At 40.7% G+C, this 72089-nt stretch overlaps 1 protein-coding gene across 1 annotated transcript; it reads right to left on the bottom strand.

The window, feature by feature from the left end:
- Nucleotides 1–13535: 13535 nt before the first annotated feature.
- LOC148038501 (putative 12-oxophytodienoate reductase 11) lies at nt 13536–27635 on the bottom strand. The gene is made up of 5 exons (XM_087672825.1): nt 27442–27635; nt 27144–27284; nt 26710–26840; nt 14518–14697; nt 13536–14237 (listed from the first exon to the last, which is right to left on the bottom strand). Exons 1-5 carry the CDS (start codon nt 27501–27503, stop codon nt 13627–13629), a joined length of 1125 nt encoding a protein of 374 aa, XP_087528951.1. The 5' UTR covers nt 27504–27635; the 3' UTR covers nt 13536–13626.
- Nucleotides 27636–72089: the final 44454 nt, after the last annotated feature.

Raw genomic sequence — 72089 nt, 5'->3', positions numbered from 1 at the left:
AGGGGCCGCCTGGGCAGTTGGAGATGAGGCGACAGCAGCAGAAGAGGGGTGAGGTATCTCTCCACAAGGTTAGGTCCTCCGTGCTCTCAGTCAGGCGATGATACCATGTGAGAGTGCGCTGTGGAAGAGGGAATACGAACACGGAGGGAGAGAGAGAGAGAAAGCAGAAAATAAGGAAGAGAAATTTGCACTGACTGAAATGAATGTTGAATACACTGAAATGGACTGATCAGTCCCTGCACGCAGCCCGAAGCGTCACTGAGGGCACCAGATCAGGCTGATGATGATGGCAGCACCACCAGGGGGGAGAAGGAGTGTCGGAATTTGCAAGAAGACAAGTGATCAAGTGGGGAGGGGGGCTGTCTATAAATAGGCAAAAGGACAAACCCTAACCCTAACCCTAAAATGGGCGCAAACCCTAAAAATGCCCTAAAATGGGTGCCCCACATCAGTGACCAAAAAAGTGGCTAGGCAGCCAGTGCTGGCTACCCACTAAAAGAGGCCAAGAAGAAATACACATCCTAAGACAGCCAGTCGAGAGTGACTAGCCTCCCCCATCATAACACATGATAGACATGTCAGAGCTCCTAATGTCCTCGTCTGACTCAGACTGAGGCTCACAGGCAGGAGATGACAAGGCATGACAAACATGACTGCTAATAGATTCTCATATATGTGTTTTCATAGTATCCATCATAATGTTTACATATAAGAGGATATCATAGAATATGAATCAACAAATCCAAAATATCAATGTTTCGCATATCTTCATTACAACATGTATTATGTTTGCATCTATAAAATGAAATATCTTTGATATTCCATAGTAAGAGAATAGAAATGTTTGTAAAATATCTCACCCACAAACTCAAAATCAAATTGAGTTTTCCTTCCTCCCTCTCTATCTATCATCATAGTTACATGTATATTAGCTCATTGAATCCACACTCAATGACAACACATTATTTACCAATAAGACGACTCTAATTTTCACCATCTTTTAATAGAGATTTTATTTTATCTCATTATTACAGAATAAAGCTTATGAAGTAATCGATTTACTCAAATTATTTAATTGTAATATTTAGCATCTATAAATAATAACTCATTTCTAAGAACCACAAAATGACAACTCTATTGAATTTAACATACTTTAATATATATTTTTATTTTACTTTACTTATATTTTTTTAAATAATGAATGTAGAAAATATGTTAAAATTTATTAGTATAAGCAAAAAAAAGTGAGAACTTGTCTCCTGAGTATCATATAGCTTGAATATTCCTAAGAGAGTTATATCATATACTTCTTGGAGTAATCCAAATAGTATGTTCATATGCGATTCCCACTCTTCTTCAAATGAGTTTTGAGATTTGATACTTCATGAAATATAATATAAGAATAATCATATAATAAATAATCCTTATGAACTGAGTTATTATTCATTAGTTCTCTCATCTAAAGAAAAGCTACGAATTTAAAGGTTTTTCCATTCAAGATCCATATGAGATTTAAATATATTAATGCTATTATATCTACAATATTGAGAAGATAAATCTATGAGTAGCAACAAAAGAGATTAGATATCCCACTTTCTCCCTCATGCTACTTCCATAATTAATTTGATTAGAGTATACATTTTGTGTAAAAGCTAATCCTATGAAATAAGATAATTTCTTTAGTAGTAAAAGTCTATTCACTTAAAAAAAACTTATAGAATAATGATCACATCATTCTTAAATTAAGTCTTCACTAAATTTAGAAAAATAGTTTTCGTAAGCCTAAAACTCTTAAAATCTTTTTTAATATCTATCATAAATAACTTAGTATTCTTATCAAATTTTTCTCTCAAGTTTTCAATTAACACAAATTTAATTAATCAAGATTTTTTTAAATTTAGAATATCTAAATTTTGATATTAAAATTTTTCTACGTCTTGTTTTCTTTCAAAATCATTAATGAAATAATAATTATCATTCTTTTTAAAAGAATTTATTTTAAAAATATCTAAAAATAGATTTCTTACTCAAATAAAACTTCAACATTCTAAATAAAGCTAAAGAGATTAAGTAAAATAATATTCTAAAATAAAACTTCAAAATTCTAAACAAAGCATTTGCTATAATCATATAGAGAAAGAATAGAAAAATACAATCACATCTTGACTACTATATATTAAGTATAATAACTATATACCTAATTAAGATTGTATTATTATTTTTTGCTTGAGTAGAGTAATTTTCAACATACTGAAGTATAAGAGCTTTCTTTTTAAAAAATAAAAGAAACTCTTTTGTATGAGTCATAACAAAAGAAAAATTTAATAGAAATATATTTCCATCAAAATGATCTAAAAATCATAATATCTCACCAATGTAAAAATATGCATGATAATATTTAGAAAATAAAAAAATAAAGGAGAGAAAGATACTTATCTATTTTAATTGTCATAAATAATTGTAGGGAAAACATAAAATCCAAAGACCGCATAAACCCAAATAATCCTTGCATTATTGTTGCCTTTCATATAGATGCCATTTTTATGTTTATCTCGATCACTTCCTTATTAATTGTCTACATTTGCTCTCTCAAACATTAGGTTCATAGTAAAATCTTCTTTGATATTTCTTTCTAAGTCTTTTATCTTGAAGTTGATCATGTAATCATCCTGCTCTGATAATAGATTCTCTAGCATCATCTTCAAAATATATTTCTTTTCTCTTTGCTTGTTGTTGCGATCTAGGTTGTTGAGATTGCTTTCTAGTTGACTCGCCCATACACATCATATTTGCTTCACCTCCTAGATCCATGATGATCTTTGATATCTTTGTAGCTTTCTTGCTAGCTTGTTCTCTTCTCATATCACTAGAAGACATTCAATAAATTCTTCTTACTCGATTCTTTGCTCAAAGCTTTTCATCTTCACGAATCAGAACTGCTCTAATACCACTTGTAACATGACTCCATAATCATGAAAAATCACATCTCCAACCAAATTGAATAAAGATGCATATGAAGAAAATAGAGAAGAAGAGAAATCGATATAATATCTAGTGAAGTCTATAGAGTAGAAACAATGAAAGATCACAACATGCATTTCAATATGGAGCTTAAACCTCCCAACCACCCCAAGCTTATATCATGTACATGATAAGGAATTCCAATCTCACTCTCACTCTCAATCTCATTCATAATCACAATCTTGAATTTCTGGATGATGATGATGAATCTGGATTACCTCAATTAGGTATCTTCTATATGAATTCGTGAATTGCCTGAGAACCATAGTATTTACTGTACATGTCTTCTTGAATAATATATTCCTCAAGAAAAGCTTGTTTTAATATGTGACATATCGAATTATGTATATATACATGAATCTTAATTCTACTTTCAATCTCAATTGTTATAATCAACTTCAATAATCATAAGAGAAGTAATCGCACATAACTAAAAAAGAAACGAAGTAAGGACATGAACTCATTGTATCTATGTAGTTTGAAGCATCCTAATGCAATCTCCAACTTATTTCTATCATAACTTACCACTACGAACTCAGAATATGGACATATGGATACTCAAATCGACTATATTTAGTGGATAAGGCTTCATGAGTATAATTGCAAAAATAAGCTTTTTGTGAGAGAAAACCATGATTTTATGATAAGCATTATAAAAATTATATTTTTCATTTTCTACAACTCATACATATAATTTTAGAATATCTTATATATTTTATTATTAAAAATATAATATTATGTATTAAAATATTATTTATAATAAATATAACTATGTTTAATCTCTACAAACTATAGAGTTTGAACAATACTACATATTAACAAGTTCGTGCATATGTATTTTGATTATAGCACCATTTATTTATTATATTACAATTGATTAGGTAATATAATATACCTAATTTTTCACATGAAGGATCATAAAATTAATAGATTTGACAATTTTACCAAGAAGATATTTACATTCTATGACTAAATGGAGTATGAACAATAAAGATTTCAACTTACAACACTGTTAGATAGCTTTTGAGATGAAGAAAACTTATTTTGGGTAAGAGGACTCCAAATTGACTACCCTAGTAGCATGGCACTTTAAGGAAAGATAGTGGAGCATAAGGTTGTAGTATAATCTTTCGTGGTAGGGACCTCTAGATCCACATACAATAAGAGTGAAAAAACTTGTAAAAAAGTCATAATTGGGGTGAAAAGTTTATGAGCCGACTCCCTTTCTTGGTGTGGGCTCCCTATAAAAAGTAGCCAGGAGCCTAAGAATGTTTGGGAGGGACAAAGACATACAATGATGATAATAGGAAAGGGTATAGTTTAAGGTTTCCTAATCCATTGCATAGAGTTTTTTTCGAGTCCATGTTTACCCATTACATATTACAAGAGGTTAAGCTACATATGTGGAATCTCACTCGCACCCATCCAATAATATAGCTCACTTTTGAGATTCAAAATAATAAGTTTGTCATGAGGACATGTATTTTTAAAACCTCACTTAACATGTGGATTGATTTTTAATCACATGGTTAAGTATATGTTGCATATGTGAGGTGTAACTGGGGTTATGGTAAATTTACGAGCCCATTTAAGTTATGTCACACAACTACTTGGTGGTATCTAGTGCCAACAGTTGTTAACCTAGGTCATTCATTTGGCCATAAGTGTCAGTTTTTGTGACACTAGAGCAGTGGTGTTTAATGGTACCTAATGTCAGGCTGATTATCAAATATGATGTATAGACACTTGGGAATGGAAGTTGCCTAGACAATTTAATTATCGGTTGGTCAGATTATTTTTTAGGATACCAAAATAATTATTAGATTAATTTTTAGTATTTAAAGATTAAAAATAATATTTAATTATGGATAATACTAGAAAAACCTTTTGGGAAGGCTGTCACTTGTTTAAAATATCCATGCAAGTTTGAAAAATACATTTAGTGACTGGAGAGAGGCATTTTTAGTGTATTCAATCTACAAGAGAGACAGAGGACATACTATTGATCTGATTTGCAGCCATTGGAGGACCTTCTAAGGCAGTTAGGGGCAAGAAAAGACCAATCAGCAGGAAGTGACAACATCTACATGTTGTTGAGACAGGGTAGTAGTAGCAAATGAGTAATTTTCTTCTGTTCTTTGCATCTGCAATTGAGATAGGGCAGCAACAATAAATGACAGATTTTCTTCAAATCTTCACCAAGAAGGTTTGAATTTTCTCTCTCCTTAGCATTCTCTCTCATCTTCCAATCTTTCTATAGCATTGCTCCGAAGATTACAGCATTGAGATCACTAGAGACTGAGATATTTTGGATTTCTCTGTTGTAAACCCTAATCTGCAATATCAAACATTAGGGTTTAGCACTAGCCTCTGGAAGCATGTTGAAAATTGAAAGCTCCAAGACTTGAATTCAACAGGGCTAAAGCTACCTTCAATCAAATTCAAATGGAGTGACCAAAAAAACAATGAAGTTGGGGCATTTTCCATCTCCATCAAAGTGGATGAAGGCAATTGACTATCTAAATCAAGGGGCACATCAGATTGAAGACTTACTGGTCATTTTGGATAGCAAGGGGAGTTGAAATATCGAAAGGGATTGGGAGAATCCCATTATACATCAACTTCTTCTTCAATTAAGTTAATTAAATACCAAAAGGGGCACTAATTTTGGGACCAATAAGGTGTTCACTGTCCAAGATTCTAAGTTAATTTGCATTTCTCAATTTTGTAATAAATATTAATGTTATAACTAAGTTGTAATTAGGAAATTACCACCCATCCAAGCAAGGTTAGTTTCATGGTTCCATCATCGAGACCGCTCAATCCCTTGATTTGGTAGGCCCCAAGCACTTGATTACAAGCCAAAGCTTTGTGCTAGTGCTAATTTTTACTCTCTGCTGAGAAATTACAGTAATATGTATTCATACCGTGAGATGGACTCAAGTAGTGATGATGCCTCTCAGTATGAACATTCACATGGGAATGAAGAAAATGCAATGCTTGACCTTGGATAAGGCTCAAAACATGGACATCTTTTACACCTTTCAGGAGAGCATGATGCACTGAAGATAATGCCAAACTATTCATTTGAAGCTCCCAAAGATGGTAATGAAATAAAATAATTGGTACCTACAGGGCAAGGAATGCAAATGCAAGGCCATCACAGAAGTGCCAATCCAATGAACTTTGGATAGTCGAGTATGCATGCTATGATGGGGTAGCCATGATATTTTGGTGGAAGCACAATTTTTCATGCTATGGTTGGACAAGGACCGTATACTGAAATGTATGGCACAAATCCCTATGATATGTAACAACCAATGCATGGTGTACAAGGCCCAATGTATTCGGATATGGTTGGAAATATGCAAAACCTTATGTGTAATGGCAACATTGGCTCGATGCCTAGGGCACAAAGTAGCATGTTTAGTACTACATCTGCATCCCCCAATGCTTATGGGGCTCGAGGAATGAATGTTGGTCATGCAAATGCTTTGTTTGCCATTGGTTTTGATGTAAATTCGACAAATGCACTTTTTTTGCAACAACCAATGTATGACAACTTAACACCCAAAGGGGCATCAAAAGACTATGATGAGGGTGGGAAAGTAATGAAGTTTGAGTCCTTTAGTGGTGTACAAGATAGACTGAAAGCTTTGACTTTCATTTAACTGTTTAATATAGCCTATTTAGGGGGGAACTTCATGATTCCTCGAAGATTTGAAAGGCAGCTACTTTCTTGAAGGGGAATACATTACAATGGTGGTCTACTCTTTTAATGCAAGATAGAGCATCATCAACATGGGTACAATTCAAGCAAATGTTTGCATCGAATTGGTTTACAAGTACCTTTGAGGTGGACATTAGTTCTACGAGCAAAGCTCTATTTGAGGTGGTTGAGGGCGGCAAGAAGGTACCATGAATAAGATCTTTGAGATTGATTGTTATGTGGAAAACTTGGATGTAGCCTATGCAAAGATAAAATATGCACTTTAGAGATCGTAAGAAAAGCAAAAGAGGATAGCTAATCACCATAGATGTGATTTGCAATTTGCAGAAGAAAGTGACTATGTATTGCTACGTTTTGAAAAACCAACGCTGAAAAAGATGAAATGAAGAGAAAGATTGTATTCGAAGTTGAGTATGAGATACTATAGGCCCTTCCAGGTGTTGAAGAAGATCAGTGATGTGGCATATCGATTGAAATTATCTCCACATTAGGGGATACACAATGCCTTTTATGTCAGTTTGTTGAGGCCTTTTCATGGTGGTGTCAAAGGATACATTTGTTGAAATTCAACTTGAGGTTGAGGAGTTGGATGAGATTTTGGTACCCGACCAGATCTTGACACATAAGGAAAGAAATGTCAAAGCTAAAGTTTCCATGAGATACTTGGTGAAATTTCAGAATTATTCACCAATGGATGCCAAATGGATGGGAGAGAATGACTGACAAACCATCCTCAGTTGCAGCTTTACCTAGATGTCTTTTAGTTAGAGCCAACTTTAGTTCAGGCTTAGCCAGGTTGAGCAGAGCAAGGTTCTGGAGTATTGTCTGATGCTCAAGGGGGAGGTAGCACTTCCACTCCTCCAGTTATGGACAGCTCTCGTATGTAGTGGATCTTGGATGTATTGAGTATGCATCCAAGGTATTGTGCTTACAATATATTTGCCATGAGGTTACTACTTAGTATACTAGTCAATGTGAGATGTATGCAGATGAGTATGAGTTTCACCCGAGCATGGAACTATACTTTTGCATCAGCTTATGATTAATTTGGCATGAATTTTGCCTCAATTTTAAAATAAAATTTCTTATTAGTTTTAGCTTAGTTTTTTATTATCATGAGAACCATTTATGGTCACTTTTGCAATCAATTTTGCATTGATTACTAGTCAATTTTTGCAATGAGTTTGTGATCAATTTAGGGTCACATTTGCAGCAACTTGTGATCAGTTCTCAAATCAACAAGCGATCAATTTATGATCAAATTATGCTCGGTTTTCAATGGTTTACATTTGGTTCCATGAAAAGTAGCATATATTATGATGCCATTGATGTTTTACCCATGGTTTATGCTTGGTTATGCTATACTATGCTATGGTTTGGTTTTGCTAGATGAGTTGAGTTCATGAGAAATAGACATGTCACATGATAATTTGACAATGTTTTTAAGATTCTTTGTGAGTCTTATGTTATGTTATGATTGGCTAGTAATTTTCAGCATGTGTTGTTGGACGTATGGAATGGTTGAGCAACAATGCCCAATGTTGTGTTAACTACGATACCTTGTGAAAATTCCAATCCACTATTTTGCTTTTGATGCATCTAGCAGTTCAATTGAGGAAGATTTTAAGGGAGAGGGCTATCATGAGAACATTTATTTTTGAAACCTCACTTAACATGTGGATTAATTTTTAATCACATGGTTAAGTAAATGTTACACATGTGAGGTGTAAATGGGATTAGAGTAAATTTATGAGCTTGGGACCCGAGGAAATCATAGGATGTAAAAGAGAGGCAAAAGTTGTTATAAGTTATGCTGCATAAATACTTGGTGGTATCTAGTACCAATTGTTGGCCTAGGTCATTCATTTAGCCATAAGTGTCAACTCATGACACTAAAGAAGCGGTGTTTAATAGTACCTAACGCCAATCTGATGATCAAAGATGACACAGAGATACTCGAGAATGGAAGTTGCCTAGCCATTTTAATTATTGGCTAGTCAAATAAATTTTCAATGTATCAAAATAATTATTAGATTAATTTTCAATATTTAAGTACTAAAAATTAATATTTAATTATAGACAATGCTAGAAAAACCATTTGGAAAGGTTACCACTTGTAAAAAAATACATGGCATGCAAGACTGAAAAACGTCTTTAGAGACTAGAGAGATGCATTTTAGTGTATTCAGCCTACAAGAGGGAGGGAGAAGATGCTGCTAGTCTTATTTGCACAAATTGGAGGACCTTCTAAGGTAGCTAGGGGTAGGAGAAGACCAATCAACATCAGGTGACAGCATCTACAAGCTATTGAGATAGGGTAGTAGCATTAAATGATTGATTTTCTTCAATTATTTACATCTATTAGATGTTAAGATATGATAGCAACAGTTAATGACATATTTTCTTTAGTTCTTCATGAAAAAAGTCCGAATTTTCTCTCCTTAGCATTCTCTCTCATCTCCCAGCCTTGCTCTAAAGATTACAGCATTAAGATCACCAAAGGCCACAAAATTCAGATTTCTCTGTTATAAACCGTAATTTGCACAATAGAAATTAGGGTTTAGAAGCAACCTTGGAAAGCATGCCAAGAATTGGAAACTCCATGACTTGGATTCAACAGAGCTGAAGCTGTTTTCAATCAAATTCAGGTGGAGGGACCAACAACTCAATGAATTTGGGGCATTTTCTATCTCCATCAAAGTGGGTGAATACTAATTGACTGCTTAAATCAAGGGGCAAATCAAATTGAAGACTTGTTGGTCATTTTGGACAGCAAGGGAGTTGGAATATCGAAAGGGATTAGGAGAATCCCATTGTACATCAACTTCTTCTTCAATTAAGTTAAATAAATACCGAAAGGGGGTGCCGATTTTGGGGCCTTGGGACCAACAGGGTGTCCATTGTCCAAGATTGTAAGTTAATTTACATTTCTCATTTATGTAATAAATGTTACTAATGTAATTAGGTTGTAATTAGAGAATTACCACCTATCCACAGAAGAAAGGTTGGTTTCAAGTCTCCATAAAAAATAGTATGTTTATTATGCATAAGACCACACTAAGCACTCTACATCTAGATTCTCCCGGTGCTTTGTGCTGGTGTTCTTCTAGTGCTTTGCACTAGGTTATATACATGCTTCAAGAAAATAGTGTCACACGTATATAAAAATATTGTACAAATGCATCAAGAGAACTAAATGTTTTGTCCAATATGATTCTAGAATGAAATCAAGAATATTATTCACATTGCGCCTATACCAAGCACCACATTGGTACCTCATAGAAGGTGTGATAAACACGATAATATAAGTGAATAATAATTATATTAACATATTGCTCTTAATAATATTTTTGTAATGATGGGAATGTTAATTAATGTCCCAAGGAAAGCTCTCTTATCCCACAAAACCTAGTGATGATCAACTGCCCAATGATAGGTCGAGACCAATTTTTTGTAGATGGCCCTCTTCAAGAGAGATCCCCTACTTCCATTGTTGAGAGAAGTCCCCCGCTACCATCAACATGACACCAAAATTTTCACGTCAACCAAAAGCTATATGCCATTCACATTGATGCTAATCAATTGGCACCTAATGGAAAGCCATACCCATGTCATGTGCCCATGCCATTTACCAAGTTTGTGTGTGTGTGTGTGTGTGTGTGTGTGTGCATGTGTCCCTTCTCCTATCTCATTGTAAATTGTAAATTTTTAAATGTATAAGATATACATATATATAAATATATATACACTTACATATACACTTACATATACATATAAATACAAACAATACATATAAAGACAAATACAAATATCAATAATACATGTATATAATCATATTATAAATATGCATACACATAAATATGAATTGTATATAAACATTAATTAATGTGTAAGAATAATTACTTTAAATCATTATTAACGACAATAATAATAAGCATTAATATTATATTGTAAGAATATTTGTATATGAATGATTAATTAAATTCTCTCTCTCTCTCTCTCTCTCTCTCTCTCTCTCTCTCTCTCCGTGCAAGGATATCGATCTCTCTTGCTTTTTGTTTCAAGAGAAAAGAGATAAACACATTCACACACAACTACAAATATATGTGCTATATGTAACTTATACATTTTCGATTATAATTATAATTTTATTGTTATAAATGTATAATATAAAGACATGTTACTTTTGTTTAACATAAATATTTGGATGTAAATAGATGTGCCTCTAAGGATCCAAGATGGAGAGACTGAAGTTACACACCCCTAGAACTCGATCCACAAAGCCATGATCCTGTTGTGGCAACATAAATATTTAATATTTGATCATAACAATAATAACATAATTTACAATACTTATAAAATAACATAAATAAAGTATTAAACACATAATAATGTAACTACATATATAATAGTTATGCTATTATATATAATTATAAATACGAAATATAACACATTGTTTACCCAAAGATATATAATACACATATAATATGATTATAATGCGTGTGTCATAACTATTATAATAGAATGTTTTATATAAGGCAACTAGGCACCGAACCAAGAATGGACGAGCAATGTGCCTTTTGCAATTTATGGTGTCTCCTATCGTTCAAGCAAAGAGTCACGCCCGAGATGTAGCATCATGGTATTGGGGGTATCGGGCATGAAATCAGCCAGGCAGGGGAGAATTAAGCTCCCCCACAGAGAGAGTGAGTGTGTGTGTGTGGCCATCACTTGCAGCCCCAGATTGGAATAAGTTGCCCGATGGTAGAGATGCTTCTGAGTATTTCCCAAAAAACCATGGGGCCAGAGGCCAATATACTCCCAATACCTTACGGAGAGAGCGCACAAAGAACAGCTTTGGCACTCCTAATAATCACTCGGGCATTAGTTCTCCAAGCAATCCAAAGCCTGTGACGAGCATTCTCAACAGTTTAGGACTTGGTTAGCTCCCTAACGTCTCGTTTATTGAAGATTGCACAAATGTCAAAAGAACCAGGTTAGGAGACCCTTGCCAGAATCAAGCTGCAGTCTTAAGACAGCAAATGCATTTTGAGAGGAATCATAGTTTTCAGACCATTGACAGAAAAGGAGCCATTAACGTGCAAAACCAAAGCCTGAGTAGATGCGTCTAACCTAATTGAAGGGATGAGAGATGTTTGGCTTGCACTACTCAGCCTTGGAGAAGCCCTGCTAATAGTAAAGAGTGGTTTTGCATTTGATTGATAGAAGCAAATCATATGGCATACATTCGAAATGTATGCATAAACAGCATTGGGACCTCTGTCCACTTCGCAAAATTTTGGAGTTCTCAAGGAAGCAAAAGTAGCTTTATAGCACAACCATCAAGTCCAACCAGTGCCACTATTAAGATATTGACACATTTAAGAGGTATCACCAAGTTCAACCAAGAAGTACTATATCATGGAGCCTTACATGATGTATTTCTCTAATCAGTGACCATGTAATTGGATAAGCGTACATGTATGCCCACTTTTCCATGGGGACGTGCCAAATCAAAGAACTAAGGCTCCAATTGGATATATGTATGCTAAATTATCATCCAAGGGAGTACTTTATAACTTGACATAATATTGTACTAATGCATGTGATACCCCAAATGGTTGCTTTGTATATGAAACTCCTCCATGTGGCAAAGGAGAGTCATATCAAATGCACCAGTATATATTCACAATTGTGTGTGTGTGTGTGTGTGTTTTTGGGCACGCGTGTGTGCTCATGTTATGGATCTCTCTCTCTCTCTCTCTCTCTCTCTCTCTCAGATGAGGTTCTAGCTGACAACAAAAAATTGAGTGCTGCATTACTTAATAACTAGGCGACTAGTTTACATTCATAAGACAAATGAATAAACTAGGGAGAAAGATTAAGACATGACAAACCCTTGAGGTGAAAGATATGTAAATTGATTGACAAGGAAGTGAATAGGATCGACTGCAAATTCTGTGGGAATATGTAAAATCATCTACAGGTGAATAGGATCAACCATGAAGTTAGTGAGAATGCAGGGTAACATAGAGGTGGGCTGCTGCTCCATTCATCTGTTCATGTGTCGAGTGGTCTCATGCATTCCTGCATGTAAGGATGACACATGCAAGCCCTAATAAAGATTCAATATGACAAATAGATATAATCTCTCAAGTACCTCTGTAGTTCCAAAAGAGTGAGTGCCACTTGGTTCTATATAGGGCCAATGGTGTGCTAATTGTGCCTGTCCCTACATATATGATGAGATGACCTTATCGCACCTGACCATATTGATAAAATGGTGGCCTCTACACACACACACAAAAAAAAAAAAGTGCTGAATGTATCTATATACATAGAGCAAGATAGTCTTATAAAGGGCATGTAAAATGGAAGAAAAGCCATAGGGTATCAATTATTAAATTTTGCACACATTAGTTTTTCAGACCCAGTAGGCTCACCATTCTCATGCACTTGAGAGGAGATTTTAGAATTCAAATGAAGGCTAACCTACTTCCAAGCCTTTAAACAAAAAATCAAAATCGCTACTGTATGATGACATTGCAAAATTCTGGAAGTACCTTGATTGGCTCAAGCCCCGAAAGAAGCACATAACTGCTCAAACCCATTTACTCTTTACTTTGTAGTTATCATGAAATCTGATCTTTTTGTTAATTATGAATGTGATTTTTTGAAGCTGTAAATGAGCACCTATTGGCAATATTACTTGTTGAGTTTCTTCACACTCATCTCCATAGCCCAGCACAGAATCTTCAGCTTGGCCTTAGATTGAATATTAGCATGGAGTCCAGGAGCTTTCAAAGCTCCTTATTCAATTATTCGGATCAATTTTGTTACAACAATGTTAAGCCCATTTCAGATGCACACCTTTCTTACAGGGAGGAGTTTTGAACTTGTTGAGTCGCTTCAAGAAAAGGATAATCAGTATACCCCACAACAGGATCATGAGTGTAGAAGGTTGGACGGTCATACATGTTGAGGGGTGCTTTTAAGGCAAACCGCCTGGGGAGGTCTGGGTTTGCCAGGAACCATCGGCCATAAGTTACCAGGTCTGCTTTTCCTGACTCAATGGCCACATTGCCCTCTTCCCGATCATACCCACCTGCCACAATGAAAGTCCCCTTGAAAGCTTCTCTCATGGGCTCCAGACTTTCTCCACGTGTAAGATCTGGAGAGTTTTGCATCCTTGGTTCCACATAATGAGCATACAGTATGTTATATTGATTCAAGGCTTTAGCCATGTACAATCCCAGTGCTTCAGGGTCTGAGTCCTGCGTTTGAGCATAATCTGTAAATGGAGAGAGACGGATTCCGACGCGATCTGCACCCACTTCTTGTACCACACTTTCTACTACCTCTAAAGTAAACCTGCAGCGGTTTTCAAGAGAGCCCCCATATTTGTCACAACGGTCATTGACACCATCTTTCATGAACTGATCCAGCAAATAACCATGCGCACCGTGTATCTCTACTCCATCAAAACCTGCAATATACGATAAAGTCAACACGAGAACTTGTACTGCGTATCACAATTGCAGGTCCCAGCCCCAAACTGCATCCATGCTCACACAAGTCCGACACAAACCAGCACATTGTTAGACCGAGGACAGCCACATTGAGGAGTCGTAGATAGGTGCATCCTTAGAGATATGCAGGAGTCACAGGTAGCTGCATTGAGGAGTCAGGGGTAGCTGCATCTTTGGAGATAGCCAAGTTTGGGTTTGTGTCATGAGTTGAGATAACAATGCCAACATCAAAATTACCAGCTTCAATTGCATTCCTTGCTGCATTCTTGAAATCTGCAACCACGTCTGAAATCTCTTCTGTTCTCAGAGCACGAGGTGTCGAATATTCGGTGTATCCTTTATTGGATGGAAGGGGTAACTTTCCAATTATCTTTTTGTTGGATGAAGACACAGGAGGCTGCCCATTAGGCTGATAAGCTAACACAAAGCAAAGCAGAAGTTTAGTTATTCATGAAGACATTAGAGCATTGGAAAACTATCAAGAACACACAAGCTTTGTTTCAAACACACAATTATTTACAAAAAGGAGATGTAAAAACACCAGTTTTATCTCTTGAAAAGTAATTGGTTGGGACTACACAAAAACATTCTCTTTTCTCCAAATTGCCACCCAAATAATAACATGTGAGGTCAAGAGCAACTTTCTAAAACAGTTAAAAATCCAGCATCATCGGGTAAACATGAGAGAGAGAGAGAGAGAGAGAGAGAGAGAGAGAGAGAGAGAGAGAGTGTGTGTGTGTGTGTGTGAGCTCTGAGAGAGAGAGAGAGAGAGAGAGAGAGTGTGTGTGTGTGTGTGAGCTCTGAGAGAGAGAGAGAGAGAGAGAGAGAGAGAAGACTGCTTCAGGACAGCTGGGGTGGACTGCATTTTTGGACACCTTCAGCTATTGCCTTGGATACTGTTTTGCTCCATAGGTTTCCTCCCTAATGTCAACATGTGATTCCGCTATTGCCTGGGCTAATGTTTTTTCTCAAAGGTTTTCTCTCTAGTGGAATCTCTCCCTTCTTGGACAACAAGTAGCTTCTCTTTCAGTCTTCCTCTCTTGGATAGCTGTGGTGGACTGCATTTTGCTTCCATCTCAGCTACTGATGATCTTCACTCCCTTGCCACATAAGTATCTTTGATGGGGTTCCTGCTGTGTATTTATAGCCTAATATCATTTAAGCTAATTAACTGGTGGAGCATGACTCTCTTTCCATCTTGGGCAGCTTTTTGGGCCTGAGGGGAGGTGTCAAGCCACCAAATTCAAGGCTAGAATTAACAATTAATTGTTGGGCATTTATGTCTGATTTTTGTCCTTAATTCAGCCCCAGAAGCTTTGTGGACGTTAAAATATTTTATTTGGCATAGTAGGACAAATGCCCGAAAATCCTCTATAAAAGGGCATTTTGTGGGCATCCACACTCTCTCGCTTTCAGATCATTCCCCCCATCAATGTCCCTGTTCACCAAATTTTGTTTCTCTTCTTCTAGCATCTGGTAGATGCTGCCCAACTAGAGCTGCTGCTACCTACCTTGGAGCTGCCCCGAGCTGTCACCAGCTCAGATGGGCATACTGCCCATGTTTCCTAGCTGCTGCCCAATCAGAGAGCATTTCCCTGCCTGTGTTTTCAACTTTTGCTATCATTCATCTGGAAGACTATTGTATCAGCTACTGCAATTGCCACCTTAGCTACATTTGCATTTTGGCGTGCTGTCTATTCCAAAGGTTACTGACTATTGCATGATCATCATCGTCTTTGTAAAAGGGCATTTCCTATTCTCTTCATTCATTAGGGGATTGTGGTTTGCCTCCTCCTTACAGTGACCATTTCTTCATTCATTAGGGGATTCCTTGTTTGTGAGTATTCCTTCCCATTCTTTTCCTTCAAACAATTTTGTTTTTTCAAAGGTCAAAATGAAGTAGATGCATCTTCATCATCATCATTTCAATTTTAGTGCATTTAATGGACAAAAGAAACCCATATTATTGCCCACATCTACACCTATCACAAATCCATTTAATCTCCCTCCCATCCCACCCTGTTATTCCACTACCACATCCTTTCAGTCTCCATTATGTGGACCACATGTTACATCTCATGTAGGATCACATGTATTTTCATTCACCACACCAAGGGAATCTTCAACGCACAGCCATTAGGACCTCATCTCTTTCTCGGCCGGATGGTGTTCCATCTTTTCCTTACACACTTTCGAGATCATTGCAGCTTGGGCATTTCCCCCAGTCTCTCCCAAGTGTGGATCGATTGGTCCCATCCATCATTTGGACAGGGCTTACGTGTCGCCTAGAGCCTCCATCTCCATCTGCACCCTCTCCATCAATCGACACTCATTAAACACAGCCTATTTCTGCCTACCCACCTTGCCCCCTCCTCCTTATCAGACACCACCACCCCCATCTTATCCTCCACATCCATTACCCCACATTCCCGACACCTCACGGTTCCACCTCATCTTCCGCCAAGCATGCATTCAATGACAAGACTCGTTTTAACGGGTCAAACTTTATGTCCTTGACTCACAAAACCTATGAGACCTTGTGTAGGGGTTTGAACCCAAACTGGCTCCTGCACTTGTTTCATACGAGATCGTCTGCCCATGGAAGGCTAGGAATGCCTCCACTATTGTCGAGCTGATGCAAGGCTTATTGTTTGAGTTTCATTCTTAGCTTCAGCCTTTTGACTTAGTGTCAAAGCGATACACACTTGACTGACCACTATGCGGCTCACGATAGGACCTATCGAATAAGTCTTGACCATGAGCTTCAAAACTTCAAAATCTCTGACCAGGATGACTTGAAAGTTAAGTTGGCTGAGTATCGGTGCCTCCTTGCTGAATTCTCCACTACAAAGACTCCTAAGTCCTTTGACGATCAAGTCACATTGTTTCTTAACAAGCTGCAATGTAAATACTTCAATTTTGTGCAGCAAGCAGATTCTTTTTCCAATTTACCCATATTCTATGAATTTGAGTGTCAACTATTGTGTTATGCACGACTGTTAGATTAGTTTCATGTGAATAGACCTTTAGAGGGGGCTCTTGTTGCTCATTCTTAGAAGGGGCAACAAGGGAAGGGTAAATAAAATCAAACTCCAACTCAAAATCAAAATCAAGCACGACTGTTCGATTAGTTTCATATGAACAAACCCTCAGAGGGGGTCTTGTTGCTCATTCTCAAAAGGGCAACAACGGAAGGGTAAACAAAATCAAACTTCAAATCAAACTCAAAATCAAAATCAAAATCAAGCAAGGAAATCACAAGAAAACTTCAGTCTCAACTCAAACCCGAGTGGTAGAATGTGCTTAAGAAGAATAGGTATTGGCAACATTGTCAAGAGGCTGGCCATTTTGATGACGAGTGTCGATCAAAGGCGAGGGCACGGCACCAAAACCCAAGTCACAGACCTCTACCCCTCGGTTGGGCAACCCCCCTCAGGGGAGGCAAGGTGATAGCAAGGGGCAGTGGAAAGCTTAGACTCACGCTGCAATCGGTCAGCCATCTCAATCGAGGACGTTTTCAACTCCAGAGAGCTTTGACTCGTTTGCAAAGGAACACATCGTCTCCGTAGAGACATTCAATACGAGTCTCATCCACATTCGTCACTTGCCTCTCCCAACAAGGTTATTGCGAAGGCCCACTCGTCACAGCTGAGCACATCAACACCTATTTGGATTGTGGAGAGTGGAGCTACACATCGTATGACTCCTATAGAGGACATCTTTCATACCCGAGCCCGTGTAGCCGAGCGGGTCCACGTAGGAAACAACTCCTCGATCAAGATCCAAGCTCAAGGTTGCCTCAATTTTCCCACTGACAAGGGTCCGGATTTGGCTTCGTTGGACAATATATACCATGTCCCTCAACTTGGAATAAACTTGTTATCTATTCAGCAGCTTTGCCAGTTCGTGTGAGCAATTTTTTTTACAGCAACCATAGTCGAGGTCCTTGACTCTTAGATTGGTTTTAGTGATTGCTTGCGGTGAGGCACAGCCTAATGGCCAATACCACATGATCCATTTTCTTATCGAGCTGACAACCAAGGTCTCCGTGTTCCATAGCTTCCAAGCATTAGCTACATCTCGGAAGCCTACGAACAATGAGCATCTTTGGATTTCCGCCTAGGGCATGGACATCTTGGCTATGAATCTCTTTATGAGTTGTCTCGCCATGAGATGGTTAAGGGCCTTCCTCGCCTGAAGCTAGCTCGAGATGTCTATAAAGCATGTCAGCTCGGGAAGTAACATCGTACCCCATTTCCCTCAGCAGTCTATATATAGAGCTGAAACGTCTCTTAGATTGATTTGCGTTGATCTTTGTGGGCCCACATTCACTGCCGCCTTGAACAGCACAATATACTTCATTTTATAGTTGATAATCATTCGAGATACATGTGGATGTACTTCCTCAAGCATAAGTCTGATGCTTTCACATATTTCTCTACTTGGATATTGCTAGTTCATAACCAGACGGGTCATCGTGTTGGTTGCATGAGGAGTGATAGCAATGGTGAGTTCATCTCCCACAATTTTTCCGAGTTTCTACAGCGGCATGGCATCTCTTGCCAGCTCACCTCTACCAACTCTCCCTCTTAGAATGGAATCGTAGAGCGTAGGAACCGGACAGTCATGAAAATGGCACGCTCTATGCTATTCGCAGCAGAGCTCCCTGAGCACCTTTGGGTTGAGATTGCTAACACTACGATGTACATCCTCAACAAGTGATCGACTATGGCTCTTTCTCAAAAGACATAGTACAAGGCATTCTTTGACTCTCGGCCTGTCATATCTCACTTCAGAGTCTTCAGGTGTCATGCATACACACACACACTTGATAATAAAATAGGAGAGCTCACTTACCGATCTGATCTCCTTATCTTTGTCACATATTTCTCCAAAGTGAAAGCCTACTGTTTATTCAATCCTCGGACAAACAAGGTAATCGTTAAGAGAGAGGTCATCTTTGACTAGAGGAATATCGTATAATCCTTTGCACTGGATTCCAATCCGATTCCAAGATTTCGAGTGTGTGAGGTCTTTTGAAATTTTGCAGGATATCTGATCAAACCATGGAAGATTTTATGGCTGAAGGTGACCTACCCGAACCAACGATGGAGCAAAAACTGGATTTGATTATGATGCAACTTCAAGAGGAACGAAAAACACGTCAAACCTTGCAAGCTCAATTGGCCAATCTGCAATGATCTACTGCCGACCAAGATGGACCGCAATGACGTACGATCGATGCAATACTTGAAGCGCAATCTATTCGGAAAGAAACAAAGATAAGTAAAAGAAATTTCAAATTTTGTACTTTCAATGGGCCACGCGATGGAAAGATTGTACTTGCTTTTATTAGTCCATTTGATGATTATTTCCATGAAGAACAGTAAGCTGAGAAAGACAAAATTAAGTGTGTCACTAATCATCTGGTGGACCGAGCATCCCTATGGTGGACTGTTGTCCGCAAGAGTATTGATTGTCCTACTACTTGGGAGACTTTCCAAAAGAAATTTTTGCAAAATTTCCTTCCACCCCAATTCCGGAAAAAAGCAATCAAACAATGGGATCCTTCTGCAACAAAGGGATCGAGAGCCTATTTTACAATATACAGAGCGTTTTTGGAATGCTCTATTGCAACTACGAATGCTTGAAGATGTACCTGAGGCAACCCATAAACGCAAGTTTATGTCTGGCTTACTTGGACATTTTTATACGGAAGTCAACATGTTCAAGCCAACGACTCTCGAAGATGCAATTTCCTTGGCCCATGACACTGAAGACAAAATTCGAGGACAAGAGAAGCGACCACAACAATTTCAAACTTGGATAGTGCCTGTGGAGGCACTAGAAGCAAGGTCGAGCAAAAATCTCAGATTGCTGTGAGATTTGGTGTGCGAGCAGATCACTGTATATTGTGCAGATTATCCCTTTAGGACTCTCCCGTAGTTATTTTGGGCGGCTGAGGTCGTTTCAGGCCCCGTTTTAGAGCCGCAAGGTTGAGGACAACAGTTTCAGGGTACACTGTGATTTCGGTTGTATTGACCGAAAGTGGGTGTGTAGGTTACAGATTGTGAATCTGTAATTTTTGAGGTGTTTGCAAGAAGCAAACATAAGGTTTATCTGCAAAAAGTCAAGACCAATGGAAGAAGCAGAGGGAAAATGCAATTAGTGACTTTGTCCCCAATCAAAGAAGTGACCAAATCCTACGATGTTTTCACTGCAATGAACCTAGGCACTTCAAAAGGAAATGTCTCAAACTTGGTGGAGATCGCCATCAAGGAAAATTCGGTGGCCAAGCTAGAGCTACCCGTGGTCACGATCGTGCAGCAATGGGAAGGGCAAAAACTTCCAATATCTCCCTTGGAACTGTCACCTAACAAAGACGCGATCTACCTACACAAACTCCAAAAAGTACAAAACGCCTCAACTACAGTTCTGATACCAGTTTGTAGTGACCGGAATAGGCACGAAGATCGAGACAATAGGAGTTCCTTAGACACGAAGAGACAGAGAGAGTGGAAGAGAGCAAAGCAGAGAGTATGCATGATTTTAGGTACAATGACGAGTGTTGGGATGTTGTCTTCACCGAGTAGGCCATTTGTATTGAGGATTATTCTACAAGGGCTGTTATCACAACATATTGGTAGGAGAGTAAGCTTTACGAGCTCCATTCCCCTTCTCTTATCCACGGTCCTCCAAGCATAGTATCCCGAAACGTCATTTCAGCAACTCCTTAACGAACCGGCCGTTTCGAGCCAGAATGGAAATAGCAAACCGTCGTTTCATAATCTTGCAGCCCGTTTCGGTGCTAGTTATCCAACACACAAATTCGTCATTTGGGTCCAATCAATGCGTTCACAAATCACTCCAGCTCCCGCCTCCTAAGTGACGAGTCCTCCTCCTCCAACTCCCGCCTCCTCCTCCTCCTCTTCTTCTTCCCATAATCCATTACCTTCCTCTTCCTCTTCCTCTTCTTCTTTTTCTTCTTCTTCTTCCCATAATCCATTACCTAAAGGCTAATCATCATATCATGGCACCGGATCCATATTAGAGCCACCTCACTCCAATCAAGGGATACGAGGACTCTAGCGAATCAAAGAAGTGGCACTGCAACTATTATGGATTGGAGAAATCGAGGAGTGTAACGCATGTGAAAGACCACTTGGCATGCATTCCCAACAAAGATATCGGGCCTTGCACAAATGTGCCGGCAGAAGAAACGGTAAGTCTCCATCTTTGGCGTCGAAAGCGTATAGGTATTGAGTTAAAAGAGGATAAATGCTCTCATCCAACACCATATCGAGCTAATGAAGCACATGTGGAGCAAGGAGAGGCTAGTGGGTCTAGAGGGCCTAGTAGCGCTAGCCAAATTGGAGGTGCCAATGGCCCATCAAAAATAAGCGCATCTATATTTGTATCAGGTCCAACTGCAAACAGGACCTCATTGCCATCTTCTAGTGGTGGTGGACAAAAGGACTCCTTGCATGGTGCAAGTGTCCATGCAGGACTTCAAAGGCAAGTACTTGTGGAGACAACTAGGAAACTCACACGCTTATTTATTCAGTGTGCTATCCCTTTCAATGTGGCCACTACACATCAATGGAAAAAGACAATCAGGACAATAAGCCGCATAGGGTGTAAATAGCAAGACCCATCCGCAAATGCATTACACACACGGAAGCTTTGAAAGGAGAAAGCATCCATACCGGCTCAATTGGAGTCCTTGAAGGAGACATGGGTGACATATGGATGCACAATATTATGCAATGGATGGTCAAATATGCACCATATGCGCCGAAGGAATGCTTAAAATGTTTTGGTATCTTCATGTAAAGGCACCATATTCATTAAGGCCATCGATGCCTCTACATCAGGTCTTACCATCACAGGAGCTTTCATTTGGAAGCACATGCGACAAGTCATCATGGACGTAGGAGTCCAAAATGTGGTGCAGGTAATGACAAATAATGAAAGCAATTGTGTGTCTAGTGTCTATGGGATGTATGCTTGAGGAGGAGTTTCCCAGTATAGTATGGACTCCATGTGCATCCCATTGCCTTGACTTACTTATTAAAGATGTTGGGCAAATATCTTGGGTGGATCACATTTTCAAGACGGTAACAAGCATGGTAAAATTTGTGAAGAAAAGGCCATCCGTCACAAGCATGTTTCAAGCCAATAGCACACTTGAGCTATTGAAGCTCTCTAGCACTAGATTTGCTTATATGCTTATTGTATTTGAGAGGTTGATACGGGTCCATTCAAATTTGATACAGACCATTGCATGCCAGGAATGGCTTACATGGAGTGAGAGAGTCTCTCCAAAGGCTCTTGCTTTAAGACACAATATTTTAAATGAGAGTTGGTGGATTGAGGCAAAGGCATTAGTGAAAAGTCTCACTCCTATTTACATTATATTGCACATCATTGATATGGAGGGAAGTACTTTGGGGCTTCTATATCAATATATGGATAAAATTGACGAGGCCTTGCTTCGCAACAGCTTTTTACCCCAAGACAAGAAAGTTTTTGTTTAACTTTTACACATGTAATTATTTGGTATTAACAACTCCTTGATGATTGATCATTATTCTAACTTCTAAGTTTTTAACTTATTTTATCTATGATCCATCATTCTTTACTCTGAAGGGTTAGTGAGATTCGTATTGTATGGAATGCACAATGGGGTTGGTTCCATAAACCAATCCATGTTGTCACATATATCTTGCATCCCCTTTGGTGCAACGAGGAGCAATACACTAGCAAGGACTTAGAGGACTTCATGGAGTACATGAACCACCTTACAGAGGAGGATATAAATATGATGAGAAGAGTAAAGGATGACTTACTGGCATTTCGTAATCATTCTCTTCATTTTGGCCAACCCACAGCTAGGCTTCGAGAGACATAGCTTCAGTCTGTCTCTTGGTGGGAGAGATACAACAATTGTGCTCCTACTTTGATAATGGATGATCTACTGGCATTCCACAATCATTCTCTTCATTTTAGCCGACCCACAGCTAGGCTTCGAGAGACATAGCTTCAGTTTGTCTCTTGGTGGGAGAAATACGACAATTGTGCTCCTACTTTGGTATGTGACTAGTGACTTTTATATTTTGAATCTTGATTATCTAATGCATTGTGCAACCTAGGTAACAGGTTCTATAATCTATTGCCTACTCAAATGTTGATTTTGCGGCTTGCACATTAGCAATTGCCAATTACTTAACCTCAATCTTTTAAATATGAATAGAAATGCATTGCCATTCGGGATCCTCTCACAAGATTGTAGTTCAGGGCTTGCTGAGAGGAATTGGAGCACATGGACCCTGTTCCACACCAAAAAGAAAAACAAGCTCACAACTGCTCAGCTGGAGCGTTTAGAGTTTTGCCATTGCAATCTCCAACTTCTTGAGAGGACTACTCTTCACAAGTAAATTGGTAATGATTGATATTATGTATAATTAACTCTTTAACCTTGAGTCCTTGACACTTGGCATTGCTAATTTGCTTGGAAGTTGGATTGTAAATTATGATATGTTGAACATGTTGAATCTTCTTTCATATGATATATCTTTATCTCATTCACCTTTACAGGTGGATGTTGACAAGATTGATATAGGGAAGGTGCGTGACATCCCGCAAATACCACAGGAGGAGCGGGATATCTACTCCATACTCTATGAGGAGCTATCGGCACAGATGCATAAGACTCGTGCATGGAGGAGGGTTAGAGTGAGCGCTACACGTGGTCATGCATCCCAAATAGAGTATGAGTCCGAGTCTGAGACTGAGGCTGAGGCTGCTTCATCAACTTCTCGATCAGGGTCCTCGAAGTTGAACGAGGAGATGGTGCATAGATCCTCAGAGTTTGGATGAGTCATGAGTCATGACTTGTGAGTTGTGATATATAGAAGTCAGTTTAGCAATGCAAAGTCCAGATTCCAGACTATAGTTGCCAATTGTTCATTGATATTGATACTTATAGCCTCACTGGACTTTGGAGTTTTGACAGATTATTCAAATGACATAGTTACATGTATCATTGTATCTTGATTTCACTTACTATACATATTGATTCTTGTTCCATTGTCCTTGATGTCAATCTTCAGTGTTCACTGCTCTTTAGGTCATAGATTATTCATGAGTCATAAATTCTAATTCATTTTATTCTCTTAAGTTTTGAAAATTGAGTCCTAATTGTGTAAAGCTATCTTAAGTTTCAACCATTGAGTCCTCAGTCTTGAGTCTTGACTACTCAATCTTCAAAGTTTACTCATGAGTCGTAACATGACACATGTAATGACTCATGATTTCAATCATATGACATGAAGACTCAAAGTTTTGTATGAAATTTGGATACATGTTGTTATAGGCATTGATATGTTTACATAGTACATGCCCACATAATACCGTATTTATTTTAGTGTACAATCCAAAACGTTATTTCCCCGTTTTCAAAATTTGGCCGATACTCTGAAACTCCGATTTTTCCTGTTTCTGAAATTCCCCCATACTATGCCTCCAAGGTAGCTTTCTATACTATACTTATTCCCGATTGTGCACCATCTATTCCACAGATTTCTTTCCATCCCCCACCCTCTCCTCGAATGGTTTCCTCGTACCCCCCATCCTTTTTAGAGGAGACGATCTTAGTGATGCGGCTATAGATTCCCTAGCCCCTAGTGTTTTAGATGGGGTTTCCTAAGATTGTGAGAAGCTTCTTCATCGACAAGCTTCATCGACATTGGCATTCCTCTTGCCACTCTAGGATCCATTTCTTCCTTGGCCTTCCGCGTGTGGAGATTGATCGATCCTTTTGTATTCAGCATTCTTTACTAGTTCAGTGCAGATTTTCTTCTTCTTTTATTGCACTCTCTCTGTATTCCTTCTTCCATTGCACGCTCTCACAGTCTACTTCGCTAAATATTCCACAACTGGCCCACCAAGTTGAATGACGATGAAGTCATTGTGTCTATGAATAACCTACCAACTAAATATTTCAAATTTTATGTAGCAAGTTATCCTGCAACCTCCATTGCCCACCTTATATAAATTTGAGTGTCAACTATTGCATTTTACAAGGTTGTTTAATCTTGTTTACAAAAAAATCCCATCTACTATATTCAAAGGGGACCTTGAACTCAAGCACAAAAGGGAAGCAAGGTGGTGAAAAGAACAATAAGAGCTTGTTGGATAGTGAGAAGCAAAGTAACTCCCCTCCAAGTTTGAAACCAAGTTGGCAAAATATCGCCAAGAAAAATAAGTATTGTTAGCACTACCAAAAGTTTTGACGAGCATCATTTAAAGGCCAAGGGTAGCCCACCCCAAGACTCTATTGGCACTATACATATCATGGCTATACTAGCACATGATTTCAATACATTTCATTTTTGAACAACAAGACCACAGGAAAGTGATGCACTTGCAGATATAGGAAAAGTCCATAGTCCGCTAGTGGCATTCTTGGTGAAGAAGCACCAAGGTGCAAAGTGGTACACCTTTGTGTGTCTAGTGATGTACAAACCTAGCATCCAGGCTTGATTGTGAAAAGTTTAAAACTTCAGATGTGTCTTGAGTGGATAGTCTTTCCTCAACTAAGAGGTGATCAGTCCCATCAATAGAGTGCTCCAACTAGGATGTACCTTACAAAGGGGAATATGAGACAAAGAAGAGCTCAACCTCTATGAATGATCCCTAAAAGAAAGGTTAGTAAATAAAGCTTTGTCCTCCAAATCAGTGCTCCAAACAATGAATAGCAGCAAGGTAGCCTGTAGGGATGAAAATATAGTAGTCCACCAGGTCCTAATGATCAGGCCAGCAGCTGGAAATGCTCGAACAAGGGCTGCAGCAGTCGAATAAAGGGTTGGGAAGCTACAAAATCAGACAAGAACAAAGCTATAGCTTCCAACATAAGAAGATAGCTGTAAGCAAACAAGCAAAATGATATTGAAATTGATGAACATGGTGCAGAGAAAACAAACAGCTGAGAGCGAGTGTCAGAGTGAAAGAGAATAGTTTTCCCTGATAAGCCAAAATCACAGTATGTCACTGAGGATAGGTTGGCTTGGAATTATTAGGTTGATCACGCTACTTGTCACAATATGACGAGGTTTCCTACAGAACTTCCAGCTCATACCCCTTGTCCAAAGGGAAACAAAACATCTTGAGACACAACACAACCCTCTCTCAGAGCATCCCAATGCCAACAGAAATTACCATGTGTCTTTTCTTACAGCTCGGTCTTCACAGGCATTATCAGAAATATCACTTTTTAGTTCTCAACAAAAGAATAGCTTCATATTCAGCAATTGATAAGCTGGTAGGAACTGAAAACCTTGCATTACCACTAAAATGGCAAATGTCTGTGTAAATGCATCACACCATGTCAGTCACTGAAAGTATGTGAGGAGGAGGGGTTTGAATTACCAGAACAGGAAACTCTGCCAACATGCCATAGTTGGAGGAAAAAGATTCCTCCTTTATCATGAACAGCCTGCACGATAGGTTTCCAAGCTTTGACCTGTTCTTTGCTCCAAATTCCTGGTGTGTGGGGGTACCTGTGCAATGAAAACTTCAGAGAATCCAGGAAAAACCATCTCCAGCATACTTCACCCAAAAGTATTTGTAATGATCGGTGAAAAGTGAAACGCTTATATGGATGTCACATGAAATAAATTTTGAGAACAACCATGACTATGATATGTGGCATCATCACGCATACTCTCACTTTGTGTTTACTTCTGTATCATGTTACATGAAGTCCTCCTCGTGTTTTACTCTTCAAGCAGGTAATATCATAATTCATCATCATTATCATTGAGATTATAGGCATCCAGTGTAAGGGGTTTTAAGAGCTTGACCCCCTGGCACTTTCGGAGATGCAGGTTGCTTCGGACAAGAGGAATCCTCCTTCAGTAGTTCGTTGTGAGTAGTAAAGAATGGCATGCGGCTGGGGAACATAATCATACGACCTGCATCTGGTGAGGGGAGCATGCACCACTCTGTAAACAATTTTTCCAAACACGACAGCATATAATTAGTAGAAAGGGGACGAATAGAGAAATGAATACAGAAGACACAAAACAATTAAAGCATTGTAGAGCTACGAAGCAAAAAGAGCAGCCATGGAGGGTAACAGCCTTGAGAGGAAGAAGTCACCTGTGAGAGAGAAGGAACTGTCGCATGCGGTAAGGGGTGAGCAAGGGCTGCCTGGCCTCCATAACCCCTGGAGTCTACTGCACTCTCCTCATGTCCCGACTCCCCGGTCTTCTCTGATCATTATCATTATATCATTATAATTCTATTGTTAGTGGTGGGATGTACATCCACAGTTGCAACTCCCATTCAGCAGTGCAGCAGTGTAAAGGCGGGAGCCTTTTCTCGGTAGTACGGACTTCTAAGTGGGGTGTAAGATCTCAGGTCCCACGTGGTGCTTTCAGCCCACCCAAAAGGTCCCCCACTTCCAAGCATCTTTCTAGAGCCAACCAGCTACGCTCGAGTCCAATTGACTTGGGTGAGTCGGTTAGGTGAAATTCAACAGCGCGTGACGCAGGAGCATCGACACGCCGCTTTGACGAGTCGACTTGGTTGCACTACAATGAGAGCTACTTGATTTACTAGAAGTAGTAGTTAGAGCCGAGTTACACACAAGTTGATATAACATTTTTTTTTTCCAAATGGGGGGGCATCAAATTATATTAGTGAAGTGCAAGAGGTTAATACAAAAAGGGGGGGGTGATAACATCAAGGAAAAGATTAACTCTATTCGAGCCCTGAATCAACCTACAGTCTAATCTGTTGGATAGCCTTCGGCTGTATCTTGTAATGATGTCATTGATATAACGTTTTGGTGATATTGCATGTACTCGAGGAAGTTAGTATGACATGGTTGTTGTGTATATGATGCAAACTTCTCTCCCCTCCTTTTTTGTGTCCAATTCATTCTCTCACATCTGCAGTTGGAGGGTCCGCCGCCACTTCCTTCACTTAAGTGGGGATGTACTGCTAGAAAGTAGCTAATCTATCATTGAAGTTTGTTTACTTGCATGAGGAGGTGCTCTTATACATGTGTACAATTAGTACTTTACTCCTCCTAATCGATTAAGTTTCTCTCTCTTCCATTGCGTGTCGACCTTCTTCTTTCTGCAATACATGGGTTTGCACTAGGGTTGGGAAGAGGAAGTAAATCCTTTTCACCATCATTTGAGAAGGAAGTATTCTCTATTAAGAGGATATTTTATGCCTAAATTTAAAAAATATAACTATATTTTGAAAATTTTGAAGATAATTTATCTCCTTCTTCTAAAGAATTGACATTGGTTTTTCACAAGGTGAACAAGTTCTAGGTTGGTTGAAGCAAACCCGCCTTTTCCCCGAACATTGGTTTTGCATCGCGAAACTGCAATACAGGTCCACCCTTAGGCATACTTGGGTGTGGCTATACATATGTGGCACATGTGGATCAACACAGGCAAGTTTTATGCTAGCGTGTGGCACACCTCTTAGGTAGCGCAACGGCTAACGAGTCGTGACATCGACACTTAAGCTTTATCTTGAATCTTGTTAATCTATGATGCATTGCGTATTATTATTAATTATTAATTAATTATTATTAATTATTAAAGAGAGTTACACAACTTGCACCGAACCACACCACGTGTATTCCCAGGCACGCGCAAGTTCGTTGACGGAGTCAAGTCAGCATTGACGATGTGTGGCCGGCCGCATGTTGTTGATTTAGGGTCGACGATTGCTAGTTTTTCACCAATTGGAGCACACTCGTTAACAACTTGAAGCACCAAGAGCCACCCATGTAGGTCTAGTGGACCACTAGTCAAATCAATGCATTTTGGCTTCGTAGAGGAGAGAGAAACAAGGAAATTTGGCTTCCGATGGAGAGAGAGTATTCTATGCAAAGTAAGGAGCAAATACTTGAAAGGTAGGTCGCCTTACCTTGGAGACTGATCAAACATACTAGCATTAAAAATAGAGCCACTCCATTGACTGGCAAGAGTACCGCAATAAATTGTGTTCCAATGAATGTTACTTGGCCACATGACATATACTGGGTCTACATGGACTAGCACAAGTCAAAAAGACTTGTGTGTGTCCTATGAGAGAGAGAGAGAGAGGAAAAGAAAGCAAATAATAGGACAAGAGAGAGAAAATGACAAAGGAGAGAGAGAGAGAGAGAAGAGGTGTGAAAAGAGAAGAGATAGAAGAGAAAGGGAGGGAGGCAAGGAGGAGGAAGAAAAAAGAGGAGAAAGAGAGAGGTAGAGAAAAAGAAGAGAGGAGAGACATGAATGAGAGAGAGAGAGAGAGAGAGAAGAAGAAGAAGAAAGTCATGTCTAACTTTTGCTTCCCACATTAATCTAAACCATATGGTATTTGTGGTTGTGGTAGTGCAAAAGTTGCACATCTCAATTATTCTAACTAATCAAGGCATTTTAGAATTACTTGTTTACAAAAGCATTAATGGCACTAGATAAATATTTAGAAGCTACATGAATTACAAAAATGAATGTTTGTGGCATTCCCTACTTGTCATTGAATCTTTGAAGTCAAGCCCACCATAGCAAAGTGAGTTAATTGATTGTACATAGGGCAACACCATATGCGATAATGTTTTATGAGCACAATCAAGCAAATTTGATACCACAACTTCAGGATTTGGCAAGGCATACACTAACATGTCATTTTATCCCCCCCTAGATTTGGGTAAGGCCATTTGTATACTCAACATGAAGCCTTGCATTATGAAGGGCAAAAGTTTACTTGTAGAATCATCTAATAAACATAATCTCTATAGCTCTTGAATGATAGAACTTTAGTTTGTCTCCCGCATATAAAGGCATGGGTATATGTCCTAGAGTGAGAGGCAACCTCACTTAGCTTGTTTTATCAGGGTTCGATGGTATAGAAGCTTATTAGTTTCAAAACTTTTTAAATATAGTAGCTAGGGCTTCTACTATTAAAAATCCAAACCCATGATGTGTATTGAGTGGACTACACAAGAGGTACACCCGTTAGGAATAATTATGTTTCATCCTATGCTTTGTATCCATCTATCAAGGGAGAGTCTCCTTACACCCATTGCACCATAGGAACTCACCTTTCATCGACTACATGCACTTAGTTAGGGGAATCTACCTAGAAACCACTTGGATGAGATAGCACCTACCAAAACCAATTTCCAAAACCGCCATATGTAAAGCCTCTATAAAGACACCTCATCTTAAGGAATAAGTGTGTTCGTTCTTCTTTTGTACTTGTATTCTCTACTGTTGTCCCCCTCATCTCTCTTTTCAAATATTCTAACATCTATATTACTTTACGTAAGAAATTGTTATGTTTACATGCTAAGTTACAATATTTAACCTTCAATGTTTGTTTAATTCAAGAACAAGATTTCTAAATCACTAGGCCTTGGAAATATTCACCACAGTAGACAATGTCTTGACACATTTCATACAAACAATAATTGTATGAAATGAATTCATAAAACTAGTATTACTATAATGTGTTTGTTTGTACAAATTGTTGTCTTTATATATACAATGCTATGAGCTTGTCTTCTTATCTAACAATGTGTGTTTACCCTTAATTAAGAACTAGCCAACATAAACTCGATTAAGAAAAGGTAACTTAACATGCTAGAAGAATAAAGATTAGATTTGTTTATAGGTAGTTTAGATTATGAATCTTTTGATTCGTTACATCTTGGCCATGGCTAGATATAGGCTTAAGCAAGACTGACTTAATCCCATCGATGAAAGGATCTAAGTTTCATAATTGAATATAGTTCATTGTTTAGATGTGTTTTGTGGTATTCACATTCATAATCTATATGAATGAAACATGAATTACTACATGATTTCAATATTTTAATCAATACTTATAGTCATGTGTATGGGATATATGTGGACAATTAACTTTGGGTTAGGAGAATTAAATAATTAATTTTCTATAGCCATATTTGTGAGTTATAATTAGACTTTTGGTTTAGGATAGTTATGGCTAAAAAGCAATATTTTATGCTAACCACATATACACACTATGAGTAGATTATTGGTGTAGCACAATTAGGGCTAAAACTTGATACTTGTTTATAGCAATGCCTATTGATTTGGTTAGGGTAAGAAATTTAAATTTTTGGTTGTAAGTAGATTATTGATTTAGTTAAGGTAAGAAAATCAATACATTTATCATTATACATGTAGGCTATAAGTAGGAAACATTTAATGTAAATAGCCAATTTGATTGCTTGTATGTATTGTAAATATGTGTTATGTTTTACATATATTATATGAAGTGAAACTTAGGTCAAAGCATAGGTCCATTTCTTATCATCGCTATTTTTCGAAAGGTAGCTTTGATTTGAGTAATGGTAAGGCATGTGGATAGGTTTTGGGCACCTTGACAGGTAGATCCACTACCTTGAACACAACATTAGCCTCCTTGAACTCTTTACTTCATGTGGAGTTGTGCTTTGAATACAAGTATTAAAGCTAAGGTAAGAAACCAAGTTGTTATAATACAAATGTTAATGCTAGTGTTAAAGGCTAAGTTATTATATTATTACATGCAAAGAGATATGCAACTTTAGGTTTAATAGTATAATCTTACTTTCAACAACTAGAATATTCAAAACTTAAGTGTTTGAAACTTGTTTAAAAGTATGATTTTAGTGCCACCATTAACATATCTTTTGTTTTCTCAGTGATTGTTCTGAGAGGCAAGAAGGTTGCAGCATGGAACTATTTTAAAGTGTCAAATACAACCAAAGAGCGTTTATGTTGCAAACATTATGAATATGAAATTAGTAGTGGTGCAACAAGAATTTGTGTACTCTTGTCTAGCATCATTGATAGAATTGTGGTAAACTATACAACTCCACCTACAAATTTGGCAAATGTTAAGGAAATTTCTTGAAAAGTTAAAAACCAACTTCCAAGACAACATATTCAAAAATCAAGCTATGGCTGAATTAAGGTGGTATATTGAATTATCTTTGAAGCAAATGGTGTTTGACTTGATTCACATACCCTTTGACTCTTCGATATTACCCAAGGAAAATAAGTTGTTGGAACTAGAGGTTTCTTACAAGTAAAGGTTTGTAGAGAAGCCCTTCCTTTTAAAGCTTCAGTATACCTATGATTTAGGATGTAGACAACAATGTTCATTGCTTCATCCCAAAACATGTCTAGAAGATTATTTCCATTGAGCATGCTCTTTACCATCTCCACTCTAACATGAATCTTGTGCTTTGCCACATCATTTTATTAAGGTTTATATGCCACAATAAGATGACACTTGATCATTGTAATATTTTATGAATGCATTTGAAGAGAATCCACCCTCTTTAACTAATTCTTCAACCTATTGCCAAATTACTTTTTTACCAAAGCATTCCATTGCTTGAATTTTTTTGAGAATAACAAATCAAGATACTATCCAATGCCCATCAACACTTTGTAATGTGCAAAGTGTTTGGAGGGTAAGCTTTTCATTTGAAAATTTGCGGGCTTGTCATCTTTGTGAATCTTGACAAGTTGAATTAGCTTCTCCACAAACACTTTGATGATAAAATGATACTTCATCTCAATATATTTTGTCTTTTCATGAAAGAGAGGATTATGCGACAATTGGATGGTGCTCTAACTATCCCTATGCAAAATGGATACCTTTCTTACAATGCCTAGATCTTCCACTAGGTGAGTAAGCCATATGGTTTCCCTACATACCTCATTAATAGAGCAAGAACAATTGAGAGAACTACAACTCTTGTGAATGTGAAAAAAAATCCTATCATAGACTTCCTAGAGTCTACATTTGCTCCAAAATCTCAGTAACTAGTGATAGATGTATCCTTCATGCCATAGCACATGCACATTGCTCTTATATCATTCAAGTATCTCATGATACTTTTCATTGCTTCTCAATGCTTTTTTCTCAAGTCTGTTGCACACCTACTCACCACTCCTACTACATAAGAAATGTTTGGATGTATAAATACCATAAAATACCATACGTAAAGTTACCAACCACACAAATGTATACAATATCTTTGCCATTTTAACCCTCTACTCAAATGACTTATGGCTATCCTCTTGATTAAGTTTCACATATGGAGGAAAAGGAACATCTATAGCTTTCCCTCTCTCCATATTCATATGCTTGACTATTTTGCCAATGTATTATTGGAAACAAATGGAGGGCAAGCATTGTATGAAGAGTGGTCATCTTGATTACTGGTGAGATGATATTATCAAAGACTATATCCTTCTCTTTCTTAAATCCTTTGGCTACCAACCTTACATTAGGCAAAGTATCTAATGGGGACATTTTCAATTTATACACCCATTCACATGGTAACATGTTATTGACTTTAAGGAACTGAAACAACTCCTAAGTTGCATTTTTTTTAATCAAAGAAGTCATCTAAATTTGCATAGCCTTTTTCCATTCGTGACCATCATTTAGACATTGAATCCTCATGTCATGAAGACGCTTCACAATCTATCATTTACATAATCAAGAGATGAAGTGTGTAAATGTGGAGGTATAGAGACTCTCATAGAACATCCAAAAACTTGCTCAACCTGAGCATTTTGCTATCCAAATACCTATCCTATTGAATTTGAGGCTTTGCACTTGGTTGTGGTAAATCCACATCAATGTTGAGGCTCATATGTTGACTATCCATCCTCTTGAAATACTACCTTGCATATCTCAATGGACTTCGTGGGTTGCTTATGGATATTTTCTTGATTAAATATAACATAATGCCACAATCATGGTTATGCATTATCTTTATGCTATCTAGATACCATAAACAATATCCTCTCTCCCTTGAATCTATGCCACATCTTATGATTGCAATAGTAGAATGTTAAACAAAACTCTAGTTGTTCAAGAGCTTCGAACCATCTCAAATAATCTATCTCTCACATAGCCACTACACTCTCTCTACCATCCACTCATATAGTTGCCACACTCTCTCTTACACCCATCCACTCTCATTTGATCACACAAAACAAGAACAAGAGATTGATAGCAAGGTGTAGTGAGTCACCTTCTTACCTTCACATTATAGTCAAGACTCAAAAGCTCATCTTCATGATTCAAGCAATGCACCCTCAAACAAGTTATTACTCCATTGCCTCCATGCATGTGAACTCCATGGATAAAGGAATGGGAAAGAAGAAGAGGTAGTAGTAGGCACGAACGGAGAAGATCTTATCCCCCCATAGTCCCTCACTCACTTTCACTCTCTCCCTCAATCCTCCTCTCTCTCTCTCTCTCTCTCTCTCTCTCTCTCTCTCTCTCTCTCTCTCTCTCTCTCTCTCTCTCTCTCTCTCTCTCTCTCCACAAGGCAAGAGTATAACAAGAAGCAAGGGCGTGCTCTCAAAGTTGCACACACAAGAATTAAGCTCCTCTGTTCACTTTATAACTTTTATATATACGGTTTGAGTTTAGTGCTTCCTTCAAAATTTGGGCACCCTACCCATCTTTTTGGCCTTTGATAGGTCATTTTTTATTTATGAATTCACCTTAGACTCATTGGATCTTCTCTACATAAATTTCAATAAAGGTTTCATGTATGCAATCTTACATCTAATTCTAGGAGTGTTGACCTCTCTTATCAATACATCACAACTAGCACAAGAGTGAACTCTCAATTCTTTTGAAACTATGATTACAATCATGAATCCCTTCGAGTCCTCAAGAGTTATGACTCCTTGAACCACATCACTCATGCCTTCATTTCAAACCTTGCAAGGATGCAAACTTACACATAAATTCTTAAACCTTGAACGTGAATTCTTGAGTTCTTGATCTTGTGAGATGTATAACATTACCCCCCTCTTAGATGAGCGTGAGTCCCATGTCACTCTTCATTAAAGATAGCATGCTTTATCTTGCACCCTAGATGAGGAATGTTGGGGATGATCAGATAGGGATAGTGAAGGGGAGCAATGATTGGTGTTGATACTATTACTGAGGTTGCAAGTGGTAGTTGGAGTTGTTTTGATGTAGAGTGGAATTGAAAACTTGACTTGTATTGCAATCTCCATTTAGTAAGTGTGGCTTGATGGGAAAGGGAATGGTTGAGTATGGTCACAAATGGAATATCTAATTGGGAGAAGAAAATTGCCTACAATTTTGTACTTGTAAAGTAAAAACTCACATGCTTTCTCTTAACAGGGCGATGCTAATTTTGTTTTGCATTCACATGACATTTTATAGGATTGGGAGATAGGTGAAACTCCAAACAAGCTTGGACTATTGTCCCACACTTAAGGACCCAATCTATGTATATGTTCTCCCCCCTCCCAATAGAGAGTTTTTAGATTTGTAGAGATTTATGAGGTTGTTTGGAAAGAATAACCCTAATTGAAGCTACCAAAGTAAAGATGTTTGGTCCTTGAAAGTTTAGGAAAGCTTAAGGTCATAGCCTGGTCATTGAAGTGATTATTGTTGGGGATGAGACATTGTTGTTTGTGAATCTTCATATTCACTTTGGAATATATTGGACCTTTGTGAGGAAGGCTTGAGCTAGTTGACATGCCCAACTATAAACATACTTGCTTGAGAAAGATGGCTTTGTGGTTGGTGGTCTTGGATGTCTTTGTCTTCCACACAATCCTTGGTTTGATGGTGATGCATCTCTATATTGCAAGAGAGAAAATTGTGGAAATTGCTTCCATGGCTTTTTGAGTGTTGATCCACTAATCTCATGACCTATTTCATCATACATTCACTTGGTGAAGGTTTGACAATACATGCAACTGGTCCCTTTTTAATAATATAAAAAAGTTCAAATGAAAACTTTCACCACTTTTGTATGTGTTGTACCCTAAGTCGATCTTGGTCTTGTATAGACATTGTTGCATTAGCCTTACATATTGCCATCATGGTGTGTGTATGGATTTTGCCTTGCTTAATATTTGTTTTATATACAACCATTACAATGAATCATTTATTTATGTACATTTTCACAAGTTATGATTCATTGTCGCTCCATTATGGAAGAAGCCAATCATAAAGGTTAGGATTATCTTCAAGTTCAGCACAAGTATTAGGATGTTGTCCTAATTTTACTAATAGGGATATATCAACTATCGATGTTCCTTGTCCAAGTCTACTAGCAACATGCAGGTTTTCCTCTACAAGGACTTTATCCAGTAGGGGATTATATAATATTGGACTGGTTAATTTCATGCCTCATACAGTAGTAGTGAGTACTTGAAGGGAAGTAGGAGCTACATATGCTATGTCCTTCTGAGATCACCATATAGCTTGGCTCTCCTTTGAGATAGTCATTAGCTAGCTTTCAAGTTTGGTCATCAAAGCTTGATTGTTGTATGAACATTTCTTGAATGGGCTTCATCCCTTTGCTTTTTATTTTAGCTATTGTACTTCCCAAAGAGTTTATTGGTAGTAGAGCACATTATGAAATGTGGAAACCAACTTGTGTTCCCTAGCTTCCTCCTAAAAAATGTACCTCATTCTTTAATGCTATTGATGCGATGTCTCTCTTCCTCATGCTTCTTTGATAAGATGCTCATGTCAACATGGAGACTTGACATAGATGCAAGCACATAGCCTTAACTTGTCATGCAACTTTGTGAGGCGCTTAGTTTCTTCTTTGTTCTCATTTTGAGCTTGTTTCATTGCCACTTCATAGAGGGGTCTAACCATCAAATTTAGCTTCATTTAGTTGGAGATTTTGCACAGGATGACCATAACTTGGCAAGTGTTGGTTCACCCGTGCGTTGCAAGTCCTTGTTTGTATCCTTGCTCACTAAAGCACCCACCAAGGCTTGTCCCTTGTCAAAGGGTATAATTGTAGTGGTTTCACTCTTGGTTGGGCATGACTAGCATCACTTTCAATAGATTAGTGTCATCCAGAAGTTGGGGACAATTGTTAACTCCAATCCTCAAATTGCATAGAAGTATTAGGCTCAGTACTTTCGGAACAAGTGTTGATGGTGATACTCACAACTTGTTCTTGTGACATCTTCATTGACTTCTCATCTTTACCCTTCGAATCTACTGTTGAGATTTTGTAGTGGTTGTGACCACTACTACTTCTTTTCCTCTTCTTTTCAGGTGGTGATGAAGGCTCAAGCTCAATGGACTTGGGCCATTTAGTTGGACTATGATGCACAAGCTTGTCAATGTTCTTCCTTTCTCTTGTCTCCTCATTTAGCTTTTTCTTATTGGATTTAGCAACACTACTAGGACATGATGGTTCAACATCTTTCCTTGGAGAAGCAAGCTTTTTTGTCGTTCTTGTTACATTTGGCAACTTAACAGTTGGTTTTGCTTATTGCCCCTACATACTTGTGGTCTTTGGGGTTTTCTTTTGATAGAAGAGAGCGCTTCTCTTGGGTTGGTTCATTTGCACTCAACATCCTTGTCATCTTAGCTTTTGACCTAGACATGTTTGGCTCTAGTCCTTTTACATTGTGGGGTGTTTGAGTCTTAACATTGCCTAATGGAGGTGGTCCTACAAGTGGTTTGGATAAGGATATGCAACAATTCCTCAAGGATAGACTTGGGAATCCATCTCTACTTTATGCTAGCTCTATGCACATCTATCTTTGTAAACTTTAGGTTTCCTCCATCACTTCCTAGGAGTCTTTTGTTGTTTGGGGGCTATTTTGATATTGCTGGCATCATCTATTGTATTTTTGGCTTGGGAGGGGCTATGCTAATAAGTGGATTTCTCCCTTTGCTTGGTGCTCTAGGTAGCTCCTCAAGCACTCTCTTGGTTTCCTCACTTGGTGTGGCATTTGACTTGGGGGCTTGGGTGTTGCCTTTCCATCGAGGATTGACAAGATTGTGTAGAATGAAAGCCATAGCTACCCTAACATTTGGTAGGGTCAAATATATATATTGTGATTCATAGTCCACTTCACATTTTGTTGCACACTTAAAAATTCTTTCAAGTAGGACTTCTTTCCCAATGGCTTTTCATTTTAGAAGCACGTGAAACATGATGCACACACTTTTGGTTTCTATGGTCATGAGAACCTTACACTTAACTAGGAGGAAATATGACCTTTCTCCATAAGGACCTTGGGATTGTATTTGTTGGTACAAGCTTTGATTGCCCAATTGCACTCCATGTGTATAAGTTAGAATTTTGATCTATGCTTCTTCATCAGAGAGAGTATCAATGATATGCCTTCTTTTTTCATTAAGCTTGATCTTAAGATAAGTGGACGGTATTAATTCTTTGTCTTCTAGGTCAGCATTTAAAATCTCAAACTTCTAAATGCAAAGCTTTGGGTGCCTAGTTGCACTAGTGGATGCCATTTTTGTAGCATGGTCATGTTCCATCATGCACCCTTACACTTGGGACATTCCAAATCAGTCTTGTTGAATTTATTCATCTCTATCTAGTGTGCTAAACTTCTCTTTCCTTTTGTATTAGTTATGAATATTTGATCAAGTGCATGAAGATGCTACCAAATTGCCTAGTTTCCCTCAAAGGCTAGCACAACACTATAAGTCTATGGTCTGTGTTTCTTTTGTCTATCATTGTATGGGGTTCTCTTATTTTCATGTGCTTTTAGCACTCGATTGAGTGGTTCATCCCCTTTAGCATGACAACTTGTGTGAAATGTGAGCCTTGTGTGGAAAAAAGTCTTTCTCAAATAATGTGTGCTAGCATATGCTTAACAATAGCTTTGTGTACAAACATGCTTTCTTTTATTGAAATAAATACACACCTTTTTAGTTTGTCAATTACTTGTTGCTAAATGTTGCTTGTTTCATTTGGCAATAACATTACCCCCTCCTAGTCAAGTGCTAATTTGCCTTTATTGTTTATCAATTGCTTGTGCTTGTTTTAGGTTGCCCATTTTGTTTTGCAATTAACATCACCCCATCATAGGTAGTGCCAATCCCATGATACTCTTCATTGGAGGTAGCATGTTTTAGCTAGCACCACAGACAAGGAATGTAGGGACAGTGGTGTAGTTATTCTAAGGAGAATAGTGGTTGTCAGTGGAGCACAATAGGGATGTTGGAGTTACTTTCAACATTGCATGCCAAGAAAGAAGTGGTGATTGGGACTTGATAGGCTCTTAAGATTGGGATCTTCTATTGCTAGATTGGTTGGATTTGAATGGATTGGTCGAAGCTAGTCACCATGGAAGGTGTTAGCTCTAGGTAAGAACTACAATAGCATCTTTTGATAGGCTGGATCATGGCATGCTTCCCCTTGGATCATTGTCTCACACTTGAGAACCCAAGTTGTGTTCATATTATGGTGCAATTATATGTGAGTGTACATGCTTAGATAGGCTATTATGTAGTTAGAAGACAACTTGATGGCTTCCATTTACTGATTTTTTATTAGTAAGTCCAGATAATCATGAAGGAAAATTTTAAGATAATTGGGTAGAGTGGAGCTCACTATCATGGATGCAATGAGTGATGGTATTCTATTACACATCCATGAGTAGAGACTATAGTGCCATGTGAGGTTGTGGCATTGGGAAATTCTTGATTAGCTTGCGAGATGATTTACTTCCAATCTCATTGCCTTGGTAGTGAGAGAACATATCCATGAGTAGAGACTGTAGTGCCATGTGAGGTCGTGGGCATTGGGAAATTATTGATTAATGTGAGAGATGATTTACTTCTAATATCATTGCCTTGGTAGTGAGAGAATGGAAATAATTATGTTAGTGACTCAGGGAGATAGGTCTAACTAGAGGCGCACAAGCCAAGTCTCCTCAAGTACGTCCTACACTTGATGTGCCCTAAGGTTACTTGGGGGAATAGGAAGTGGGGCTAGGGGGTTAGAGATGGAGTTGGTTGGCTAAAGCCATCGGGCATGTGAGAAAAAGGCACTAGCTCTATGAAGGAGAAAAAAATGACACAATGACAATGAGCTGAAGTAAAAGAATAGAGTGTTCTTGTTGAAGTAAACTATAAAGAGTGAGGGTTGACCTAACTATTTCTCCACCAACTAAGCTAACTCACTCTAGTCCCTAGTGTCACTATTTTTAAATGTCAAGACACTAGGTACACACACACACACACACACACACACACAAAAGTGACATTAAAGTGTCCACACCACATGAAGTACATGTGTACTGCCTAGAATTAACAAAGTCTAACACCCCCCTACAGTGCCAACATGATGAAGTACAAGGATGATCAATCACCAAAAGGTAATAAGTTTAAGAACTTTCAAAAAGCCTCAAACTTCTCACATGGTAGTGCCTTGATAAAAATGTATGCAACATTTTTTTGTATGGGTACATACATCAAGTTGATCTCTCCTGGCATAGCATCTCTCTCTAACATAATGGTAATGCACCTCAATGTGCTTCATGCGAGTATGAAACACATGATTTTGTGCTACTATAATAGCACTCTAGCTATTAGAAAGAATGGGGTGTAGGACCCTCCCATGGTAAATGTAGATTAGCCATGATAATTTGCACAGCCATACACATTCCACTATTGTTGTGAAGACTACACTATACTTAGCCTCATAAAGAGTTTGTCATTGTAGGTTGTTTCTTACTTAGCCATGAAATGCATGAGTGGCCTACAATGAAACATTGTCAACTAGTAGATTGCCTAATGTCTACATCATTAGCCCAATTTGAATCATTGTGAGCGTGTAAGTGCAAGTCTCTCCCCCTAGGAATAATGTTGTATGTGACCGAGTACCTTGCAAATATCTAAAGATCCTCTTAACACCTTGCCAATGTATGGTCTATGGGCTATGAATATACCTATTCACCTAAGATAGTACATACTAAATATCAGAGCATGTGTTGCAAAGGTAAATAGGATAGCTAATAGCTTGGTTGTAAATTGCAACATCAAACATCTCTTTACCATCATGCATAGATAGCTTTAAGCTTGGCACCATAGGATTCCACATAGGTTTGGCATCTCATATTAACCCTATGTAACAACTTATCCACATACTGTGATTGTGACATGATGATACCATGCTAATTTTGGATGAATTGAAACCCCAAATAATAGTGAAGGCAACCTATATCTAACATAGCAAATGCATGTTTTAATTCGGCCTTAAAATCTATAAATTTTCCCTCTATAGCTTTAGTGAGTAGGATGCGATCTATATAAAGAATGATAATTAGTAAGTCCCCCCTTCATTCTTAATGTATAGAGTGGGAGTAGTTGGACTATTTTTTAAACCCTTTGCTAGCTAAATAGGCATCAATTTTAGAGTACCATGCAGGAGGAGCATGTTTCAGACCATAGAGAGCTTTAAACAATTTGTATACCATGTGCTCTTTCCCTTTAACCACAAATCCTAGAGGTTATGATACATAAATAGCTTAATGCATATCCCCATTCAAAAATGTTGTCTTAATGTTCAATTGATATAATTTCTAGCCATAATTTGTAGCCATAGTAATCACACATCTCACCAACTTATCCATCATTCAATGCTTCAAGACCTCAAGGCAATTTCAGGATAGCAAACAGTCCAAGAGTGGATTTTAAACAAGGAGACAATAAGTTTAGATCTACGTTAGCCAATATTAATCCAAATTCTATTCCTATGGACCTCTACGAAGAAAAGAAAGAAAAAGGCTTATGTTTCAAATGTGGAGAGAAGTATATAGTTGATCATGTAACAAAGTGTATATACAAGAATGCAAAAGCCAAGGTCAATAGTATGTTATTCTTTGAGGACTCAGAGGATGACAATGATAAGGCCAATGCATTTGTGACTACCACTGAAAATGAGGATGTTGAGGAGAAAGTTGGGCAAGAACACTTTTATGATCCTGCTGATACCTTTTCTTTTGATTTGGGTGGTAGTATTTCTTTTGATTCGAGAGGAATTCATGATGAGCCACTTACTGCCACTAATTGTTCCATTTCCATGGATGCTTGAATAGGTTCTAAGAGCCCTAATACATTTTGTATGAAGGAAGGGTAATATTTATGAAAAGGATGTGTTTATCCTGATAGACAATGGCAGCACACACAGTTTTGTGAATAAGTCAATTGTAGATAGATTGAACTGTCTTTCCACTGATTTACAACAACCCATAAGAGCTCAAATAGCGAATGGTGAAGACGATGGAAAGCAAGCTATGTAGTTTCTTACTATTTGTGTCAACAATATAAGAAATTGTGATAGTTTGAGAGACACACCTTTGCTCTCTAATGTGAAAGAATTTAATGATTGTCATAAAACAATGGGTTTTCAACATGTACCATTGCAAAAGGTACCAAAGACTTATCAAGTTCTCCACTTCTATCATATTTGCAACAATGGACCTTTGATTATTGTGCAAAATCCAAGGTGTCATCGACCAACGATGACTTAATGGACCTTGGAAAATCAAAAAGCTTCATAACTCAGTTCTTTGAAACGAAACTAGGCTTTACAAAAATTGAAAGAACTTGCTAGTTATGTAATCACGAAAAGAAACTCGCCTTATTTTGGACTTGGGTAGGGCTCTTTCTCATTTATCATAGATGCTTGATAGTGTGTATGGCCAACAGTTGTTGCAAAGATAGATCATGAGAGTTCAAAGTAGAGAGAGAGGAAAAATTGCAAAAGAAGATGATTTGAAACAACAAGAAACCAAAATATATAAGAATCCCAATTGTAGATTATGAAAGTAGCATAAAAGGTTATACCCAAACCATATGCAATATGTACATTAGCATATAGACCGAAAGATTGTGCCCAAACCACATATAACATGTACATCAATATATAGACCGAGAGATGAGATTATGCCTTAGTTTGGACCCAATTATATTTAGCCATATCATTATGATTCATCATACACAAGTTTAGACATCAAACAATGCATCTATGGCTCACAATCAGGCATGCATATTCATATGAATAGTTTGGAACCTATGTAGGCTATATAGACATGTAAATCCCTATCCCCAATTCCTAAAGTACTCTCCTTTTAGCCCAAAACATCAACCTTGCATCTTATTTTAGCAATAGAGCAAGATACATCAAAATAGTCCCCACAAAACCCCTGATTCTCAATAGTAAAGAGCAATCTTTGGACATACAACCTTGAGAGATCTATGCGAATAATAGTAGACTACATAAAATGCCAATCTATATCAGTTCACAGTAGCGAGAATATTTGCGCATCAGTCAACAACCACACAATTATTGATTCATCCTCCTCTTGCCTTGCTTTTTCAGTGTCACATTAGTCAAACTTCAACAAAACACTGTGCTTTTTGCTACCCTATACAATTTTCTTCAACCTAGAAATGCCTTATGACACCTGCAAATTGTGCTAGAAATTATAGATGTTGTCTTGCTTATCATTCTCACTATGGTTGAGCTTCAAATTATATATTGGGTTCATAAAACAATCCACGTTGCTATCCTCTAATGAGACTTGACACTTCTCTCTCATTGAGGTGTGAAACTAACTTAATCTTCATGACAAATGGATGCAAAGTATATGCATTCAATAAGTAGACAAGCAAGTCTAGTCCCATAAGCATACAATTCAAAATACATTTACTATTGGCCTTTCCTAGAATTTTGAATCATTGGATATGCATCCACATGACATCCACCCCCTTTAAACTTGCATATAATCCGACATGTGCCACATCTCTTGATCTTCAATAGATTTAAAATTGTCTTGTCATCTTCATTGTCATCCTCTTCTATGTTGTCATGATGAGTAGTCTCAATCTTATGCTCATCCTCTTTATAGGTGAAAAAATCTATTCTCTTGAAAAACTTGATCCTTTTTCCAACTATAAGTTTTTTAAACTTTGTCCCATCAAGCTCAAAAAAAGAATATGTCGTTTTATCGTATGCATGTTCTATAATGTAAGGACCAAACCATCTCTTTGATACCTTCTAGATGGTGCTATGCTAATTATCCACATGGCTATCATATATGAGCACCCAATCTCTTTCTTCTATAGCTCTTAATCGAATTCTATGTTTCTTATCAAACTTTTATTTATTTGTTAACATGGCCTCCTTTAGACTTTTAACTACAAGTTCTCTCCTCAAGTCTTCTCTCCAACTGTCGAAATTGTAAAGCTAGCAACTCTTCTCTACTCATTTCTTCTTCCCAAGATAGCACATTCTATGTAGTAGCCCCTTCCTCTATTGGCATGATTGGATTTTGCCCATACATCAATTATACGGGTATATAACCTGTAGTTGCATTATGATCAATGTGACCAATCCACAAAGGATATGGAAATAACATTGGCTACTTTTGTATCTCCCCTCTATATGCATTTGCTAAAGCATTGACAATCTTTGGGTGTCCTCTTTCACTCTTTCCATTTTCTTCACAATTGTATGCAAATGTGAGCGCAAGCTTAATCACCATCCTAGAGAAGAAATCTCTAGCCTCATTACTATCCAACTCCCCTCCATCAATTGTAATCTTGCCCACATATCCCTATCGACATATCAAATCTTCCAACAAGAACATGCGTACAACACTAGTAGCTGTGATGGTGCATACCTGGTCCCACGGGTCCACACGCAAAACCTGCACAAGTAACATGGCCCGCGGGCACGCAGCATCGTGTCGTGTCCTGGACACGCATCATAAGCCAACTCGCAAGACATGTCAAGTTGACATGCCGTCGCGTCACGGCATGACCCCATCGCGTCGCGTTGCATCACGTCACGGGCCGTTACGCCCTTGATATCCCTCCCGCGTTGTGTCTCGCTCACAACATGCATAACACATTTTTCTAACTCGCACAAGGATAACTTGGCGCTTGGAGTCATCGGATCGCGCCACGGAAGAGTTCCGGGCTCACAAGGATCCACAATCAACCATCTTAGAACACGTGCTACGGGGGCGACACGGTTCACAACCCACCTTTCCTCATAAGAAGTCATGGTGACTCAAACTCGGAACAAGGGGTCGGGCTGTCTCGCTCAAAATGAGAACCCTACACGCCGGGAGGCAAAAACAATGGTTTCTCCATGAGGCATGGCCTAAATGGAGAAGGTGGGGAGACATGGGTTGCCCAAGCCTCACACTCCCTTCCCTCATACCTACCCCCCTCGATCGAATTCGAGTCTACTCGAATTGAGTTGGTTCCCTATAAAGAGGATTGAGGTTAATCACCCTGAAAAGGAGTAGCATGAGGATTCATCAACCATTCGAGTTACCTATGGCACAGAGTTACCTTGAGCCGAGGCAACGGTTTCTTCAGCTCGTTTGCAATATGTCCCGGCACCCTCGCAAGATTCCCCATCCACCTAGCGCAAGAAAGAGCTTGCATAAGCTGGCCAGATATCGGCCAGATATCAACCCACTGGCCGCAGGTCTGACTTGATTCGAAGACCAAAGAAGGGTCACTTGCCTTGATGTGCTTCTCTCCTCGTTTAGCTAGCTGAGGCGCTGCCACCTGCTCTAGCTTCCGCATCAAAGACACAACTGCCACTTGCATCCTTGAGTTGTTTTCTGAACTTGAATCCAAGTTGTCTCCCCCCTTTCTTTTCCTTGGCAAGTAGACTTAGTGTTGCTTCAACCAGGGCCTAAGCCGCGTCCCATCATATGCCTCGTGCCGTACCAAGAAGGGTTGCTTTTCCCCCAATAACCTGGGCAAACTGTCTACGCATCGGACACGCAGATGGCTCCGAGCCTCTTATGGCAACCACCTTGAGTCCTAGATGCCTTGGCTTCCAACTAGTCGGGCGAGATCAAAGGACCCGGTTTCTTTAAGCTCGCCCCAGGTTCACGAGCATCCACTCTTTCGGCCTTCTCATAGGCCTTCATCAGTCCACATCTCCTCCCTTCTATCCACATCCCCGGCCATTCATTTATCCTCGCGGCTCCACGAGTCTTGTAGCTCCCTCACCCACAGTGTTGGCATCGTGTCACAGCGCGTTGATAGCTCCACCCACCCACCCACTGTGACATGGTCCCTTACTGAGCCCCGGCGAACTTGTAAATGTCTTCTAGCTATGAATATGACATAAAGCCCTCAAGATGGGCCCTTGTGCAAATCTCGCGTCATGTTATTCTCTGTGTCGCATTCCATGATGTGTTGGGATGCCCCATAATGTGTTGAGGGGTCAAGATGGTAGAGTTGGGGGAAGGGTCTAGAGCTGCTCCGAGGCCTAGACAGGGTCCAAAGGGGGTTCTGTGCGGGTCTCTAACGGTTGGACCTTCATAGTAGCCTTTGTCCTTAAAGCTCAATCTTTAACTTGATTTGTGAGATCCTCCTTTGCAAGTACATATATCTCATTTTCCATAAAACCATAGGCATGGTCACTAAGTCCAAAACCCACTTATAATGCATAGAGAGTGGGTATATAGAATGTAAACCATCATGGTGTCTTACAAAAGAATACATTTGGTAATAATGCAAGTCTCCACAAATTATAAGGCATCCCTATACATGGATTTCCACCAAAATCTCTCTTTTATCTTTTCAAATGTAGCCCAAACTCTCTGATAACTACTTCATAAGCTTTGACAAAACTCCTTGTAATCTACTTGTTGAGTATCTCTATCACATACTAGTAGTGGGGTACCTCTTTTGTGGCTTGGGTGCCTCCATAGGAAACTATTCTTTAAGAAATAGTTATATGCTTTTCTTATGATCCTTTTGAACTTTGAACCTATCCACCCTTTTCTTCTTGTCAAAATGTTCAAATACTATCCAATTTGTAGTCTAAAAAAGTTTCTATTGAAGATATAGAGTGCATGATCAAGTATTTTCCTTTCATTTTTAGTTACTTCATCATCTACATTATCTCTTTGTCATCTTCATACCTTGGTCTTAAAAGCCTAATCACCATTAGATTATCCTTTCCAACTATATGTCAAAAATTAGGAGTCATGGGCTTAATATAGGCAATCCACCATGGCATAGCAATGCCAAAAGTGAAACAACTAGTGCTCATCCCAAGAAGAGGTAAATAATATATTTCAATAAGAGCTGGTGCTCCCATAAAATATTCCTTATTGTGTTTTAAAGCTGTAATGATTCCCACAATTCTTTTTTGATCTATGGATACATTCTTTATCTTTTCTTTAGCACTTTAGCCCCAAATCTTACAATATATCTATTTCCCTCATCATCATCCTACCTAGTCCACCAACCAATCCCTATAGGACTCATATCAACATTGATAATGATGGGCCTTCCACCTACATAATGAGACTTCCTCAATGTAGGTGTAGGTTGTAGTAATCTCTTTAGCTTTCTCATAGCCTTTGTGTGGATTCTATTCCATTGAAAATTTTACCCTTTTCTCAACAACTGATAAATAGCATTTGTTATATGCACAACATGAGGAATCCCTATAAGATAAAACATATAAGCTTCCAAAAATCTCCATACTCCTAAATTTGATATGCAAATCCCGTCCATTCTCTCAATAGCATCCATCTTAGCTAGAGATGGCCATCTTCCATACGAGCCACACATATGACCTACAATCATGACATCATTTATCCCAAAGACTAACTTCTCTTTTGAAAGAGTAAGATTCACCTCTTCCAATCTAGTCAAGATTCTTTCTAATCAACCATTGCTTTGAAACAAATCTCCTACGTCCCTTTTCATCCAATTCTTTTTCTTTATCCTTTTATGTGTACCCTTTTATTAGTACATCATCCATAAAAGGCATAGTAAGTTGTAATATGTAATCCCACAATACCTTATGCATTGCATTCATCATATGAGCAATAGATTCATTGCTTCTTGTGGTAAAGTACACATCCAAACTAGCCCCATTGATAATTTCATAGTAGTGAGATCTTTACTTTTTTATAGCCAAACTAGAATTGATCATACCAAAATATAGATCACCTAAAGAATAATTCTCCCATCAAAAGTGTGTGCAAATTCATCCACATCTGAATCCAGCCCTACATTTCTTGAGGTCACTTTGTTAATTGGCTACATATCCTAAATAAACCTCAATATTCCATTTTCCTTGGGCACCTCAAGCATCTCTTTGAATAAGAAGCTAAAGAAGGCTACAAGATTTTCATCCCGATCTTCTCATTCAACAAGTCAATCAACTTGGGTAGATGGGCTTGAGCAATTGGAATCGGTTGCAAATTCCAAGGTACAGAGGCTAGGTACATGAGGGATAATAAAAATTACCACAGAAGCAACAATGCTTGATCAATGCAACCAATTTCATGTGGTCGAAATGTAAATACTATTCTACATGTCTAAACAACATATCGATAAAGCACTACTTCTTTGTAGGTGTAAGAAAATATCACGATAGCCAATCTTTAGCTCCTTTAGAGACTCTTTGTTTAATGCCCACTTTTTTTTAGGTCTCTCAAATTTGGTTAACAAGAAGCTAATTTGATCTGCTCCTCACTATCACAAGGCAATGGTAGTTCAAGAAGTTTAACATTTTTTTCCACAGTTGTATACTTTATATTAACCTTTACTTCAACCCTTTCATCTAAACATATATATTTCTACTTCACAAACTCTTCAATCACCTAATACACATCCAAGGAATACACTTGAACCATATTGTTTTCTGATTTCAGCCCAAATTTCAGCATATCTGAAAGTTTAGCATGGTATCAACATAGGACAACCCATCATACATTTTTGATATACATTCTTTAACTTCCAATAATACATGTCTTTTCATATCATCCTATGCCCTGCGAATATACTATTTTGTATCCCTATGCATGCTTTCAAACTTTTGGAAAGATATTGTACTACTTGTGGAAAATCCAACAAAACCTATAGAGAAAGCACATGAATCTATTATATAAGGTGAGAGTCTTTTCCATCTTGCACCATCAAAGTTTTTGCTCAAGCACATTCACGAGAAAAGAAAGTGCGCCCACACTTGCACTTTTTCCATCACTTCACTCAGGGGCTACCTCCCATTTTTATTTCAAAAAATTACATGCTAGGGGAAGGGAGCATGCACATTTGCACCATCAATAGCATACTACATGACATAAGGCCAGTTGCACCTATATGTAACACAAATTATATGAATGTACAATAGAGGAGGGAGCACCTTTAATTGTGCACATATAGTTTTTGCACTCACATTTCAGGAAATTCTACCACAAGCTAAGAATCATGGGGGAGAGAGAAAGGGCGCAAGGTGAGTTCAAGGGTCGTGAAGGGCTTCACCAATTGTGAGAAGAATGTTTTGCTTTGGGCCCACATCAATTGGTCTTTCCTTTTTTGAGTGAACATGAGAATATTGGGCGGGGTGAGAGAAGAACTTTCCATTTTCCATGAGAAATGTGGGGAGAGGATAAGGACATAAAAAATAAAACTAAACTCACATGTTGCATCATGCACACACAATTAGTTAGGCTAGGCACATTTCTTTCCAATGCATACATGTCTTTTGCTCAAGCATTGATTGTTTAATATGCATCACATTTCCTTACAATTGCATGGATCAAACAAATATGTGTGTTTGAGCATGATTCTTTTTTCTAACATTTTTGTATTTAGCAGCACTGCATTATTCAACAAATAATTTCAACCAAAGATTTTCAAGTACTTGAGAAACTCAATGCATTTTTACAAACAAGTATAAAAAAATAAGATGATTATCTTTTTTAAACAATGCATTGATCACTCCTTCGGCTTTTATTTTTGTATCACAAAGCACAATTTGTTCTATTTCGATCAAAGAAAGATGCCAAACCTTCTTGTCAATGTGAACTCTTGGGAAAGATCAACATGTTATCCCTAAAGTAACTTTTATCCATTGAGCCATGACCCTTCCACTTGGTGCTATCGGATCATTAAGGCTGACTTTTGTCCCTGCTTAACTCTTAGGTCTCATAGTCAAGTGGGGAAACTTGACCATGAAGGCACCATGCATACAATACAACTAAGAGCATTATGAAAGGAGGCCCCATACACCCTCTCACATCACATGGTTTATCAATCGTCTTAAAGCTGTAAAAACTAATCAAGGTTAACTTTGATTACCTTGGATTAGTAGATAATACACTTCATCCAGAGGCTTGTAAAAGAAGATCTCTTGGGACTTCAAGGGGATACATAATCCACCCTCTCCCTCTCCCTCACTCCTCTCCCACTCTTCAAGGAGAATATACTATGCTCTATTCTATCACCATTTTATCTCTCTTCCACTCCATCCTCTCTCTCTCTCTCTCTCTCTCTCTCTCTCTCTCTCTCTCTCTCTCTCTCTCTCTCTCTCTCTCTCTCTCTCTCTCTCTCTCTCTCTCTCTCTCTCTCTCTCTCTCTCTCTCTCTCTCTCTCTCTCTCTCTCTCTTCATCATTCCCCCACCATTCTTCCCACTCCCTCATTCTCATTTTCCCCCATCTCATCACTCCTCACCTTGTTTCTCCTCCCCTCCATGTCTTGACTAACCCATCATCCTCTCCCCCCTCTCACATTCCCCATCCTTGCAATATCCCTATCATCCCTTCCTTCCACCACTCTCAATACCGTCCTCCATAATCCCCCTCTTCTCCTCCATCACTTATCATGCCCTTTATTTGTGCTTGTAAAATATCCTAAACTACTTCAATCTTCACTAGTGTTATTGCATTTAAGTGTCTTCATTTGTCACTTGTCCATTGTATTATATCACCTATTCTCTCTCCATACTGTCACTACCATCTTGCCCTTGATTCATGTTGGTAAAAGAAATCCTAGCCTGCTTCTATTTTGACTAGGTGGTGTCCCTTTCATACCCTTAATGAGGAGAGGAACCATGTTTTGTGTAGAGGCCACAAAGCTAGATTTGGTCTATCATTAAATGGTGCCCTTTTTAAGGATCTTTCTTTCAAGTTACTTTTACCTTGATGAATAGTAAACTTTACCAACATGTTCTCAAGGATAGTTCAAATCAAGGTGAACCTTCTCAAATATCAATCACAGAGTCAATAAACAATGAAATAAGGTAGGCTTCAATAACCATTCCTTGACAATGAGTGAAGGCTATTAATTGGGTAAACCCCTCTCATTCAAATCCTAATGGGCTTATGCAAATTGTAGTGAAATTTTATCTAGAAGGTTCTCTCACTATATCATTGGAGAAAGTACCATGCTTGAAGGTCATCTACACCATTAGACGCACCCTACACATTCTTTGCCAAAGATTCAAAGATGATCTCAACTACATCTCCTTGGTCACCCAACTTGGGCTAGTAGATGAAGTAAGAATCCACACCTTTCATCTTAGCTTCTACATTATATATGAGAAAATATAATGCTATATTCATATGAATAACTGGAGATTTGTGTAATAATTTTTGCCCTTTATAACAACTGGAATTCTTATCACATTTGATGATTGCTTAAAGCGTGCTATTGGAGATCACACCTTCCTTTTGAGCATTTAGTGAAAGATCATCCTAATCTAGGGGTGATTTTGTTGATTGGTCATATCTTTGGTAGATCCATCTACAACATACCATTTCAAATGATGATTACACTTTACCATCCTATTTAGAAATTAATGACATTAAAAATAAAGTTGAAAAAGGTGATTAAGACAATGGCACTTATGCCTTTATGGATGTAGGTGGTATTAGTAGAATAATAGGATACTACTTTGCTTTGTACTTGAATTGGCTATTTTATGAGTTGACCTTCAATTTCTAAGCTTTTGTATTGAAGATGGTAAAATATAGTACAAGAAATCAACAATTTAGAGAAAATATCGTGTTCCCAATCCATCCACATTATATTTAGTAGGAAAATCCACTTTCAACAATGCCTTGCTCTCATGTTTGGGCCACAAAGACTTGCTAAAATTAATGCCTTTGTGGAGCCATATATCCTTTCACTCATTAACTACCAAAAAGATTTGATGTCTTATCTTCATCTTGCAATAGCCAAATGCCATCTATATTATTAAGAATATAATAAATCTTAACCCAAACTTCTTCATCATCATTTTTGTTTCAAACAACACTACTCTTGCAACCATGTCTCTTCCAAGTTTCTTTACTTGCCTAGAAATGGCTTTTTGTCTTAAGAAGAGATGATGAGGCCACAGAGCTTCATGGTTTACCATTGGTTCTCAAAAGGAGGAAGCAAAACTTTGGTAAGCCACTTGTGAGAGGGCCTCAAGCATGCATTTTTTACTAGTATAGGAGAGATGATTCTCCTAAAGATTTGTGGAGGCAACTCTTAGAAATTCACTAATATTCACTAGAAGATTATGTTAGTATGAGTCCAAGTTTGTGAGCATTTGGATGCAGTGATTAGCTATCCTACCCAATGGAAAATGGACCTTAGATTTCCTTAAGAGAGAAAGTTTTGTAGCTAGTCTTTTCCTTATCCTCCAAGAGAAGTTGAAGAGTAAGTTCATTGTTACATTTGAAGAAATAATTGAGGTAGCAAGAGCTAAGATCATAAATTGAGGTTCCAAGGTCAAGTGTCAAGGGTAGAGTACCCACAATTACAACCCATGCTGAGAGCGGAGTTTTGAGCTCGGGATGTGCCTAAAAATTGCCAAAAAATCCGGAATTTAGGGGAAAAATATTCAACATCGAAGGCGGCGGCAGCTCCAGCTTGGAACGATTTTAAGCACCAAGTGAAATACGACTTTTAAAAGGCGCCCGAGCGACACTTGTTGATTTTTGATAATTTTTCAGACTGCCATGCGGGCTGTTAGGAGTTTCCAGCCAATGCGGGATGTCAAGCTGGACGCGCAGAAATTTACAGCACTGAAATTGGAGCCTGGACGGGGAAATGGCCAAGAAATCGGTCAAGATGCGAAGAGGTGGACAAATTTTGGGCCAAGTGGCTAGTGACCTTTGGGAGCCCAAAAATTTTATGTAGCATGAAACTTTAGGCAAAATCGTGGTGAGAGAAAGATGGAGGAGCACGCCACCTGTTTGATGCCGAAAATTGCGCCAACATGGGTGGAGATCATGATGCCAGCCTCAAAGCAACCCCTGCAATCAACATTACCCCTGATCTTCCCTCTGTATGCTGATCTTATCACTTGTCTTCGCCCGTCCAATGGTGGCCTAGATGAAGAGAACCAAATCTAGCCTTTCTCTCTCCTCCCTCTCTCTCCCTTAAGGGGGTGTTTTTGTGTGCAAGAGGAAAATGAAGAATGGTGAAGGAAAGCTTGTCCGGTTGAGACCGGATTGCTTCCGGATCAATAAAGACATGAAGATCGCTGATTGTGAAGATGCTGACATTGAATGTGGGCTGACCCGCAGTCCTGCACCAAAACCGAGATCCCGAGACATGAAGCTTAAGCGGTAATTCAATTTTTATGAAAAAAATGAGTTGTTATGCTATTTGGTTGATGAAATATTGTTCCCATGGGCTGATAATGCATAATGTTGATGTTTTCTATGAGTTTTATCAGTTTATGCTCAGAAAATCAGAAAATCATAAGCGATATGGAAGGAATTAATGATATAAAACCTGTAAAACACGCGTTTAAGGGGTAAAAATGGGGTTTTTTGCAAAATAAATGGGAAATATGAGACATAATGCCAAAAAAACCTAAAATTTTGCTATCAAGGAACTTAAGGGCCATAGCCCACAATCAATCTTAATTTCTAGTCATTTTTAATTGAATAAAATAGAGGAAAAATACCAAAAAATGGTGAAAAATGGGTTTTAAATGGGAGAAAATTAGGAAACGATAAAAGAAAAATTCTAGAAAATTACATGTGTGTTTGTGCAATGTATAATGAAGGTAGAGCATGAGGTTGGCCTCGGTTTACCCTCGTTTCTATGTTTCTGTCTGTGTTTATTGCTTTCTTTATAAAGAAATACATGTAAAATGACATTTTCACCTATCAACGAATGCAAAACATTAAACGGTAGGGTGAGAGGGGAGGCTGAGCGTCAAAGTATAATCTTAAATCTGATTTATGTGTTGCATCATGCCTATAGGCTGTTGTTTTAAAATAAAGGGAAAGACAGCATGAGCATAAGGCTCGGTGTCTTTTCTCTTTGCAGTACATAAATGTTAGCATGGAAATCATGAAAAGATTGGTTTCGCACAATGCACAATGCTGATTTTCTTTTGTCTGTGCACTAAACCATTCACATTATGCACTATGCATGGTTCATGGTATCAAAGGAAAATCTCTTGGACTGCATAGCAATTGTTTTCTTAGGACTTTGACCCACAATTGAGAGTGTGAGGTTACCCCTTGCCGTAGGATAGAGGGCCGGTTAAGAGCAAGTTGGACTACATCGATAAGAAGACCTGCAATGAATTAAATATCTATGTCAAAAGAGATGCTGAAAATTGCAAGGGCCTGACGGTCCTTGTCCCAATTTTTACTAGACTTTTTAGCCTTGTAATGCCTAGCCCTAATGCTTCTGACATAAGCTTGTAAACTCCTCATGTAGCGTTGTACTATAGTCTCTGTACACTTTGTGAGGCCCCTATTATAGCCTCTAGATGACCACCATGTTTGTGGTACCCACACTTAGCTTTTTCTACGACAGCCTCTGGTGTTTTGCCATGTTTATGGTGTGCCCACACTTTGCAGGTGTTGCTCTCACTAAAGCCTTTACACTAGGCGCTCAATCTCTTCTTGTTGCTCTTCCATGTCCTGCTTCCTTTTCTCATCCTTGGCGTTGAGCTCAGCCATGAGTTCTTCAACTTTAGTAGTTTTTGTAATGAGCTCCTGGTATTGCATTATCAAGAGCTTATGTTCTCTTTGCATCTTTACCAGCTCCTGTGTTTCATTCTCGAGCTGCTGCCTCCAGTGCTCCTCTCTGTCATCCTTAGCCTTTATTTCCTGTTTGAGATCTGCGATCTCCCTTTGTTGCATGGCTATCATCCTTGTTTTGTCAAGCTGGAAGGTGGCTATTGATTCCTTCTTAGCTCTACCAACTCAGCCACTGCTATCCTTCGCTCCTCCTTAGCTCTCTCCAACTGCGAGAGTAGCTCGGCAACGTATTCGTCGTAATTAGCCGGTGGCGTCATCGTTGTTTGAATGGGTGTTGTTGAGGCCTCCACCTTTTGTCGCTTAGGATCTTGCCTAGACTCTACGTCTGTGGGTGGCCGGCCGCTTTTGTCCTGTAGCCGTAGTTTCAATGCTCGTCCCCTGGGCTATCTCCTTGTTAATGAAATACTGCATCCACGCCACAAGATTTGATACGTCTGCACTGGTGGGGATGCTGGGAGTGATGGTGATCGGCTCGGTGGGAGGCACCAATAGAGTAGGGATTGGGTGGATTGGGGCTTTGCCCTTGCCCTCAGAGACGGCGGGCGGCACAATCTCCGGCACCTGTGAGCTTGACCCAGGCCTTTCTTCTCTATGTGGGCTCAAACTCTATAGTTCATCAGCTCTGCATTGCTGTCCTATGGATCAGCGTGTAGCTTCAGCCAGGTCCTCCTCCTCTTTCCTTCTTAGTTCTTCCTCTTCATCATTAGCCTTTTTTTGCCTTTCCTCTTCTGCTTTTCTCTGCTCTTTCTTCTTTTTCTCTTTTTCTTCATTTTTCTTTCTTTTTATCTCCTTTGCCTTCTGCTTTGATGCCTTCTTAGCCTTCTGTAATTGCTCCCTTTCTTTTTCTTCTTCCTGTTTTTTCTTCTTTTCCCTCTCTTTGGCCTCCCTAAGGGACTCTCTCTTAGCCTTCTCCAAGTCTTCTTTCTCTTTCATGCGGCCCTCATCATCCTTTTTCTTTTTCCTTTGTGCTGCCTTCTTCTCGGTCTCCTTGACCTGCTTTTTACTTTTCTGTTCCTCCCCTTCTTCCTCGGTCTTAGTCCTATCACTGGACCTGTCCAGGTGTTGATGAGGAGGTGATCTGTCAGGTGTTTCCCCTCCCTCTCTTCTGCCTCCTGCGCTTCCTTCACGGCCTCCTGGATAAGCGCCGTTAAGATGCTCCCATAGGCGATGAATGAGGCTTTGGAGGAGGCCCTCTTTCTTTCTGCGGCCTTCGACACTGGGGATTCTCCTCCTGCGGGCATGCTTCCTAAGGCTAGCGCTCGAGCTACCTGGTCAATGGTCTTGCGCACGCAGCCATTGCAGTCGACTTCGTGCAGGGTATGGACCGCTACATTCTCCAATATCGGTACACTGATTCGGTGCATCAACGCATTGTAGCGCTGGCTGGAAAAGAGTGCATGTATGAGTTTCGCCTGTAACTTGGTCTCTGCATTGGGGATGTCTTGGATACTGATGCCGTCGTTTGTCAGCACGTCCTCCTTTCTTATCCCCAGCATGGCGTATACATCCCACTTCTGCTTCTTTTCCACCTTTGGTTCCAGTCCCTGTGCCTTCTCCACCAAGGCCGGGGTTAGACGAACCAATACTTGCTTGGCATTCTGTCCTCTTCCCACTGTGACGGCACCGCATTTGCTGTCGGGGTCATAGGACCTGAGAAATTCCACACAGCTCGTGTGGTCGGGTTCTTGTGTGAATCTTTCCAGGTACTTCTTGAAGTTGCAGCTTTCCACGACTCTCCTGGCCGCCTCTTCCTTGGCCACTAATCCTTCTACATTGTGAATAGTTCGGAATTTCAATTGATTGTAGGCGTGGCTCTCCAAGGTGATGCTGTACCGCGTTCTCTCCTCTTCCGTGAATAGGAGTCGTTGGGCTCGGTCTTGCTGCGACATTTTTTGTTCCTATCATAAACCATAATTTTCATTAGTGCTTGTGACATAATAATTTGCTGAAAAAGAAAAACTCTATGCTTTTGAATGAATTCATTAAGATCTAATGCAGATTCTCCTTTTCGGACTTGACTTTTTGCCCTTTACTTCAAAGTTTCCATGCCCTTTTCCTACCCCATCTGTTTTTTATAATATATGGCTATGTGTTTGATTGACTTTGATTTGATTTACTGATTCTGATTTGATTCACCTTACCCCCTCCCCTTCTAGCTTGAGAAGAATCCTTCCTAGGGTTTAGGGTTAGAAGGTTAAGGGCTTTCGGCATGGAGGTGTAGGGGTTACTTGTGAAGGAGCCAAGCATAGAAATTGGGATTGTATTCCAATTGGGCTTCGCGGTCCACATCACATGCCTTAATCCCCACTTGGGTGATGTATGTGAGGACATTTGTTAGGAAGTCACCAGAGTTAATGCGGCTAGCAATGTGTAACTCTTCCTCGGTCAACAAGCAGTCGAGGTAGGGGTGCCCTTTGATGTGTTATTCTATAGGATGGCCCTGAAGAGTGGTTAACACTCGATATGAGGTTGGCACGACATATGTGGGGTCGTACTCTGTTGTTTTGATAGCGCGGCGCTACTCAGCGTTGGTCATTATTCGGCATCCTTCAACTTCCCATTGCAACCTAAGAGCATACCAATGCCTTAAGAACTGGGATTTCGTCTCAGCAAGTCTTGACAGCTCTACCACTTCTTGGTCACTCATGGCAAAAGTGGTTCGCTGATCATATGACGTGATGAGGTGTTGTTTGATTGCTTTCTCTTTGGAGATCCCATTTGTTGAGCAATTTAGCAGTGGAGGTAGCAGCTTTTGCAAATGCGAATTCAAACGTTTCCCAAGAATAAGGCATCATTTGGACTTCGATTGCGAAGGATTCGTCCAATAGGCCTAAGTCGAGGCGATCATAGCTCAGAGTTAGCAACACAAAAGTGGCGTCCAGTCGCTTAATGCAATCCACCACATCATCCCCTGTTTCTTTAGCTAAATCAGCTACTAGTGAGAGAAAGGATTTTCTCTCGTAAGAGGGCCTAAGGCCTGTGGGTGGTTGGGGTTTAGTAGGACTTGAGCCTTTGGCGATGAAAAATTGCGGTGGTGAGTGTTCTTGAGCTTGCGATTGGGTCGCTAGGACGAAGGCTGGGTTAGCAGCAACCTTGAGTGACGGCCTGTTGCTTTCAGGATGGATTGGGGAAGTCGGATTGACTCTAGCGGGTGATGCCTCTTGTGACGGTGGTTGTCGCGTGGGCCGATAGGCTTGGGCAACTCTCTTGGGTTCATGCGTGGATGAACTGGACGGTTGCAGGTCAGGGAAGCTTTGCGGCTTGTGGTATTGAGGTTGTACGATTTTTGGGATGACCAAGCTTGAGGCTGGCATACGAGTGGTGCCTTTGGCCGTGTGGGCCTTAGGTATCCATATCCAAGCATTGCCCTCGTAGTAGCCTTGAGCGTGCAAGAGGGCTTTGAGAACCCATCTTTGACTGATGACACGTCTACACTTGTAACTGCATTTGGGCCTCCTAGGTTTAGAGTTTCTGGTCTTATGAGGGTAGGAGCGTCGACTTCGAGGTGGCTCTTGCGGCTGTTTAGGCATCCAATGAAGGAGAGGCCACGAGGTCTTAGCTTTGGATCCTATGGGTTGCGGTCTATGAAATTAGGGGAGTGGCAGCCGCGCACCACCCCCCTCCTTAGACTTGACTACATATGTTTCTATCGGTGGCTCTATGGCCCGGGATGAGGTCGCGCAGCCCTTGCTGAAGGCTATAACAATGCGAACATTGCCTATTCGAGGTGGATGCGCTGCAACGCGTAATCAACATTGCAGAGGGTCTGCTTTTTGAAAGTTCACCCCAACAGTGACTATGTGTCTGCATTTTTAACATTTGGCAACACGTAAAAAATCATTGGAATGGTCTCAGACTCGATAGAAATGACTGCTTTGCATTTGCCAAGTAGTGCATATGAATGGGCCCCATATAGGCTTAATTTTGCATCAGTGGGCTGAAGTTGTGGTTTGCCAAGTTGAGTCCAATGATCATGGGTTAAGACATTGAAGTTTGCTCCCTCGTCGATCAAGGCTTTGAAAGCACATGTTTGTTTTGCCGTAACTGTAATATGGAGATATGCGGGTTCTATGGCTTCCTCATCCTCGTCGTTGATTTCAGTGATTGTAGCTACTTGTATTTTGACAGGCGGTTCTAACATCGAGGGCTCATGCAAAGGGTGCATAGGAGGGTAGTACTTCTTGACACGACTGCCATTGAAGAAGCCTAAGTCTAGGGTCTCAAGTTCGACATTGCTTGTTTGGCTGATTGCACGAACTTTGAAGTGCCCAAGACCTCTAAATTTCATTTTTTGCTTATGCCACCTAACTGAGTAGAGGAGCACTAAGTCACCCTGTTCGAACTCGCACTGCTTGACGTGTTGATCAAACCAGCTCTTGCGTCGGGCTTTCTCACAGATCAGCGCATGGGTGGCTAGAAGCCAAGTCTCCGAGAGGCGTTTGAGCTCAACTAGGCATTGCGTCCATGCCTCCTTTCCTTCCCATCCTTCTTGTAGCTCTATTCTTAGGCTAGGAACGAAGAATTCTAATGGTAGAATCGCTTTTGTTCCATATGTCAGCCTAAAGGGGGTTTGACTGACAGCCATATTATAAGCTGTTCGGTAAGCCCACAGAGCTGCCATCAGCTTATTGTCCCAGTCGTTGCGTGAAGCAGAGACAACCTTGGTTAGGACATTGATAAGAATCTTATTCGTTGATTTGACCTGGCCGTTTGCTTGAGGGTAGTATGGCAAGGATTTGCAATGGATGATGAGGAAGGTGGATAGGAGATGCACGATCACTTCATTGATGAAGTGCGTGCCTTGGTCACTGACTAGTTCGATGGGGCAGCCGAATCGTGAAATCACTTGCTCCCATAAGAACTTAGCCATTGTTTTAGCGCCGTTTTTTCGTGTTGCTCTCGCTTCTGCCCATTTAGTGAGGTAATCTGTGGCCACAATGATGTACTTGACCTGCAAATACTGTGTCGCAGGACTGATGGGTCCAACGAAATCAATTTCCCTTTTTTCGAAGGGTTGTCGAGCAATAACTGGGGTTAATTCCATTTGATCCTTGTGAATCGGGACATTTGTCTACTGGCACTCATCATAGTGCTTAACGAATCGTACTGCGTCACAGAAAAGCGTGGGCCACCACAGTTGAGACTGCAACACTTTTCATGTTGTCATGTCTCCGCTAAAGTGCCCTCCGACAATGCCATTGTGCGCTTCTGAGAGCACATCGTGCATCTCATATTTGCACACGCATTTGCGCAACAATCCATCTTGCCCCAGCCTATAGAGTTGGCCTGCTATCAGCTGATAGGACTGGATCTTAAGGATTAATCGCCTAAGTCAGGCTTTTTCTATCAGTCGGTCAAGTAGTCCATGCTCAAGCACTTGGACTATGTCATCTGCCCAATATGGCAGAGATTATATAAGCGACACCGCTCGAAAACTACTCGGAGTTTGTCTAAGTGTTTGATCCAGGTTGAGTGGACACAGAGGTCGTCGACAAAGACTTCTAACTCCTTGCGAAGCACGTCCTTAAAGATGGTGCACATGAGGCGTTGGAAAGTGGCAGGGGCATTAGTCAACCCGAAGGGCATGACTATGTAAGCAAAGACGCCCCACTTAGTGGCGAAGGCACTCTTATGCCTGTCTGCAGGATGCACTTGCACCTGGTTGTACCCTGAGAAGCCGTCCAGAAAACTGTAGGCTTCCTTGCCTGCCACCCTCTCAAGCATGTGCTCAGTGTACGGCAACGGATAGTTGTCCCTCTTGGTAGCAGCGTTTACCTTCTTGTAATTGATGCACACTCGGATCTTTCCATTCTTCTTCATCACGATGACTATGGGCGATACCCAGCCTGTGTGCTCAATTTCGTAAATGAATCCCGCTCTCATCACCTTATCAGTCTCTTCTTTGACAGCATGAGTGTGTTTTGGATTCATAGGGTACGGTCACTGCTTGACCGGCATTGCTTCTGGCGTCATGGGTATGTTGTGAGTCACGGTACTCGGATCTACCCCCTTAGCTCTTCTAAGGACCAGGCGAACACGTCTATGTACTCTCACAAGAGAGTGACAAGACTCGTTTCTTCTTCATCAGTGAAGTCCTCAGCAATGAAGACTGGTCGGGGTGTCTCCCCTTCCTGGGCTAGGTCCACCTCTTTGATCTTGGCTGGTCCCTCGATTGGTTCGCTCATTTGCGCTTGATGTTTGGCACCTAATAGAACTACCACCCTATCTCCTTTTTTGAATTTCGTAAATCGTTTAGGGAGGTCCTGCGGTTTTCGTTGTTCTATCGTTCGTGTATCCTTGGGTTGTTTTGCCTTTTCCTGCCTTGATCATCTACGCCTCAGGTGGACGGGTGGGTCCCCCTTGGTTCGTATGGTTGTGGGCGGCCTGGGGATTTCTGGATCACTATCTAAACTGACCTTCGATTCAAAGTCGAACCCTCCGTCTTCGCTAGAAGAGGTGGTCTCCCTTGGTGGGCGTTCAGATGGTGATTCAGTCCTAAGCACTGATGTCATTCCTAGTTGGGCTAGGCCTGCTTGCTCAAGGTCTATGGCTCCTACGTGTTCCAACCAGGCGCGATCACATTCCACGCGCATGACTCCTCGCTCTATCCTGAAGATACTTATTTTTTGCGGCTTGGAGTCCGCGCGTATTTGCTCTATTTCTTGTCCTTCAGTGTTGTATTCCACGGTATCTACTTCACCCTCACTTTCATCACTGAAGGATTGGCAGTCTTCGTATTCGTCGTTAGAATTCTCTTCATCAGACTGCTCATCGTCTCCTAGGGCTTGGTATATCTCTGGTCGTTGGTCAGGAACCAGGGCAGTTATACATGAGGTTTAAGTCATGCACTCTAGTCCATTGCCACTTGGATTCATCTAAGAGATACTAGAGTGGTTTGAAATTTGCAGCTGGATTGCCAGCTAGCTTGTTCGTTAGGTATTCCAGTATCTCCTGGAGTTCTCTTTTGTTGGTTGGGACCTGGAAGTTAACGGGCTTCGATTTTCCACGAAGGCTTCCTGCTATCATGCAGATTGGTACGGAAGGTGTGTCGTTAGCCTTGCCGATTATTTTGATGGTTTGCTCATCCGCCTCGTGATAAGAGAAGGGCAGGTCAATTGTAGCAAGGACATGCATCCAATCCCACTCGTCCTCCGGGAATGGGATATACTTGGTCAAGGGCCCATAAGACTTCTTGACCTGAGCATTACCCTTGAGCATAGCAAAGATGGCATCCAAGTCGACTGGTGAGGTCTTCCAGGTGTCCATCTCTACTCTCACGGCATCCGTCCTATTGCCAAGGAAGATCAAGCGTTACCCCAATCTTTGATGACTCTAGCGTTGCGCATCCAGGGTCGGCCTAATAGGATGTCGTAGTCCACTCCCTTCATGACTATAAAGTCGATGGAGAACTGGACTCCTGCGATCCTCACTGGCCAATTCTTAAGCACCCCGAATGGCTTGACTCTCATACTGTTTGCTAGTGTGACATTAAACCTAGTAGTCTCAACAGGTGGGTTTCCCCAAGTATGAAGCACTGCATGGCTAAGCACACTAACCCCAACCCCCGTGTCCACGATTCCCTTCCTCGTTGTATCGCCTAGGGCTAAAACCTATAAGACCGCATGCATTTCAGACCCTTCCCAGAAGGCATTGACATGCAAGGATTTAGGCATAGAGTGTAGCGTCAAACTCGGTATTTGTGTCTCTGCATCATGGTCCTGGGGGTCTGTCGTGACCTGATTTTGTGACCCTTCAACCCACTGCTTAAGATCTTACCATAGGGTGGGGTGCTGCCTAAGCAGATCCCCCAGGCTAAGTGTTACAGGGGTAGTCACCAACGTGGTCAGGAGATCGTTGGGTGTTTGTCTCTCCCCTAACCTGGATCGTCCTGACCAGTGGCCGTGACTGAACTGCGGCCATGTAGTGCCGAGGCTTGGTCTTAGCGGCACCACTTGTGGTGCAGTTGCTTCTCTTGACTTTGGTTGTGGAGGCAAGGTTGGCGTACTTATAATGGAGAGATCATTGATCCCATCCTCTCTGATGGGCTTAGCGTCTTTTAGATGCTCTTGGGCTTCCTTCACCCATTCCTTTACCTTTTCTATGGCCTCTAATTGTCGCTTCGGATGCGGGTATTCCCCTATCTTAGCGCTTCCCTTTTTGGCTGTCTTAGGGGCTGACGTCTCTACCTCTGCGTGTCAGAGACCTTTCCAGTAGGCAGAGTTGTAGCACTCTCCATTTTTAGTGCGATTTTAGTTTTCGACCTCTTCTTCCTCTGTCTACGGCTCTTTTTTCCTATCAAGGCTGCATCGAGATTGCTATAGGTGCTGATAGAGAGATGCCGGCCTGCTTCGTTTGGGCATGGATCATGACCCGAAGTGGGATAGGCATGGCCTCCCCATCGTGGTTCTCGACACCAAACAATCCCAATGGGATAGATGGCTCATTGGTTGAGCCAAATGATGGCTTTCGCCTTGGGCTATCGATGAAGAGATGGGTGATTCCACACTCAGCACACCTTTGGTTAGCCTTGTCTCTATTTTGCTGCTCCCTTTCAGGGCAGCGTGATGAGACGTGACCTGGGTGACCACAAGTCCAACAGGTGATTGGATCCTGTGTCTGCCCTCCTAGGTCTTTACCTCGTCCTCTTCCTAACACCATCACCGGTATGGGGCGATAATCCATGAGGACAGTGTTGTCCTCATCATCATGCGAGACGTAAGGGCATATGTAAACTTCTTCCTCGTTCGGTTCTTCCACATAGTGGACAGGAGCGTCACTCGATGGATGGGTCACATAAGGTCCAGGCAGTCTAGGAATGCCTGTAGGATTTATTTCCATCCTAGGAACAGCCGGCTTAATGTCCTTAGGTGCAGGGAGGGCCAATGGGGCTCCCCTTCCGAAAAATGGGTGCGGCCTATTCTCTAGGTAAGGCTGGCCGTATGGTTGTGAGTATGGAAGTCTTCTTGGAAATCTACAATGCGCGATGTCATGATCGACTCTACCACAGTTAGCGTAAGGTCTTGACCTAGGGTCTTGGCACTCGGTTGGCAAGTGGTTTCCGGCACAGTACACGCATTGGACGTGTGGGTGCGTTGGTCGTCTCAACATGTCTTGCAACTTGGCTAGTTCCATCTTAACATCAGCCAAGTCTTGGTTTGTCTCGGTGGTTATCTGCTTATCCTGGGATGATGAGACTAATCGCTCACTCGAGACTGATGCTCTCTCTGAGCTTCGCGAATTGGTCTCTTCTAGGTTCACGTTTTTGGAGCTCCGCTCCTTTAGCTGATCGTCAACTCGGATGGCTTCCTCAAAGACCCTAGCTAGCGCGTCTCACTGCAAGCTCGAGTTTCCTGCCAAAGCCTTATATAGTTCCTCGTTCTGAATCCCACTAATGAATACAGTTGATACTACTCTTTCAGTCGGCCGTTCTCCAGTAGGGATTCTCTTGAAGAGGCTCCGCACATGGGTCACGTAATCGCGAATGTCCTCCTTCTCTTTCTGCTTGACGTTCATCAAGCGTACTAGTAGATTATCGGAGTATCCGGGCTCGGCAAATCTCTTAATGAAGAGATCCTTGAGGCCATCGAAGTTGGCTCCCTTTGCGTTATCTAAGCTCGTATACCACGTCCTACACTTGTCACCCAAGCAAAGCCCGAACGCTTGAGAGCGTTGAGTCAGGTCGTTGAGGCCGTTGGCTTCGCAAACTTGCTCGAACTGCTCAACAAAGCTGTATGGATCGTCATGGGGTTGGTACTTATCAAGTTGCTTGGCAACAATAGGGATTTTAGACTGGCTCTTTGAGCCTTGGTTTGCTCCTAATCCTGTGAGCAGCGATGTCGCTAGAGCCGTGGCACTTTGCTCTGCAATCATGTTATCGAGTAGCCGCTTCATGAGAAGCTCACTCAGCGTTAAGTCTTCTTCTAGTGCTCTCTCATCGTCCGTTCAATTTCTGCCAGCCAGGTTCAGCACTCGCTGCACCTCTCGCAACTCCATGCCTTGCCTTTGGCTCCTAGCATGCTGTTCCCTATTGTATTCAGCCATGCTTTGCAATGCTTTGCGGGCCAGCTTTCTCTCCTCTTCTAGATCTGCGATGATAGCATCTGCTGTCCTACTGCGGTGCTCATACCGGGCATGAGCGTCGTAACTGTTGATGAGCTGTTGAATGGCATCTGGAAAGGCTCCTAAGTCGAATTCCTCGTTAGATCTGTAGTCTAAACTTTCTTCTGCCATTGTCAAGTTATCGTGCTCCACCAAGCTATCGATCAGGTTCAGTAGGCTTGTCAGATCCACTTCGTCTGCGTCCCTTGCTTGGTCCTACTTTTGCGCGTTGATGGTTCCTCTATGTCTTGGGTCCTCTCCTACTGGTGGGTTCCTTGAGTGGTTTATCTAGGTGAGTTCCTTCAGTTATTGAATACAGTCCTCAATTTATGGCCACTCAATGTGTGTGTCTTTCCCTGTGCACTTGTGCTCAATCATGCTTTCAGTTTCCTTAAGTGTACTTCAAGTGCGGAAACTCAGGGTGAGTGCAACAACTAATTTTCTAGTCGTCTTACACGCTCTCGCGTTGTTTTGACCTAATAGGCTTGTTGATCAATTTTCTGGCCGTCTTGGTAGGGTTTAGGGTTTCTCTAATATGTTGCCTTGTTCGTTTTAGGTCCAATCAGGCTTTACAACTCAGCGGTTTGCGTCTAAGCCTTTGGGTCTCGCAACTGCCTACTTCTAGCTGCTAAGCTGCGACGCCTACGATTTTACCTATTTCGTGTGCCAGAATCAAGTTCTGAGCGTCCTAAGGGCTTTTGACAATTTGCGCTGCTGAGTCCTAGCCGGGTCAGGTCAAATTTTTTAAAAAAATTTGACAAAAATCTACACTCGGCCCAACTGGTCCGAATTTCAGGGTCCAAGTGGGTCAATCCGACGGGCTGAGGCGCATTGGCCCAGGGCCTAATTTGGGACTTGGACAGGGTAGACTCGGACGGGCCGAGGAGCGGACTCGGACGGATTGGCTCGGATGAGCCAAGTGGTCGATTCGGGCAAGGTGGCTCGGAGGCCAAGGCAATCAGGCCGAGCCAATTGGGTCGAGGCAATTGGACCGAGGGTCGATTTTGACACGTGGCAGAGGGCCGAATTTGTCCACAGTCCGAATGGTAGACTCGGCTGGGCCGAGTAGGTTTGGGTTGAGTGGGCCGATTAGGGTTTTGGCCGAATGGCAAGGGGCCGAGGGCCGATTCTTGAACTCGGCCCAAAAGTGACCGTTCGGATGGGCCGAGCATGGTACACGTCAACAAAGCGAGTTTGATTTCGATCGTTTCTTGTGATTTACTCAATCGTATCAGGCACAAACCTCCAGATCCTACCTAAGGGGGTAAGAGAAGGGATTCATATACCTGGATAGAGTGGTGGGCTCGTCGTTGGTGCGATTGAATCGAATCGGGTGATAGCTCTCTCTCTCTCTCTCTCTCTCACTGAAATGGTTGCAAATGAGTCCTTCCTTGGCCTCTTGGCTCTTATACCCCTTCCCGGGTATGGTGTTGATGCCGCAATCACTCACTTGCTGATCTTGGGCACCACAAGCGAGCTTTTTGCCATTTTTGCATGATTTTTGCCCTGTTTTGTAAAATATACATGGCGTAGCGAACATAATCTGAGAAAGAGATAGAGAGTACACAACAGATAAGAGGAGAATCAGTAAATTCTTTAACTCCAAACAACTGATACAAAGATGGCTCTGTCCACCCGTGCGCTTCCACTGTGTGAAGCTTAGATGGCGATCTAGACAGAAGATAGGTGAAGAGCTTAAGGCTAGCTGGAACAACAACTCTGATTGGGTGAAAGATGAGTGAGTGATGGCTGCGAAGGGGTTTAGCTTTTATAGCCCGCGAAGGTCGTTAGGTTGGCCTGTTGACCGACCTACCATATGAGCCTCCACTAGTCGGCCAAGGAATATTCCAGGGAATATTCCCTTTACCATCGGGCCGGGGGCGCTGCCCTCGGACCCCCGCTAGGGGGGCCGCTGGCCCCCCTGGGAACCCCCAGCCAGGGGTTGCTTTCGCGGCCCCCGGACCCCACAATAGGGGCCCCTTTTAACTCCCTTACCACGCAACTCAATGCAATGTGCCTCGAGTTGCTACCAGCTTAACCACTCCGTCTAACCCAAAGATTAGACCCACAATAGTCACCTTTTTGCCATCCGGTCACATAGACCTCATCTGATATACAAGTCAGGACTCAACCAATGTCCGGGCTCACATTTGGCTTCTCCTCATAATGGGGGCCTTACAACTTTGAGCACCATGGATCATTGGTAGCACCTAATGAGGGTGGGGCATTGATCATATCTAACACCCCCCCTCAATGTCCACCCATAGGTGAACTATCTCCTCGGCCCAATGCCGAGTCTCTGAAGATGAACTTGAAGCAGATCCTTCGTAAGTGCTTTGGTGAAGATATCTGCTCCATTCTCCTCTGTTGGACAGTAGACCAATTCCACTATCCCATCCTCCATCAAATCATGCACATAGTGATACTGGATCTCTATATGTTTGGTGCGTGCATGAAACACTGGATTTTTGGCAATGGCGATGCAACTCTGATTGTCACATCTCAGCACAGTTGGTTCTTCATCCTGCACTCCCATATGCCATAGAATCCTTCTCAACCATACGGCCTCACATGCAGCAAAACAAGCTGCCTTGTACTCTGCTTCGGTAGAAGACAATGCCACTGTTGGTTGCTTCTTACTAATCCAAGAGAAAATTCCTGAACCCAAAGAGAAACAATAACCAGAAACTGACTTCCTGGAATCAATGTCTCCTGCCCAATCTGAGTCACAGTTCTCCACAAGAGAAGTTCCGAAACTGTATGTGATACCATAGTCAAGAGTTTTCTTCAAGTATCTGAGCACCCGCATCCCAGCCTTCCAATGATTCTCATGAGGTTTGTTTGAGAACCTGCTCAAAACACCAACAGCAAAACTGATATCTGGTCTGGTGTTACACAAGTAGATCAGACTGCCGACCAACTTCCTATACCTCCCAATGTCTGCTAGTGCTGATGTATACTCGACGGATAACTTTGCATTCACTTCCATAGGTGTAGCTATCTCCTTGCACTCGGTCATGCCAAATGCCTTCAAGATCTCCCATGCATACTTCTTCTGAGAGATGAAGATATTTCCTAGCTCTTGCCAGACTTCAATCCCCAAACAATAGTGCAGCAAGCCCAAGTCTGTCATTTCAAACTCAGAACTCAAAGCCTTTCGAGTTTGGTTGATCATATCTTCATAGTCACCTGTAATAAGAAGGTCATCCACATATAGGACAATCACTACAGACTTTTTACCATCCCTGTAAACATACAAGTTAGCATCTGAGGCACATCTTTTGAAGTTTAGGTTTAAAAAGAACCTATCTATCCGCTGGTACCATGCTCTGGGGGCTTGTTTCAGCCCATACAATGCCTTCTTCAGTTTACACACTTTGTTCTCAGAATGGGGGGTCTCAAACCCTGGTGGCTGAGCCACGTACACCTCCTCCTTGAGGTCACCATTTAAGAACGCTGACTTAACATCCATTTGGTACACTGGCCACTTCTCATGGGCAGCCACTGCAAGTACCGTGCAAATAGTGGTCATTCTGGCAGATGGGGCAAATGACTCTTGAAAATCAAACCCTTCAACTTGTGAAAATCCTTGGGCAACCAGTCTAGCTTTGTACTTTTCTAAGGTACCATCAGCCTTGTACTTTACCTTCCAGATCCACTTGGTGCCAATAACCTTCCGCTTTGCTGGTCGATCCACTAGCTCCCAAGTGTCATTCTTCATTATGTTGTCATACTTTGCCTGCATAGCAGCCTTCCATGATGGATCTGCAAGTGCTTCTTCTAAGTCAGTCGGCTCCTTTACTTCTCTCATAATCTCAACCATCAAGGCCATATTGACTATGTGAGCAGAAGCCCTCCTTTGCTCCTCTATTCTCTGAGACCTCCTTGGTCCGTCTGCCTTCTCCTCAACAGATGCAGGCATAGGATTATTGTGGTCATAGAGCTGCTTCACCCAGCGCGGCAATGGCTTTTCCGGTGGGGTGATGTCAGGTTGGTGAACTTTTTCCTCATCATCTGAAGATGATGCTTCCTCCTCCTTAAGGATAGGGATAGCTCTCGGGACAGGTTCATAGTGGACTACTTCTTCGCTTGATGATAAAGTGGAAGAACTTGCCTTCTCCTCCTCCACTGTATGCGGCTCCTCCTTGAACACCACATCATGGCTCGCGATGATCTTCTTTGCCTCTTGGTCATATAATTTGTAAGCCTTCTGCTCATCACTATAACCCAAGAAGATACATTTTCTGCTTTTTGGTTGTAACTTGTTTCTCTTCTCATCTGGAACATGTGCATAACATTCACATCTAAAAATTCTGAAATGTGAGACAGATGGTTTCTTACCAGTGTAAGCCTCATGAGGTGTTTTTCCCTTGAGAGCCTTTGTATAGCTCCGATTTAGAATGTAGACTGCAATATTAACAGCTTCAGCCCAAAAATGGTTAGGCAATCCCTTGCCCTTTAGCATGCATCTTGCCATTTCCACAATGGTGCGATTCCTGCGTTCCACAACACCGTTCTGCTGAGGTGTGTGAGGCGTCGTCAATTGACGCTTGATCCCTTTGCTCTTGCAAAAGCCTTCAAACTCCTTTGAGTTGAACTCACCACCACCATCTGTTCTAAATTTCTTCACACTTTTCCTTGTTTCATTCTCAACAAGTATTAGCCATTCTTTAAACTTACCAAAAGCTTGAGCCTTATCACGAAGGAAGTACACCCACATCTTCCTACTGTAGTCGTCGACAATCAACATAAAATAAGAAGATCCCCCCAAGGCCTGTGTAGGCATCTTACCACACAAGTCAGCATGCACCAACTCTAGAGGAGCCTGTGCTCTATTCTTGCTTTCTTGTGGAAATGCCTTTCTTTGTTGCTTGCCCATCATACAAGCTTCACATGGTTCCTTCAATTCAGTTATTGTAGGTAGGTGAGCAACCATACCTTGCTTTTGCATCTCCTTCAATACTGCAAATCCGATGTGTCCAAATCTTTCATGCCAAAGCTTACTTGTGCCCACTCCAACGGTGGCTGTAAGAGCACTTAGCTCATACAGGTTGTTCCTTCTTTCTCCTTTGCCAACAATTGTGCCAGTACTATCAATAATTTCTGCACCTGTCTTCTTGAACCTCACTTCATGACCAAGATCAGTTATGGCAGCAACAACTGATAAGAGATTTCTCCTGATTTCGAGAACATACAACACATTTGAAAGCTTTTTGACTTCACCATTTGCAGAAACAAAAGAAATAGTACCTGTGCCCGCAGCAGGGCATTTAGCATCATTTCCAACCGTCACAGTGATGGATTCTTGTAGAGGCTGCATAGAACTGTATAGACCTTTCTTGTTGGTCATGTGACGGGAGGCCCCACTATCCAACACCCAAGAGTCAGTGGTAGATTCTTCTTGCGCCGAGGAGCACACTTCCTCAATGGTCGCCATGAATAATTCCAACTCTGCTTCAGCCGTATTGGTTGTCTCTTTCCCTTTACTTTTAAGGGTACCATTCTTTTCATCTACCTTCTTGACACGACAATCTGCAATTGCATGTCCTTTCTTCTTACAGTAGAAGCACTCTCCTTGAAACTTCTTCTTGCCGCCCTTCTTCTTTTTGTCACCATCATTTTTGGTGGAGGAAACACCTTTGCCTTTTGCATTGGCAGAGAATGCAGCATCTCCATTGTTGCTTCCTTCTCGGGCTTTCAGCCTCAACTCCTCCTCCATTAATAATGCACAAAAACTCCTCAAAAGTCAAAGCTTGAGGTCTCACATGAGTATTAAGGGCAGTTACTAGTCCATCAAACTTTTGTGGACAAATTCGAAGACACCTCCGAGCTAGCTCTTCGCTAGTCTTTTGTATCCTAGCGCCGGCCATCTGGTCGCGCAGATTCTTAATCCGAGTGATGAATGCTTCAACCGTCTCTCCTTCAGCAAACTTCTCTGCTGCTAGTTGATTCTCCAAGTTTTGAATCCTTGTTTGGTTTCGCGTTTCGTACTGACTCCTTAGTACATTCCAAGCCTCTGACGCTTTGGTTGTATGCTGAATCAGAGTCAAAACACTGTCAGAACAGCTTGTAACTAAGGCACACAATGCATCTGCATTCCTTCATTTCCAAGCTCGTAGAAGATCTGCATTCGGAGGAATCATCACACTAGGATTTGATGGGTCGGGGGTAGGCTGTGGTTCTGCGTCAGTCCCCAGCACAGTCTCCAGAAGCTCATAAGAATCAAGGATAGTTGTAATTTTGAACTTCCACAAGGTGTAGTTTGTACCATCTAACTTGCCTTCGCTGAAGGTTGGTGGACGAATCCTCAGTGTTTGAATAGCCGGTACAGCAGCACCACCTCCTGCACCGCTTCCTGATGCGGCAGAACCGCTTCCCAGAGTCGACATCGTTTCTCTTTGCTGTTGAAGCCTTTGCCTCTTACACGCTCTCCGATCTCTAGAGCCCCCTGGGCTCTGATACCATGTAAAATATACACGGCGCAGCGAACAGAATCTGAGAAAGAGATAGAGAGTACACAACAGATAAGAGGAGAATCAGTAAATTCTTTAACTCCAAACAACTGATACAAAGATGGCTCTGTCCACCCGTGCGCTTCCACTGTGTGAAGCTTAGATGGCGATCTAGACAGAAGATAGGTGAAGAGCTTAAGGCTAGCTGGAACAACAACTCTGACTGGGTGAAAGATGAGTGAGTGATGGCTGCGAAGGGGTTTAGCTTTTATAGCCCACGAAGGTCGTTAGGTCGGCCTGCTGACCGACCTACCATATGAGCCTCCACTAGTCGGCCAGGGAATATTCCCTTTACCATCGGGCCGGGGGCGTTGCCCCCAGACCCCCGCCAGGGGGGCCGCTGGCCCCCCTGGGACCTCCCAGCTAGGGGCTGCTTCCGCGGCCCCCGGACCCCACAATAGGGGCCCCTTTCAACTCCCTTACCACGCAACTCAATGCAATGTGCCTCGAGTTGCTACCAGCTTAACCACTCCATCTAACCCAAAGATTAGACCCACAATAGTCACCTTTTTGCCATCCGGTCACATAGACCTCATC

The sequence above is a fragment of the Lygodium microphyllum genome, chromosome 3, assembly GCF_053477565.2.
Source record: "Lygodium microphyllum isolate KBCC chromosome 3, Lygodium_microphyllum_v1.1.10, whole genome shotgun sequence".
Classification (NCBI taxonomy): Eukaryota; Viridiplantae; Streptophyta; class Polypodiopsida; order Schizaeales; family Lygodiaceae; genus Lygodium; species Lygodium microphyllum.
This window is presented reverse-complemented; position numbering and strand designations above follow the sequence as displayed.

Coding starts and splice junctions, on each gene's coding strand:
- LOC148038501 (XM_087672825.1), bottom strand. CDS start 27,503: ATGGAGGCCAGGCAGCCCTTGCTCACCCCTTACCGCATGCGACAGTTC. Junction 27,285..27,441: donor CAGTTCCTTCTCTCTCACAG/GTGACTTCTTCC, acceptor AATTGTTTACAG/AGTGGTGCATGCTCCCCTCA. Junction 14,238..14,517: donor AAGGAATGCAATTGAAGCTG/GTAATTTTGATG, acceptor CGTATATTGCAG/GTTTTGATGGAGTAGAGATA.